Source organism: Cryptomeria japonica, chromosome 7 (assembly GCF_030272615.1).
Source record: "Cryptomeria japonica chromosome 7, Sugi_1.0, whole genome shotgun sequence".
Taxonomy (NCBI): Eukaryota; Viridiplantae; Streptophyta; class Pinopsida; order Cupressales; family Cupressaceae; genus Cryptomeria; species Cryptomeria japonica.
In genome coordinates this window covers 2,137,395-2,209,483 of record NC_081411.1, presented here as the reverse complement: position 1 = coordinate 2,209,483, position 72,089 = coordinate 2,137,395, and the positions used below count along the sequence as shown (strand labels likewise).

General features: G+C 38.1%; 1 protein-coding gene across 1 annotated transcript; it reads right to left on the bottom strand.

Annotated features, from left to right (window-relative positions):
* Nucleotides 1-47,594: 47,594 nt before the first annotated feature.
* LOC131056766 (protein SUPPRESSOR OF npr1-1, CONSTITUTIVE 1) lies at nt 47,595-55,890 on the bottom strand. Its single transcript, XM_057991024.2, has 6 exons — nt 55,718-55,890; nt 50,170-50,374; nt 49,800-50,066; nt 49,557-49,674; nt 48,152-49,344; nt 47,595-47,867 (listed from the first exon to the last, which is right to left on the bottom strand). Exons 1-6 carry the CDS (start codon nt 55,888-55,890, stop codon nt 47,595-47,597), a joined length of 2,229 nt encoding a protein of 742 aa, XP_057847007.2.
* Nucleotides 55,891-72,089: the final 16,199 nt, after the last annotated feature.

The window sequence follows — 72,089 nt, the reverse complement described above, 5'->3', positions numbered from 1 at the left end:
GATAAAATTAAGATAATTTTTATGCCTCTCTTGATTTAAATTAGCCCAATCTCCAACACTCCAAGTACTTGGATCCTCAGAGGTTCATTTAGCTAAAAAATAGTAGCCTTCTTCCATTCTTTGGGATTGTGAACAAAATATATAGAGTTAAAAGTTTGTGGTTATTTGAGGATCTACTTAGCCACAAACAACAATTTATAGGAGGAGTTTTGAAAGTTCTTTTTGGTTAGAAGGGAGAATAAAGTAAGAGTTAGGATGCACTAACAAATTTTCTCCATCCCATAGAATGGGCACAAACCAAAGTCTAAAGTAGTACCCAAGCTTCTATTTGATTATTAAAGTTTATACCCATATTAGTAGAGAACAAGAAGTGGGCCATTCCTCTACTATCCTAATTGACACCACCAATCCCTGTAATACCTAAATTCCCTTAAGAAGAACCATATGTATTAATTTTTAAAAAGCATTTTCTCCCACCATCTAAAATTGTTCATTCTCAAAGAAGTCTAAACTCTATTACCGGGACTAAGTTAAGAGGAAGATGAAATAGATAACTCCAAAAGCTTAACCAAGGGCAAATTAAAATAAACTATACCCTTCATCGATTAAAGACTCGTTTGTAGATTTGCTAAAAACCCCTGATAATTCTCCTACCATATTTCTGGGTGCTACCTAAAAATATATCTCCTACTCCTTCATAGCCCCTATTTTGGTTCTTGGTCAAGAGGTCATTGATAATATCTATTTCTTTGATAGTAAAAGACTATTTTACAGGTTTAGTCGCTTGTGGGTGATTAGAAATGGAGTCCTTGCCCTCTTTCTCTTTGTCCTTGGATGCCCTCCTTTAACTCATTAAAGTAATCTATTGTTGTTTTTGCTATTTGGGTAAGGCTTCCCTATCTTCCCCTATAGTTTTTATGTAAATTTACTAATAAGGCCATTGATAGGGAATTGGATCATTTACTTAAAGTAGACTTGAATATAATAGATTTTTCCCATAATTCCTTTGTTTTTATCCTTGTGGATATTAATCTTTCAAAGGCATTACCGGGTAAGATTATTTTACAAGTGAGTGTGTGCCCTTGGAATCAAATTATCAACTATAAGGAAATTTCTTTTGTTGTGGAAGTTATTTTGCTATAGGACAATTGACCACTACTTATCCTCATGGGTATTTTCTAAGGCCCTCCTTTGTTGGAGTTTTACATTAATGTATGATATTTTTATAGTTTATATTAATAAATAATAATTAGATTAAGGTTAATTTTGGTAGTTGCATTCCTATAGGAATTTTTTCATGAGAAAATAAGACTATATAAATATGTATGGAGTTCAGTATAAAATATCTGAATGAATCAATTATATATCATGTTTATAGAACATTCAATTTTTGTTTTCACATTTAATATCAGAGCTTTATGAGTTCTTGCAATATGGGTGACATTAGATGATTGTGTACTGCATCTAGGAGGTGTCAATATTGTTTTTATTTGTTGTTACAGTCTTTTATGGAGTGTAGTGATGACATTGTGATCTAGGAGAGCAAGCTCAAAAGTAAGTATATTTTGGAGCAAATAGTATGTCCAAGATGTGTAGAAAATATTGTGGCATGCCATGTGAATAGTTGTAAAGACGTAAGCACTCTAACTTCAAAAAAGGAGCATAAACTCTATAACTTCAAACAAATATATAATTTCTTTAATAAATTCATTAGTTCTCTCAAATCATTCTGTACGCTCATAATGCCATTCAAAATAAGTCATAAGATTTGCAAGTTCATAAGTTGAAACTACCAAGTCTATATCAATTAACTAGGTAAATAATAGTAATCTTACAAAGATGAATATCTTTCATGGTATTCTAACATACTACACATTATTCATAGTTACATTATAATACTTAGGCATTCTATTGCCTTAAGTTAACAATATCTAAGATATAAGATAAATATAATAATGAGATAAGATACATCATTTGATCTTCAATCAACATGCCATCTTCAATGTGGTCCTTAGACTGAAGATGGGAACAAGAATCAGGTGCTTTTTCCACTCAACCTTGAAGCATACGCTTCCCCAAAATTCTTAATCAAACAAGAATACCCAACTATGCATGAATTGCTTAGCAAGAAGAGCTCGACATGCAAGATGGAATCTTGGTGTGTGCCTAGAATGATACATGCATTCTCTATTATTCTAACTCATTTAAGAAACATGCAAGATCAATACAAGGATATGGTAGAGAGTCATAAATACATCCATCTATTCTAATGGTCAATAAGTTACTCGATCGAGTATAATGCCATGCATAACAATAAAAATAGTTTGGAAAAGAAAACCATTCTCTCTAAACCCCATATTTGGCACCCATCCCGAAATGTAAATTTTCCCCAAAACATGACTAAAAAAATCATTCATCTAGTATGCTAATGTCCTTTTAATTTTACATCTATGAATATGTTTGACATGCACTTCCATTCACAAGCTTACATAGTTTGAACACAATTAATCGTAAATCCATTTTTGCAAGTAAAACAATCTCTTAATTTTTAGCATAAATTAAACAAGTTTCAATTAAACAAGGTGCAACACATGTATGCACGTATTTGCATATATTTTCCTCATATGGTCTAAGTTTATTTCAACATGCATTATCTCATTTATTCATCATCTATGTTTTCGATTTTCCAATGGATAAAATTATAAAATTCAGGTTTGGATATGCTCGAATAACAGTATGTTGTTTCTATAATTTCAAGTTTATATGCATATACATTTACATGAAATCTAACCTAGTTTACTCTGTTTTGTATATGTATGCTATAGGTTCATATGAATAATATCCTAAGATTGATAAGTTTCAGCAAGTTGTTTCTTCTCATATTTAAATATGAGTATGTTTATAACAACATAAATGAAGAATCTCACTTTTCTCAAAATGAATGTGTGTGTGTGTGTGTGTGTGTGTGTGTATTCATAGGTTGAGGACCTCTAGGCTTGAGCACCACTCAACCCTTGCCATAACACTAGAAACAATGGCTAATAGTGCAAATGAGGTATCTAGGGAGGTTACGAAATGGGGTTCATGGAGGGATAGATGTCAAACATTTTATGCAGATGGGTTGTCATATGATCAAGTGAAGAAAAAGGGCATAGGTAAAGCTGACATATGTGCTCTTTTCACCAATCCTATTACCAGTAACAACCTAGAACTAAATACAACTCAGTTTCCTATACATTGGTATGTTCATGTTAGGTTGAAAGAAGCTTTTTGGGATAGGTGGTATATGGTATTTGACCAACCACCTTGTAATAATTGGAAGGTGCCTTTATATTTTTTGAGAAAGTTGTATTGTGAGTTTATCCTCGGTGAGAAGCCGAATTACTTTGACATCCGACAATTTCAGGGTAAGGGAGAGGCTCTACGCAAGATAGACTTAGGACCCATAGGTGGTAGACCCACAACATAGGAGGCGTACAGCTCCTAAACCCATGGTTCATGTCACTGTCCCTATATCCTTGAAGGAGTCTATGGAATTACAGACTCTTCAGGCAGAGCCTCTGCATCAATGACTGATGTCATTATTCAGCATGGCACACAGTTGGTCAGAGCAAAGGATGTACTAGCACCTGTAGCACCTCCTTCATCAGTGACACCTCCTTCATCAGCAACACCTCCTTCCTCAATGGCACCTCCTTCATCAATAGCACCTCATGCATCATTTGGCACGAGCCATCCCATTCAGCATATGTGCCCCACCTACCAGGGTGTATTTTTTGGTGTAGACACTAACACAGATGAGGATGGTGGAACATCTCATTTGTTTACATGTTGTGGGAGTAGATGGCATGCTTCCATTGTAGAGGATGTGGCCCTCACCGATGAACTGCTCAATATGTTGTACCCTCTCTATCAGACATAGGTGCGTTTAATTTTGTTTATGACATGTTATCAATTAAGTGACTAAATCTTATAAAAAGAAATGAATTTTTATATTTAGAACAATTTAAAGTGACATATAAATAAAATGCATTGCAGGGTGCAACAAGTGGTGGGAGTACACCACATACTGTTCAGTCGACTCCACAGTCATGAGTAGTTTTACCACCAGAGGTGAAGATTTGTAAATTTGTTAAAAATATAATAATATATTGGATTCAAAATATATTTTGTTAATTATATGTATCATTACTTGATATTTTGTAGGGCTTATCAGTGGCTAAGATGTCCCAACTTGATGATATCACACTTTTAGCCATTGACTTTGGCCAAGATAGCTATGCGGTACCATTTAGATTTATATATTTTTGACTTAAGTGATATATTAAATACATGTTCTTTTCCCTTGTGTTATTTTTTTTTCCATTAGTTTACCCCACCTGCCTCGAGGACATCTCGTGTGAGAAAGCCATCCTCTAGCACTCCGAGGCAGAAAAAGATATCCTCTCGGACACCCAAACGACAGAAGGTAATTCGCTACAATTTAAATTCAATTGCTGAAATGTATTATGATTAAACATGTATATGTAGATATTGATAAATGCACTTAATTTATTTTTTTATATACAGAAACATATGGGGTTTAAGGAATTAATGAATGCACCTGATGTCGATGAGGTTTAGCAGAGGGAAGAGGTGATATCTTCATATTCACTTTGGATTGCATTCTTTCTTGTTCAAAATAACTAAATCCTTTTATGTCTATATCATATGTTATCATTTTTCATACAGGAAATGGTAATAGTTGCATCAAATTCGACTAGGCCTCCTAAGGTTATAGGAGAACTATATGAGGCTTTGGTGTGCATTTTTTCTACATATGTTAAAAATATTTGTTTTATCTAGTTTGTCAACAACTTTGGGTTATTACCTTGTATGATTGTCTTTAAACTATTACAGGCCCCTTCCAAACGTCTTACTGTTATTCTACCATTCTATTTCAGTAGAAGTACTACACGTATATTATGGGATCCAACATGACCAAGGCACAAGGTATGTCTATCCTAGATCAACTCCTTTTCACTAAGTGCACAATGGAGTTGAAACCGTCTAGTTAACTCCTTTTGGATCACGTACCATGGATATAGGAAATGGTCGTAACTGATTCATCTGTGACTTTGCCTCCTATGACCACAACACATCCATCTGAGGCTCCGGTATGCTTTAGTTTTTTAGTCTATTCATTTTTAATTATTATGTGTTATTTGACATATATGTCATTAACATGTATTAATGTTGTTTTACCAGTTACAGCCTCGTTCGGGACATCCCACGGATCCTCAGCCTCACCAAATTGTAGAACACAAAGATGAGGTAATCAACATTTCAACTTCAAACAATTTAGAGTTCAGTATTTAGTTATTTTGATGTTATATTGAGAAAATATATCTGATTTGACATTTGAATTGTCCTTGTGCAGACACCTGCAGAGCCACATACTGCTTCGAAGAGGATCGCTTTTGATGATCCGCCACAGTCATATATACCGATAGAGACACATAGTTATAGTTGTGGTCATTAAAGGACCAATTTTTATATATTCGACATTTGTATATGTATATATCGACTTTGACAGACATGGCACATGCCACATTTTTGTAACTATTATTGATTTGGCATCTATGCATTTTTTTATATATGTACACGATTATTGTTCATTTTGATATATATGAAACTTGATATTTGATCCAATTTGTTCATTGATATATATGAAACATGATATTCTTGAAACTTAGTTATTTTCTATTGAAATGTGATCAAATTTGTTCATTGTGTATATGTCTTGAAATGTGATCCAATTTGTTCATTACTTGTAACTCATATGGCATATACTTTTAAACTATCTATTGCTCATATTGTGTATACCCAAGTACTGATACCGGTAATGTTGATATTGTGTATTTTGATTGAGTGAATTTGCTTTGAGTCCTTCGTGCATGAAGAGATTGGAGTGAAGTTATTATTTCATAAACTCATGCTTATGGAGTGAAGTTCATCATTTCAAGAACCATTTAAGACAAGATTTGAGCACACAAAGAAGATTTGAAATTTATCTAAGGATGAGTCAGCTTAGGTAAGGTTTTCATTTAAATTTTATTCCATGACAAGTCGGCCTTAGGGTAAGAGACACACCTATTCATCCAAATAACCTATAAAAGAAGAGTTGAAGCACTTATGGATGATTCGTGTGAAACAATGGGGTCATTTTGTTTCTGCCTAAAAAATCCTATCTCATTTTTGGGCAACTCGATTTCATTTTCTTGTGCTGAGATTTTTTCTGTCGCATCAAAAACCGTAAAAACCTGTAAGTGAGAGGTGGCAAAATAGTGCATCTTTCATTCTTCTTGTCATGGGAACGAACCGTCAGCATGAGCATGCTCAGGTAGCCAGTTTTACACTAGGTGTGCCCTTGTCTCACTCCCCAAGGCATCTGATCGTTATGAGCCACCTTGTAGCGACGTTTTCCCTTGAGTGCTCAAAGTGGAAAAAATGGCCAAACTTTGACGTCCTATAACTCAGAGACCATGGCACTTATGGATGATCCATGTGAACCTATGGGGTCGTGTTGTCGCTACCTAAAAAATCCTCTCTCAGTTTTGGACAACTCGATTATGTTTTCTTGTGGTGTCATTTTTTCTGTCGCATAAAAAACTGTCAAAAACCATTAATGAGAGGTGGCAAAATAGTGCATCTTTCATTATTCTTGTCGTGGGAATGAATCGTTAGTGCGAGTGTGTCTGGTTAGCCAAGTTTACACTAGGTGTGCCCTTGTATCACTCCCCAAGGCATCTAATCGTTACGAGCCACCTCATAGCGACGTTTTCCCTTGAGCGCTCAAAGTGGAAAAAATGGTCAAATTTTGACGTAGCATAACTCGGAGACTGTGGCACTTATGGATGATCTGTTTGAACCTATGGGGTTGTGTTTTTTCTACCTAAAAAATCCTATATCGGTTTTGGGCAACTCGATTCCCTTTTCTTGTGGTGAGATTTTTTCTGTCGCATAAAAAACTGTCAAAAACTGTCAGTGAGAGGTGGAAAAATAGTGCATCTTTCATTCTGCTTGTCATGGGAATGAACCATCAGTGCAAGTGCATCTGGGTGGCCAGGTTTACTCTAGGTGTACACTTGTCTCTCTCCCCAAGACATCTGATTGTTACGAGCCATGTTGTAGTGACATTTTCCCTTGAGCGCTCAAAGTGGAAAAAATGGTCAAACTTTGATGTCTTGTAACTCAGAGACCGTGGCACTTATGGAAGATCTATTTGAACCTATGGGGTCATGTTGTCTCTTCCTAAAAAATCCTATCTCAGTTTCGGACAACTCGATTCCGTTTTCTTGTGGTGAGATTTTTTCTACCGCATCAAAAACCATCAGTGAGAGGTGGCAAAATAGTGCATCTTTTGTTTTGCTTGTCGTGGGAATGAACCGTCAGCATGAGTGCATCCAGGTGGTTGTGTTTATGCTAAGTGTGCCCTTGTCTTGCTTCCCAAGATGTCTGATCGTTATGAGCCACCTCGTAGTGACGTTTTCCCTTGAGCGCTCAAAGTGGAAAAAATGGTCAAACTTTGGCATCTCGTAACTCAGAGACTGTGGCACTTATGGATGATCTATTTAAACCTATGGGTTTGTTTTGTTTCTTCCTAAAAAATCCTCTCTCATTTTTGGGCAACTCGATTCCCTTTTCTTGTGGTAAGATTTTTCCTATCGCATCAAAAACCGTCAAAAACCATCAGTGAGAGGTGGCAAAATAGTGCATCTTTCATTCTTCTTGTCATGGGAACGAACCGTTAGCGTGAGAGCATCTAGGTGGTCAGTTTTACGCTAGGTGTGCCCTTGTCTCACTCCCCAAGACGTCTGATCGTTACGAGCCACCTCGCAGTGATGTTTTCCCTTGAGCGCTCAAAGTGGAAAAAATGGTCAAACTTTGACGTAGCGTAACTCGAAGACCATGGCACTTATGGATGATCCATTTGAACCTATGGGGTCATGTTGTCACTGCCTAAAAAATCTTATCTTGGATTCAGACTATTTTTACTAGCCCTTCAAATTGAGTAATTCAATAATAACTCAAAACTTTCCCAAAACACTTGGAAAAAAATATAACATATTCAGATACCCATTTGCAAGTTATTTAACATATGTCAGAATCAGACTCAATTATTTATAATCAAATGGTACAAATTTTGGCTCTCAAAATTTGCAAATCAGCCCCATGGACACTTTCATATATAAATGTAGCGTCGTAAATTGTACGCACTCGCTAGGGTGGTACAATTTCGCACCTAGTTTAGCACCCGCCTTAGTCCATTTTGCATTCTGCATTGCATTTCTCCTTAAGCACTTAATTAATCAAATTAATTAGGTCTAAGGCCCTATTTCATCATTTTCTACATCATAAAGTTGGGCCCTTTCACTAAAGCGTGCCCTTCGCATTTTATTCTTCCAATACACCACTTAATCAAAAACCCTAATTAAGTCCTATTTCAAACTTGGGGGCTTGGTTTCGGGGTCTAAACATCTCGAAATCACCTGTAACTTCGGGATTCTCTCTAAAATCATCATATCCGACGGCCCTGAAAATTTGGTGAAAAGTTGTCGGGACCATGGTGCCCGTGCAACATGGTCCCGGACATTTTTCCCGAAATTTTGGGAGCACGATCCAATCATAAAATAAAGCTTAACCCCAAGAAATTGGCGGGATATTCAATGTCTAGGTCGGCCAAAATATGAATTTACGACCTAGGGTTTCATACATAAGAGCTCTCTTTTCTCATTTGAAGGGATCGGATTTTTGTTTTCAGGAACTTCATATGCAGCGAAAGAGAAGATCTTTGAGGACTTCAACAACACTCAACATCATTTTATCAAGCATCTATCAAATTCATTCATCCACTTAGGGCTTGGAAGACATTGAAGAACAATAAGAGATTACCGACTGAAGATTGGCTTGTACTCCTCCCTTGAGGGTTGGGTATGATTTCGTATTGTTTTCGTGTCTTTGCATAAGCTTTGATACATCATTTATTCATGCTTTAGATCACATTGCATCTTGATTTAGAGCATTTACATTATCATTTACAAGCAATTAGGGTTTACTTTCTAGGTTGCTCTAGTTTGCTTTCTTGCATTTTGGACCTTGCACACACACTAGGTCTGCACACACAATACATTTTACAAAACAACTTGGCTATTCGTGGAGGTGGAAATCACCAAAGCGGGGGTTTGACTAAGGCAAAACCCTATATAGCCGCCCCTCCCCCTTTTCAGATATTATTGCAGGTTTCGGGATTCGGACGACGCCGCGGGACACAGATCCGGAGAGAGAAGGCTGAGGCAGAACCCTGTGTGAAATTGCAGCTCAGAAGACCAGGACAGGGGCGTTGGATGCTCTGGTCCTGCCAGGACAGGGGCGCTGGGCGCCCTGGTCCCTGGGATAGAGGCGCTGGGCGCCCTGGTCCTCCGGACAGACAGCTTTTCGACGACTTTCCGACAGTGTTTCAGGGTGCAGAACAGTGGTTTCTGGTGCAGTTTTCAGGACAGTGGCGCCCGCGCCGCCGTCCCGAACATTTTCAGTCCGATTTCGACTCCAAGTACATATCTGCATTCTTATTTTATCCTTACACTTACAGTCGTTCATTGTTTAATCTATATTCTGCAATCTTGTTATTAGTTCATACTTGCATTTTGAGATTAGGGTTTGAACTTGCATTACTTGATCTTACAATTTCAACAAGGGAATAGAAATCCTAATAGATATCCTGTGGCTCTCTCTTTCACCAAAAGAAGTAGCCAATTGTGCGATATCTCTAGGCTCTTTCGTATTCCGTAATGTGTGTCAAAAGGTAGGATTAGGGCATGATTAACCTAGTCTCGCTTTTTTTCCCCTACACATTTTGGTGAACCCGACATGAACCTATCATTGCTTCCTCTTGCATTGCATGTGTTAGATCTAGATCTAGATTTAGTGTGTTTTCATTTCATTTCATTAAAAGAAAAAAGAAAAAAAAAAAGAGAGAAAACTTGTGTTTCTTTGCATTGTGTGTTTAAATTTTATGCAATCTTTTCAAAATGTCAGATTTTTATTTGCAAAATGTTCATGCATTTGATGATTATTATGAGTATAGCCAAGATGAATTAGATGAAGCTTTAGATGAGTTTTTAAACCCTAAGGATGCTAAACCTTCATTTTACCAAAAACTCATAAACCTTGTTACTATGCCATTTAGGTGTGATGAGAAAGATAAGTCGAATGATTCCTCTCAAGGATACATTCCTATCCACTCTTCCCCTGAATCTAGTAACATGGTTGTTTTCAATAATCCCTTCTATGAGGAGATGTCTCCTTTTGAATCAAAAGACAAACCTTTTAATCGATATGATCATGCTTTGTTGGATGATGCTCTTGATGACTTTGTGGCTTTGTCGAAACCTTTAAACAAAAACAAGACCTCTAAATTGGTTAACATGATAAATTTGAATGAATATAACAAACCTCTCTTTGAAGTCCAAGGTGCTTATCCTTCTCCCACCTTTCAAATTCCTAAGACTCCTCTCCTTACTGTCCAAGGGAGGTATGATCATGATTCCTTTTGTACTCCGAATAAACCAATCATCACCGTACAAGGAAGAAAACCTATAAGTCCTTACAATTATGCTAAACAAATAACTAGAGAGAGTTATCATGCGGTTGCCCATACCTATCATACCAGAAATAATAGGCAACCTAATCCTCCTCCTGTTATTCCAGTCTCTCTTCCTAATCCTCAACCAATTCTCCCTCAAGCTCCCCGTATTTCGCAAGTTATGGGTAAGGAATATGATCTCATAGAACAACTCAAAGCTACCCCTGCTAAGATATCCCTTTGGGATTTGATTCAAACTTCTTCCGCTTATCATGGAATGTTACAAGATGCCTTGAAAGATTTGAATGTTCCTCCACTGAATACATCTAGTAATATAGCATCTTTTGTTAACTCCGTGATGAATCCTAAACCTCAAATTGTGTTTACGCAAGATGAGTTGCCTACTGGTGAAGTCCAACAACAATATGATCCCTTGATGATTGTGGTTGTCATGAAAGACACTGCTATAAGACGAACACTAGTAGATAATGGCTCTGGCCTTAATGTATGTAGCATCAATCTATTGCATAAGATGAATGTGGATACATCTCTTATGGAGCCTGACTCTCATTCCATTCGTGGCTTTGATAATGTGGCTAAGACTTTATTGGGTATCATTACCTTACCTCTCACAGTGGGACCTGTTACTTTGCCTACTCCTATCCATGTTATGCCGGGAAATTTAACATACAACTTGTTATTAGGGAGGCCTTGGATTCACAGCATGCAAGCTGTCCCCTCTACATTGCATAGACAAGTTAAATTCATTTATAACAATAAGACATATACCTTGATGGGTGATACTAATTTTCAAGGTTGTCTACAAACATCTAATTCCAAAGGAGATTCTTCTAAGCCATCCTCGTCTAGTGATGACTCTTTAAACAAGAAACCTATCGATGAGTCTTCGCTTTCCGATGATCAAAATCCTTTGGATGAATTCGGATCTCCTGAAGAAAATCCTTCTCGACTTGAAACTACACATAAAAAGGATTTTGATCCTGAGAAGGATCTCACAGAAGATGATTGGGGATCTCTTGATTTTAATCCTACCTTTGTAGGTGAATATAAGATTCCTTCTAGAGAACTTAAAGTTGAAAAGAAGGAAGAAACTGAAAATCACAAAGTTGAAAAGAAGGAAGAAGCTGAAAATCACAAAGTTGAAAAGAAAGAAGAAGCTAAAAGTCAATCAACCTTACCTGAATCTATGAGTAATAATTTTGTGTCCGCTTCTCAAACTTCTTCTCCTCACATCTATAATTATGAAGAGTTTGATTCTTTGTCTTATGAAAAACCACCTTCTCTTCCTGAAATGGCTGATCGCTATGGTCGTGGTTTTCGCATTTTTGCTAAGCATGGGTATCATGGAAAAGGTTGTGGTGCTAATGAACAAGGGATTAGAGTTCCCCTAGAAACTAATTTTCAACATTATGCCTTTGGACTTGGTTATAATCCCTGCAGACGTACTAAAGCCTCTAAAAGACCATGCATTAGTGTTAATGCTATCTCTACATCTTTATCAATACAACACCCTGAGTATATTGATGAGGATTCTTCGGGTGATTGTGCTCTAGATATCTTCCCTACCGATGATGCTTTAGCTGAGTTCTTGGGAGCCTATGACACTCTTCCTCATTATCATCACAATAGGGGACTCCCTTATTGTTTGAACACTGAAGCCTATTTTGGAAAGGAGATTGATAACGATAAGATTGTGAAAGAATTCCCTCAGTTAAAGGATACTCCTCAACAAAGTAATATCCTCATAAGTGACACCACTGATATTAAGATGGATCCTTGCAATAAAGAGAAAGTCATTAAAATTGGAAAATGTTTGGATGAAGAGGAACAGAAACAATATGAAGAACTATTGCATGAATTCCCTAAGATCTTTGCTTGGGCATATTCTGACATGCCTGGTATAGATCCTAAGATCGTTACTCATAATATTGTCTTAGTTCCTGATGCTAAGCCCGTGAAACAAAAGATTCGAAAAATGAATCCTAAGATAGCTCTGCTTGTTAAAGCTGAGATTGAAAAATTATTGGAGGCTGGATTTATCTGCCCTATTGACTATTCCCCATGGATTTCAAACATTGTCACTGTGGCTAAACCAGATAACAAAATAAGAATGTGTACCGACTTTCGGGATCTAAATAAGGCTTCTTTAAAAGATGATTTCCCTCTTCCAAACATTGACATGATAGTTGATTCTACGGCAGGACATGCCCTCTTATCTTTCATGGATGGTTTTTCAGGCTACAATCAAATTTTCATTAACCCTCAAGATCAATTCAAAACCGCTTTTACCACTCCTTGGGGTACATTTTGTTGGATAATGATGCCTTTTGGACTTAAAAACGCCGGTGCAACTTATCAGCGAGCGATGACCCTTATCTTTCATGATTATATGCATAAGATTTTAGAGGATTATGTTGATGATATTCTAGCCAAATCTTTTCTTCGCATGGATCATGTTAAAATTCTTCAACAAATTTTTGAAAGAATTCGTAAATATCACATGCGCTTGAATCCCCGAAAATGTGTTTTTGGTGTGGATAGTGGAAAACTATTAGGATTTATAGTTTCACATCGTGGGATTGAGGTGGATACCAAGAAAATAGATGCTATTGTTAACATGCCACCTCCTCGAAATGTATCTCAACTTAAAAGCTTACAAGGAAAGATTCAAGCTATTCGTAGGTTTGTGTCTCAACTTGCGGATCGTACCTTTCCTTTTACTCAACTTCTTAAAAAGGATATCACTTTTCAGTGGAATGAGGATTGTCAGCAAGCATTTGAAGATTTAAAAGTGTATTTGGCTAGTCCTCCTATTCTTCAACCTGCTGAACCTTCTAAACCCTTTATCCTGTATACAGCTGCTTCTTCTCATGCTCTCGCAGCATTGTTAGCACAACATGATAAAGATGGTAAGGAGTGTCCGGTGTATTACATAAGTCGTACTTTACTCGATTATGAGACCCGATACTCTGCGATAGAAAGACAATGCTTGGTCGTGGTGTTTGCGACTCAGAAATTGAGACATTATCTTTTAAATTCAGAAGTCCACGTCATGGTTAAGTTTGATCCGTTGAAGCATCTTTTCTCTAAAACTGATTTATCAGGACGTCTCGCTAAGTGGGTTATGATGTTAACTGAATTTGACCTTAAATTTGTTTCACAAAGAGCAATTAAAGGACAAGCATTGACCGATCACTTAGTTGAGGCCCCTTCACCTTTTTCATTCCCTAACTGTGAATCCTTTCCTGATGACTTCATTCTTTCTATAGAGAAAGATGAAACTTGGGAGTTATACTTTGATGGCTCTAAGTGTCGTACGGGATCGGGGGCAGGTGTTGTTCTGGTTTCTCCTACAAAGAAACCTATTCCCTTGTCATATCATCTAAATTTCCTGTGTACCAATAACATTGCTGAGTATGAGGCTCTTATAGCAGGAATAAAAGCAGCCTTAGCTCTTAATATAAAACACATACATATCTATGGAGATTCGCAATTGATTATAAGACAAGTAACAGGAATATATCAAGCAAAACAGGACAAATTATCACAATATAAAGACCTAGCTATCTCTTTATTACAAAATTTTGATTCTTATACCATGGAACCTGTTCCTCGAAAAGATAATCGACATGCGGATGCGATGGCATGTGTGGCTTCGTTAGTATCTTTAGAGGACCCTATGGTCGATCTTAACTTCGTTATTCACAATCTTATTTCTCTAGCTATTGAAGATGATTCTAGCTTGGTAACATGTTGTGACTTTGTAGACTCAGATGAATCGTTCTCGCATATTGTAAGATATTTGACCGATGGTACCTTCCCTGATTCTGCTAATAGGAACACTAGGGCTAGAATCCGCAAGTTGTTTGCTAGATATATCATCCTTTCTAATGTCCTTTATCGAAGGGGTTATGATGGTCTTCTCCTTCGTTGTCTTAACAAGTCGGAAATCCCTATTGCCCTTGAAGAGGCACATTCGAGTGCCTGTGGGGGGCACTTTGGGGGCAAATCCCTGGTTCATAGGCTGCTTCGTATGGGATACTATTGGCAAACTATGCAGAAGGATTCCTTTTCATTTGTTAAAAAATGTCATCAATGTCAACAACACAATAACCTGATTCATGCTCCTGCCCAAGAACTCCGCTCTCAAGTAGCTTCTTGGCCCTTCTCCGCATGGGGTTTGGATCTTATTGGAAAAATCTCTCCTCCTTCATCTCAAGGACACACCTTCATTATAACTGCAATGGATTACTTTACGAAGTGGGTAGAAGCTATTCCTCTCCGCTCTACTACTGCTGAAGTGATTTGTCAATTTCTTCTAGAAAACATTATTTCTCGATTTGGGATACCTTCCACTATTATCTCAGATAATGGAACTTTGTTTAAGAACAAGGACGTGAAGAAATTCCTCGAGAAGTATCATATCAAACATCGATTTTCTACACCGTATTACCCTCAGTCAAATGGTCAAGCCGAATCATCCAATAAGATAATTGAGCAAATTCTTCGTAAAACCATAAATAAGCATGGTAAGGATTGGAGTAACCAGCTAATCTACGCTCTTTGGGCCTACCGAACGAGTGTACGAATTGCTACAGGAACTACTCCTTATAATCTTGTTTATGGTGCTGATGCTATTATGCCCTTAGAGTTAGAAATTCCATCACTTAGGGTTTCTCTTAAAGGTATAATAGATGATGACTCTTATAGAGAACAACGACTTCAATAGCTTGAGATGCTTGATGAACAGCGTATAAACGCTCTTGAGCATATCCAAGCGTATCACAAAACTCTACAGCGAAGTTATAATGATAAGGTTATTCAACGTTCCTTCTCAGTAGGTGATTTAGTCCTTTATGAGAATCAGCGCAATGTGAATGCCTTGCCAGCCGAAAAGGGAAAATTTAGTCCTAATTGGCTTGGACCATATATCGTCATTGAGGATTATGGATCAGGTGCTTACAAAATAGCGGATGTAGACGGTACGCCTCTTAAAGAACCTATCAATGCTATGCACTTGCGTAGATATTATGCTTAAATTCTTCATTTCTTATCTATCTTCAACATTGGATAATATGTTAGTGTTTCTTAATTAAAGCAAAATAGAATTAAATGTTATATTGTTTAATCTATATTGCTTCGTTCCTGACAAGCGTGCCTTCTTACTTTATAGTTTGTCTTGAATTCATTTATGTAAATTGTGAAAGATTTACATTTCCATTATGCTAGCATATTATACAGTGTCTTTATGTGTGGTAAGTAGAATCGTATCATGTTGTGTTTAAGTTCAAAATTAAATCACATTAGTTATATGATTCTTAGACTTAATGCATATTTCTTCCTTATCATCAATGTTGTACTTGATTAAATATTTTAATTAAGTCACACATGTATCAATTTAATCATGGAGCATTGAGAAATCAATCACATAGAAATTAAATTCTGAACATACATGTACATTTACCAAATGTATTAGATTTAATCAAAACAAAACATACATTGTTTTAAGCATTAGAGATAACACATTTGAGACAAAAAAGAAGCATGTATATATACATATATATATGTGTGAATCGTATACAAACATAGGTCACTGTATATCCAAAATATGACCTCTCCTACATCATACAATCATCTCCTATCTCTAGGGCTTGTGGCTGGAGAGTGTCGACTGGATGCTCCCTCCTGATCTGGCCACGGAGGTGGACCCATGGGTGTGTAGCGCGATACAGATTGTGAGTGACTCCGAGAGGAACTCCTACGATCCCTATCCATAAGGATCGCACGATAGGTGGTAGCCTCGGTCTGGGCCGCTACTAGATCTTGCCACACCTGCTGGAGGTCCTCTGATAGGACTCTCTCTCTCTGCCGCGCCTACTGGAGGTCCTTTGATAGGACTCTCTCTCTCTCCCTCCATATATCTACCTGTACTCGGAATGGGAAAAACAAATTCACATGCCGACCTGCGTTCCCCTGAGGCCTATAGGCAATCTGTGAGGAACTGGGGATCTGTGCTATCATGGAAATGTTTGTCATTGCCTGCTGAATCAAGGAACGCCATTCCTGCACATTAGCTATGGCAGTAGAACAGATCTTTGTTAGTACCATTCTATATCATCAAAGCATTAACTAATCAATATAAACCTACTATACCTGGATCTCCCTCGCGCCAGTAGGGATCATGATATGGTAGTATTTGTGACTGAGAACCGCTAGGCTCCCCTCGCTCATATACTCTATCCACGATGGGTGTAGGCTGGACGGTACTGGTGATAGGTCTCCGTATCGCCTCCTGTTCCCCCTGTTGGGGAATAAGAGGTGGATCCAGAGCTATGGTATCATCTCCTGAATGATGGGGAGCTGCATCCGACTCCTCCTCATCATCTCTATCCTCCTCCTCATCGTCCTCATCATCCTCGTCCTCATCCGCGTCATCACCTGCATCCTCCTCGTCCTCCTCTCTATCTGCATCCTCCTCCTCCTCCTCCTCGTCACTGGGCTGATCACCTGTAGGTGGATCAGGATCTTCCGCCTCCTCATGATCCTCTCCCTCCTCTGACTCCTCTGACCTGGATCCCTCGTCCTCGTCTCGGTCTCCATGTCTCCATGGGCCTGGATAGCCTGTCGGATGATCTGGTGGAAGGATAGGACCTGGATATGATCTCATGAACCATGAAACATATCTGCGCTGTGCTCCAAGCTCTGCAGAATAGTCAGTGACTACATCCTGATCTGATCCCTCTAAGTCTGTCGTCTCGATATCATCTACTGTCGGTCTCGCTACTGCTCCAGGTCTGGGAAGGACCCGTGAGTGTCGAGTATAGATGGGCACATCGGCTAGAACACACTGCTCTAGTCCGAACTGCCTTCGTACTCGATCAAAGTAGAAAGGGACTATGATGTGTGCATATCGTCCTCACAGTAGGCGGTTCCTCTGTAGACATGCTAACTGTCTCTCCATCCCATCCCATCTGTGCATCAGTAGGTAAGGTCTCCACACTATCACCTCGGATGTCAGCCTGTCAATAATCACTCTCCAATATAACAAATCTCCAAATCTCCACTCGCTGGTCAGTGGATAAGCGAACACCCTAGGTCGCTCGCTCGCTATACTCAGTGGAAAGCCGACGGGCCTGGTGCATGTGAAGTGCTCTAAGATCCACACCTGCAGAAGTGTGCATGTCATCAAACTACAACCCTGTCCGAATACATACTCCTCCAGGTCGTGATAGAGATGCGCAAGCATACTCCGACCCCAAGCATACACTCTCCTGTGTCTCTCCATCGCTCTAATACACCATGTGAGGCCCCCGTGCATGTGTGTCCCTCGCCCATTAAGGCAGACAGCCAGTGCTATGATGGCTATCATGAGGCGTCTCAGAAGTGGTATCTCCCCTGTAGGATGTAAGAGCCAGCTGACCATGATACGGCCTCTCGTCTCGCTCGGCATGACTCTCCCTATGCAATACATCTGCTCCCTCTGATGATCCTCCGCTACCCGATCAGTTGTGTATGTGACTGTCGCTCCTCTGATAGGAAGACACAGTATACGGTACACATCCTCGAGTGTGACCGTCAGCTCTCCTACCGGAAGGTGAAAGGTAGAGGTGTCAGGATCCCATCTCTCCATCAGTGCCATCAGCATCGCAGGATGAAATCGAATGGCCGGCATAAGAATCACGTACCACAATCGTACTATCGATAGGGTGTCTCTCTCTGACTAAGTCAGCCGTGGAATCTGATCTCGCAAAGTGCAAAGAATGTGTCCCACTGTATGCTCTCTCATGTACGGGAGACCCTGCAAAATGAAAACATGACCATAATCAGTACTCAATCATCAAAATCGCAAATGCAAACTGTCGTACATTATATGCTCGCCTTGTAACCCCTTGCCAGGCCCTGATTGGGGACCATGGCGCCCTGCAGGGACCATGGCGCCCCTGTCAGGGACCATGGCGCCCTGGGGGGACCAGGGTGCCCCTCAGGGACCATGGCGCCCTAGGTGGGCCCCGGTCGGCATTCAAGGTCCGCATTCGATCACGGAAAAGTCAAACATGCGAAAAATCAAAAGTCAAACATTCAGTCAACTCACCTCGTCCAGTGGCTCGTCGTCGATCACGGCCTGGCGCAGGATCTCGATCCTCGTGGGACGCTCCGGTCATCGTGAAGGCATGGTGATGGCTAGGTGGGCTCCACTGCACCGAATAGTATCCTGAAATCGGCAAAGTGACGAATACAAGTGTCACTTTCGAGGTATATACTCTCATTTGTTTATTCTTACTTCTTGAAACCCTAATTTTTCTTCTATCATTCATTTTATCATAACTTGAGTTTGGGAGATGCGATTTTCGAGCTGTTTGTTGCGTTGGAATCGTACTTTCCTTCTCCTACTCTCGGGATGTTCCAAAAAGTGCTCTGATGAAGCCTATTTAGTGAACACTCCTCATCAACACTCTCTTACACAATTTGTCGCAAGTAAACATGCTACCCTGTTTCACCTCCCTAAATAAGCAAGTCAAAACAGGGGGGGCATATAGCTACTCACAGATTTCATCACTTTCCCTAGTAAGCATTAGGTGATTTTGTGATCTAACGTTTGTTTTGTAGGGTGCGGTTCCTAACTATGTACTGCAGATACCGCTGGGGGCTTCGTCCGACGACTTATGGATATATCCTTTTTCAAATAATGTTTACTTTTCTGTACTTTAGCTTGCATATGCACGTAGTACTCATATGACCGCTAAAGTGGGGGCTAAATGTAGCGTCGTAAATTGTACGCACTCGCTAGGGTGGTACAATTTCGCACCTAGTTTAGCACCCGCCTTAGTGCATTTTGCATTCTGCATTGCATTTCTCCTTAAGCACTTAATTAATCAAATTAATTAGGTCTAAGGCCCTATTTCATCATTTTCTACATCATAAAGTTGGGCCCTTTCACTAAAGCGTGCCCTTCGCATTTTATTCTTCCAATACACCACTTAATCAAAAACCCTAATTAAGTCCTATTTCGAACTTGGGGGCTTGGTTTCAGGGTCTAAACATCTCGAAATCACCTGTAACTTCGGGATTCTCTCTAAAATCATCATATCCGACGGCCCTGAAAATTTGGTGAAAAGTTGTCAGGACCATGGCGCCCGTGCAACATGGTCCCGGACATTTTTCTCGAAATTTTGGGAGCACGATCCAATCATAAAATAAAGCTTAACCCCAAGAAATTGGTGGGATATTCAATCTCTAGGTCGGCCAAAATACGAATTTATGACCTAGGGTTTCATACATAAGAGCTCTCTTTTCTCATTTGAAGGGATCGGATTTTTGTTTTCAGGAACTTCATATGCAGCGAAAGAGCAGATCTTTGAGGACTTCAACAACACTCAACATCATTTTATCAAGCATCTATCAAATTCATTCATCCACTTAGGGCTTGGAAGACATTGAAGAACAATAAGAGATTACCGACTGAAGATTGGCTTGTACTCCTCCCTTGAGGGTTGGGTATGATTTTGTATTGTTTTCGTGTCTTTGCATAAGCTTTGATACATCATTTATTCATGCTTTAGATCACATTGCATCTTGATTTAGAGCATTTACATTATCATTTACAAGCAATTAGGGTTTACTTTCTAGGTTGCTCTAGTTTGCTTTCTTGCATTTTGGACCTTGCACACACACTAGGTCTGCACACACAATACATTTTACAAAACAACTTGGCTATTCGTGGAGGTGGAAATCACCGAAGTGGGGGTTTGACTAAGGCAAAACCCTATATAGCCGCCCCTCCCCCTTTTCAGATATTATTGCAGGTTTCGGGATTCGGACGACGCCGCGGGACACAGATCCGGAGAGAGAAGGCTGAGGCAGAACCCTGTGTGAAATTGCAGCTCAGAAGACCAGGACAGGGGCGCTGGGCGCCCTGGTCCTGCCAGGACAGGGGCGCTGGGCGCCCTGGTCCTGCCAGGACAGGGGCGCTGGGTGCCCTGGTCCCTGGGACAGAGGCGCTGGGCGCCCTGGTCCTCCGGACAGACAGCTTTCCGATGACTTTCCGACAGTGTTTCAGGGTGCAGAACAGTGGCGCCCGCGCCCCCGTCCCGAACATTTTCAGTCCGATTTCGACTCCGGGTACATATCTGCATTCTTATTTTATCCTTACACTTACAGCTGTTCATTGTTTAATCTCAATTCTGCAATCTTGTTATTAGTTCATACTTGCATTTTGAGATTAGGGTTTGAACTTGCATTACTTGATCTTACAATTTCAACAAGGGAATAGAAATCCTAATAGATATCCCGTGGCTCTCTCTTTCACCAAAAGAAGTAGCCAATTGTGCGATATCTCTAGGCTCTTTCGTATTTTGTAATGTGTGTCAAAAGGTAGGATTAGGGCATGATTAACCTAGTCTCGCTTTTTTTCCCCTACACAATAAAATTTGGCATTTTATATAAACGATCAAGCTCATTATTGTTTATATTTACAAAATTTTGCATCTAAATATGCAAATTACAACTCATTTTTTTTTTTAATACAAAACTTAGCATCTAGATATGCACATTACAACTCATTGTTGTTTTTTTATACAAAATTTAGCATCTAGATATGCACATTCCAACTCATTGATGTTTTCATATACAAAATTTGGCATCTACATATGCACATCACAACTCATATGCATATTACAGCTCATATGCATGTAGAGCACATCCAAAAAAGTGAAGTTACAACATTTCGCAAAAGATATATACAAAATTATCAAAATTATTCTACTATATTGTAGAATTATTCTTCTAGATGGCCCAAAATCAATCAAGTGAACCTTCTGGATCAGCTCTAACCCTCAGTGTCTCAAGTATTGCCTCGTGGTTTGATTCACAAACTTTCCACAAATCCTTGTTAAGAGGTCTACCATGATATTTAATCAAATAAATATTTGTTGCAACAAGAAGGTTTGAGTAATGAAGAATATGTCTATGTGTCTCAAAGTCCTCAAACAACCAGGCATTAGAATTTTTGATAGGGTACCTGCATTTTATAGAAGGATAATGCCAAAATCAATACAACGATTGTTAAATAAATGAGTTTAAGAGGTCTCAATACAACCTGTCACAACAACAGTGCCTTCTAAGCCATGTCCCTCTCACAACAACGGATCCTATTGGGTACTCAATACCCTCTCCATCAACCACTGTAGAAGTCAATTTCTTTTTGGCCTCAATACAACAACACAAAAAGTAATATGTTCCTTCTTCGTTGTTCTCATCCGCAATAACTGCATATGCATGACCTGCATTTAATAGAAGGATATAAGTTAATATCAAAATCAGCAGAAGATAATACTAATAAATTTAGCTTAAAATTGTAGCAAATTGCAACCCTTTACCTGGTTCAACTATGTCTGATACATGGTCAAAATCCACTGATGCTTCAATCCAGTTTATTTGTAGTGCTTTAGGAAGTTGATATGTATCTAGGGTTTGCAAAGGTCTACAAGACCATTGGTCAACCCACTCTTTTGATTCACATTCATCCCACAAAAAATACATACACGAAGAGCAAAAGCATGCAATATGTCTAGTATAAATAACTAGTGATGTTGCATTTGAACTTCTAAATGAATGCATGTCACTTGATCCAATAAGTGTACAACAATCTAGATAGTTTTCAATGTTATACACTTATTAATCAAAAATATCTAGAAACCATAGACTAATTACCTGCATTACTTGGTCCCATCGTAGAACTACACCATTGCACAATTGTTTTTGCATCTATTAACATTGCACCACCTTCGTACTTCAATTCCTCTCTGGTAAGAGCTCTTTTCACACATGCTCCCGCACCATCATGCTCTCTCTTTCCATGCCCTGCCTCAATGAAATTCCAAAAATGTTGCACATCACTTGTCACATGCATCCTAGTCAACCAGTAGAACATCCTTGCATTCTTGAATTGTGCGGTACAATTGTTCAACCATATTAAGTGTTGGTTGTATCTTATATCTCTTTCCCTTAAACTATCATAGAAGACTGTAAAGTATCCTTGCACAAACTCTAAGGAATGAGTACGATCATCACTGATATAGAAGTGATATTCTCTTATAACCTTTATGTCCTCCTCAGTGCTATCATGTGCATGCATGAATACTATGTGTACAAAAATTGTAACTTGTGTAGAGTGGTAATACATAGATTGTACTTCATTTTGTAGCTTTAGTGTATAATTCTCAGCAAAATCAACGACAAAGACAATAGTGCCAAAGGGGAAAGTGTCCTTACATAACTTGAATTGCTCATCTAACCACCTAGCTCTATGTGTGTGACCTATGTACTCATATACTAGTTTCTCTTGAAACGTCTTCATAAAATCAGCTACGCATATATCCCCTTTCACTAACTCACACCTCTTTAATTCTTTTCCATCTTTAACACCATATGTGATTGACTTATATTTTCCAATAGAAACTAGTTCCTTACCAATTTCATGTGTGCTATCCAGATGTAGGCATCTATGCAACTATTGCAAACCGCCACATGTAGGACAAAAACCTCTCAAACACATAATCTTATAGTAAATGCACCCGTCATCTTGTCTACATAGTACACTTGAAATAAATTCTCTCAGTGACTTAGGAGGTGCTTGTAGACCACATTCCTGCAAAACATCATTAGTGTGCAAAGTACAATAGATATAGCGATAAATATCATAATGCATGAAAAATTCAACATGGACCCTACAACAACATGTAGTACGTGCATGATTAATCTTAACATAAAATGGTTTTGTCATCTCAAAAAATCTTTGACTAATTTTAATCTATGGAAAGCTTTGAAGAAACCTTTCATAAAATTGTGTTTGAGTTGTATCTAAATAGTGTTTTGGATGTGGCTCATGATTACTAATTCCAATTCGCCTTCTAACAACATCTCTTTGGTTGGGTGAAACCCTTGTGTTGTCATGCCAATATTTCTCAATTAACATTCTTAGTGCATCAACAACAACCTTGTCCTTGCATGGGAGTCTACCCGAGAATGCCCAAAGAGAATTATTGTTAGGATCCTCGATTTTCTCTCACCTCTCTAAGGAATAATGTAATGTGGTTCTACTTATCCTTAATGACTTGCTTGTTTTGCTTATTAAACGAGATTTTTTCATTTCCTTTCCCATTATGGTTGATGTGAGGACACAACAAGTAACATTAGCATCTTTAGTGCGTGATTTCGAACTAATGGATTGGTATGCATCAAAAAGATTTCTCACAATGGTTCTTTCACTATTATTTTCGGATGTTCTTAACCCCAAAATTTCCATTGTCTCTCTAAATTTCAGATTTTTAATCATTTCAACAACTAATTGGCATCTTCCACTTTGATTTAAGTTTTCAAAATCGTTATTCCAAATTCTTCTAACTGTTCTTCTACAAGTTCTTTCAGAAATTTTATCATGCATTGGCTTCACAATATTTTCATCAATATCTATTAGGAACTTTGGTTTTCTATGAATTATTCTAAGAGGTGTTAAGATTTGTGCATGCTCTTCATTTCCATTAGGTGCATTATGTGCATTGATCACATCAAATTCAAATGGTATGTCTTCTTCAATTTCATTAACATGTGCATTCACCGAATCATTTTCAAATGGTGTATGTTCATTGCATTCATTAGGTGCATTCATCATATGTATTTGAATTGGTGTATGTTGATCATTTTGATTTGGTGCATTAATCATATCAATTTCAATTGTTGAATGTTCGTCACTTTCATTAGGTGCATTAGATGATGTACCTTCACGTAATCTCTTCATACGCTCCCTTTGTCTTTCCTTTGCTGCCTCTCTTTGTTCATTTGTTCCTCTCTTATTCTTTCCCATTGTCCTACACATAACATCATGATGACAATCCACAATCAAATAGCAAAAAAACAACAAATGAACATCATTTTGTTATAATCTAAAGTAACAATAATAAAATAACTTCAAAAAAACCAAAATACAAGACAAATAAATCATGATCAAAACCAAAAAACAACAAATGGTCATGATTTTGTTATTATCTAAAGTAACAATTATAAAATAACTTCAAAATCAATTATTCCAAAGAAAAAGTGACAAAAGAATATGAAAACCTGACTGTTACTATCCCAGAAAATCATGTGCAAAAGCAGTGGGGCCTTCAAACAACTTGCAATGTTGTTTTTAGGCCATTCGGACTAAAATATATAAAGATTTTCCCATAACCCGTACGGGTTATGGAAACCTTATATGTCAATGTTCAAAATTTCTCATAACCCATACGGGTTATGTAGAACTAGAAGTTCTAGCCTTAGTTCTACATAACCCGTACGAGCTATGTAGAACTAGGAAAAGGGGAGGGGGAGAGAGGGAGATTAGGAAAAGGAGAGGGGGAGAGGGAGAGAGGAAGGGAGAGGGAGAGGGGGAGAGAGAGAGAGAGAGAGAGAGAGAGAGAGAGAGAGAGAGAGAGAGAGAGAGAGAGAGAGGGGGGGGGAGTGAGAGAGGGAGATTGGGGAAAGGAGAGGGGGGGGAGGGAGAGAGGGAGATTGGGGAAAGGAGAGGGGGAGAGGGAGAGAGAGGGAGATTGGGAAAAGGAGAGGGGGAGAGAGAGAGAGAGAGAGAGAGGGAGAGAGAGGGAGATTGGAAAAAAGAGAGGGAGATTGGGGAAAGGAGAGGGGGAGGGGGAGAGAGAGGGAGATTGGGAAAAGGAGAGAGAGAGAGAGAGAGAGAGAGAGAGAGAGAGAGAGAGAGAGAGAGAATAGGGGATATGAAGAGAGGGAGATTGGGAAAAGGAGAGAGAGAGAGAGATAAAGAAAGAATAGGAGATGGGAAGAGGGAGAGACTAGGATAAGGAGAGGGGGAGAGATAGAGGAGAAATCGGGAGGGCAGAGGGCGGAGAGGGGGAGAATAGGATAAAGAGGGGGAGAATAGGATAAAGAGAGGGAGATTGGGGAAAGGAGAGAGAGAGAGAGAGAGAGAGAGAGAGAGAGAGAGAGAGAGAGAGAGAGAGAGGGTGGAGATGGGGGGAATAGGATAAAGAGAGGGAGATTGGGGAAAGGAAAGGGGGAGAGGGAGAGAGAGGGAGATTGGGAAAAGGAGAGGGGGAGAGGGAGAGAGGGAGGGAGAGAGAGGGAGATTAGGAAAAGGAGAGGGGGAGAGGGAGAAGGAGAGAGGGGGGATGGAGAGAGAGAGATAGGAAGAGGGAGAGAATATGATAAGGAGAGGGGAAGGGAGAGAGAGGGGGAGAGATAGAGGAGAAACTGGGAGAGAGGGAGAGGGAGAGGGAGGGCAAAGATGAGGAGAATAGGATAAAGAGAGGGAGATTGGGGAAGGAGAGGGGGAGAGGGAGAGAGAGGGAGATTGGGAAAAGGAGAGGGGGAGAGGGAGAGAGGGAGGGAGACAGAGGGAGATTAGGTAAAGGAGGGAGAGAGAGAGAGAGAGAGAGAGAGAGAGAGAGAGAGAGAGAGAGAGAGAGAGAGAGAGAGAGAGAGAGATTGATTGGGAAAAGGAGTGGGAGAGAGGGAGATTGGGAAAAGGAGAGGGGGAGGGAGAGAGAGGGAGATTGGGAAAAATGAGAGGGAGAGAGGGGGAGAGAGGGAGATTGGGAAAAAGAGAGGGAGAGAGAGAGAGAGAGAGAGAGAGTAGGAGATAGGAAGAGGGAGAGAATAGGATAAGGAAAGGGGGAAGGAGATGTTTGCCCTCTCGAGTGAATAACTTAAAGCACATAGATAAAACACGTAATGCAGAATAATAATGCCATAGATATCAAATATAATATATCAGATGTTATTCTATTCATAATCATTGTTGTCCACAAGTTACATTCAGAAATATATAAAGATGTCGAGGGGGTGCGAGCACCAACCGTCGCACCGCAACTGCCACCCCTCGGTTGCCAACTAACCAACACAATTACAATTTAATTAACTAGTTTTATTTCTATGTACAATATTGCCGCCAACATCATCCCCCCCCAAAAGAAAAGAAGTCATCTCCGAATGACTTAATACAAAATAGAGATGACATTAAACAGAACTGCTGATGCCAGTTGAGCCCAGAACTTATACACTTGCGTCCTCGCCTGAAAACCCTTTTCTGCTACCATCCGATGCTCAAGTGCGGATTTCACTATTATTGCTTCTTTTGACATCAAAGTCCTCTTGTGCCTAAACCCAACTTGTCTGCAAAACATGTGTTTCAGTCTCAGCCTCCACCAATTGCTACTCAAATGATACTGTCTCCCTAGCCAATTTGTCCTCGATAGCCACCCGCACTGCCCTCCCAACATCCAACTACTAGGTACATTGAGCTACATCTCATGCTAGTACTACCTCCAACCTAGTGGTCAGCTCCTCCCGAGCCCTCTCTGCATCCACCAAGGCAACCTCACGTCCAGCTGAGACATACTCCAAGTTCCTCAAAGCGTACCATTCCTGCCTGGAGGTGGCCACAACCCACTGGCACAAAGGCTAGGAGACACCTCAAATCCTCCATCACACTCCATAAAGGCTAAAAACTGAACTGAATAACTCCCTGGTGTCATACAACTGCACGAACCTACAATGCCTTCCCTCAACAATGCTTAGCTTCAGGCTTCCTTCTCACAGTACGGATAACCACAACACTTACTATGACATCTCTAATGCCCTTTGCCCAACTCCAACAAGTGTACTGTAGCTCAAAAATAGATTGGGGGTCTGGGGGCAACACCCGAAGCAGGGTCGAGGGGCAGCACCCTCGCGTGGTCTGGGGCAGCGCCCCAATGAGGTCGAGGGGCAGCGCCCCAGTGGGGTCGAGGGGCAGCCATACGAAAGTCCATGGCACACATCATTTCTGTGATATTTTAAGGTGTCAAAACCCTTCTTCTCCACTCTAATATTTTCAGCGTCCTAGCTCCATATGTCATCGAATGATTTTTCAATCTGGTCGTCGTTGTTTTTTTTGTTTTTTTGTTTTTTTCACTGTAAAGTCCTTGATGGAACCCCAGCCATACAACCTCCCCATACGGTCAACAACAGCACTGACACCTCCAATCGTGCGGCCAGCTTCCCATGCAGTCGACACCCTCCTTAAAATACAGACACACCTCCAGCATACGAACAACATGCTCAACTGTGCACACCGTACGATCCTCCTCCACACACCCAATGCAGTTCAACCATACAGTGACCACTGATGACGAAGCGGTTGCATTTGTGTTTGTGCGGCTGCGTCTTTTTTTTTTTTGCTCCCTTTGCGTGGGCTGCGTGGTGTGCTTGCAGGGGTTATTTTTTTTCATTAGCCTCTTTTTCTTCCTTTGTGTGGGCTGCGTGGTGCGGGACTGTTCTGGGTTGTGCAACGTTGTTGCGGTGCTATGTGGGCTTTGTAGTTGTAGGTGCCACCGCACGATGGTGGTTACCACCACCGGTGTCCACCATACGGTGGTCCCACCATCGATGTTACCATCTTCAGTGGTCCACCGCATGGTGGTCACCATCGGTGTTACCACTGCATGGTGGTTGCCATTGGTGTTACCACCGCCGGTGGCCCACCGCACGGTGGTCACCGTCAGTGTTACCACCGCCGGTGATCCCGCCGTATGGTGGTTCCATTTTTATTTTATTTTTGACAGTACGGTTGCCTGTCATATGATCGTATGGATTTTTTATTTTTTTTTGATCTCCTAATTTAGTTGTCTAGAAATTGTCGGCTCGAGTCCCCTGTCTCTGGGATCGCCCTTCATCCTTCTCAGTTTTCCTTGCCCGAGAGTCTCCTGTTGTGGTCCTGTGCCTCTTGAGTCGCCTGCCCGGCCTCTCGAGTCCCCCTCCATCCTCTCGGGTCCCCCTTCAAGCTCTCGGGTGTCCGTCCGGCCTCTCAGGTCCCCTACGTGCTTTGCGTGGTAGGGTTTCAATTTGGACCCGTTGGTGGCCAATCTATTTTCAATGGCCATCCGAAGACCTGGAACCACAAATTCTACAGGGACCACGATCTCCTTCCCGTACATAATAAGAAGAAGAATAATAAAGATTTTGAAAGCTGCGGCCTTCCACACAAGGTTCCAATCATTGCCGACACAATTGATCTTTGGATTATCTACGTCACCGAGGTTTGGGGCGTCTCCCTTCCAATATTCTATGTATTCTGGTAGGTACACCTCCTTTTTTACTTGCTCTGGTTCCTCTACTTTGAGCCTGTAGCTTTGGAACATTTCATAATCCTCCATCTGCCAATGGAAGAGCCCGTTCAATGACCCTATCTCATCCTCGGAGCATTCTCCTAGTTTGAGAATCCCTTCATCATTGGGCTCCCTGTAGCCATGTCCTTCATCCCTCGAGTATCCTTTTCCTTCACCCTCTAATTCCAAAGATGATGTTAGTTCCTCGTCAACAACCTGGGTCATTAGATCAATGGTGTACTTCTGCCCCCCTTTCTCCATAGAAAGGGTGTTCTTTTTCCAGTCATGGTTCACCTTTGCCGTAACCAGCCACCCTCTACCTAAGATGGCATCGTACCCCTTCTTCTTGAGTGGGATTACCACAAAATCTAGTATGAAAGGTTGTGTGCTGATGGTGACTGGCTAGGCCATCAGGGTACTGAGTGGCTTGATGTCGTGCTGGTCTGTACCTACCAAGTTGAACATGGGTGGCCATAGTGTTGGCTTCCCTAGCTTCTTCCACGTATCCTCTGGCAATACATTCACCCCCGAACCTCCGTCCATGATGGTGTCTTTGAGGATAACCCCGAGAATTCCCATCTCTACTATAGCAGGATGTTGACCACTATTTAAGGCCAACAACATTGGGTCAGCCGAGGGGCTGATCGGAACTTCCGCTCATGTGGCATGCAAAGGTGCCTACGCAGTGGTTTGTATGGAACTAAAAATGGCGGTTCTTAACTGTGGCATTGTTTCTAGAAGGTCCTTTACCCTTATAGCTACTTCCATCTGCAGTACTTGCCCAATTATGTTATTTTTCGCTTCCGTACGGGATGATGTACTCGCCACCTCGTTGTCTCATCATTCAGCTGTCATCTCATGTTCAATATTGGCCTTTGCCTCCTGTAATCTCTCCTTCTCCGTACGGGGGTCGGGATAAGTGGCTTTTTTCGTCTGGGCGTGGGTGATCGCCAGTACTTCTTTCTCACCGGTCTTCTCAACCTTCTCAATGTTGAGAAGATTAACCCCTGCCTGTGGGCAATTTGCATCCTCATAGTTGCTTGGCCCACACCATCGGCAGAGGTGCTGAGGGGTGGCTTCCTTCGTGCAATCACAGGCAAAGTACCCCCACTAATTACAGGCCCTACATTAGATAATTGGCCGGCCCTTGGCGTCATACTGGATACGGCTTTCGTTATTTTTTATTATTGCTATTCCTTCCATCGCCGCGTCTGTTGTCCCGGTAACCTCCAGATGATGTCGTTGTGTTGGTTTGCTGGGTCGTACCCGCTGGGGCGGATGTTGTGGCCTACTCCGTGAACAGCACTTGGTTCATTTGTGTATTCCGGGTTTTCATGTTGTATGGGCACTCCTTGGTGGAGTGTCCCATCACTTGGAAAATCTCGCAGAATGCCTTCTTCTAGTAAGTACCCATTGTGTGCCCCTCCTCTTTGCACTCAGTGCACCATATGTCCCCTTCGGTCCGACCGGTGCTTCTCATTGTTTTGAATTCGCTCCATGTCTTTCTCGAGTGCTTGCACCCATTTGTCAGCATTGTTGTCGTTGTTGCTTTCCTATGATGAGTCATCCTCCTTGGACGAGCTATCCTTCTTCTTTTTCTTTGATGTCTTGGTCTCGCTTTTGAGATCCATCGCTCTATTGTATGCATCTTCGTATAATGTAGGTGGAACAATTTTCATCTTCTTTCGGAGGGAATGCTTTAGTCCCTCCACAAACCATCACTTTTTCAACCCATCTGCTGGTTGACTTTCCATTTTACCCAGCAATTCCTTCAGCCTTCTGCTGTATGCTTGTACTGTCTCCTTGGTACCTTATTTGGTACTGTATATCTCCGTTACAATTTCATTGTCATCACGGAGCAACCAAAAGTCCTCCGTGAATTCCTTCTGTAGATTGGCCCATGTGGCCACTTTTTGCTTGTCCACATCAGAGTACCAATCTATGGCAACTCCACGTAACGTGGTTGGGAACTGTTGTACCCAGTCATCTTGGTTTGTCACTCCGTTGGCGGACCAAATGGTTTCACATGTACGGCAGTGTCGTAGGGGGTCTTCCTTGCTGTCCCCTGTGAACTTTGGCAATTTTTGTTTACTCGCCATCCCGGGTCATCTTCCTAGGGGTGGTTGTGCCTGTGGTTGTGGCCCTACGTTTCTTCCTCCGGTGGCATCGGTGGTGTGTCCTGCGTGGGTGACTGGAGGTACAATGTTTTGCCTGTCGTGTGTGGCACCTACACCCGTACGGTTGCCTCCCCCTTCGCTCTCACCCACGCCCACTCCTGGTTCCCATTGGTGATCTTCACTCCGTGGTGTAAGGGATAAGTTTCTAAATTGATCCCGAGTCTCCTTGACTAGATTTCGCCGTAACCTTGTTTCTTCTAGAAAATCTTCATGGCTCTGTGTCCTACGATGCTCTGGTGATGCGTAGAAATTTTCACTAGCTTCTGCACCCTCTGTGACACCTCGTTGGTTCCCCTCGGGCCACCCTTCGGCAGGTCGTCCTTCGGCAAGTTGCCTTAGCCTCCGTCTATGTTCTACTTGCTGCTCCAAAATTAAGGCCCTCTACGCGGCCTCCCACTCGTCCGTTTCTGCTTTTTTTTTTTCTATATTTATTTAATACATTGGGCATAAATCACTTCCGTACATAGCAAGCACATGCCATGTACACAAAAAAAACTTTTTATTATTTTTCCTTTCGGCCACAATTTATCTCAACATTGTGTCGGGATTATTACAGGGTTCAATTTCCCCTTCACCGATTGTTTCGTGTGAGCATCGTCGCCCTCTAGGTTCATCTCACTGACGGGTAGGCCCATCACATCCATGTGCCATTCGTGTCTTCCGTTCCCAAGTACGTCTAGGCAACAGCGCCAAATGTTTGTCCTCTCGGGTGAATAACTTAAAGCACATAGATAAAACACGTAATGCAGAATAATAATGCCATAGATATCAGATGCAATATATAAGATGTTATTCCATTCATAGTCGTTGTTGTCCACAAGTTACATTCGGAAGTATATAAAGATGTCGAGGGGGTGCGAGCGCCAACCGTCGCACCGCAACTGCCACCCCTCGGTTGCCAACTAACCAACACAATTACAACTTAATTAACTAGTTTTATTTCCATGTACAATATTGCCACCAACAGGAGAGAGAGAGGGGGGAGAGAGGAGAAATTGGGAGAGAGGGAGAGGAAGAGGGAGGGCGAATATGGGGAGAATAGCATAAAGAGAGCGAAAGGGAGAGAGAGAGAGAGAGAGAGTATAGGAAAGAGAGAGAGAAAGAGAGATTTAAGATAACGAAATGGGGAGGGAGAGGGGGGAGAGGGTGAGAATAGGATACGATAATGTGTGTGTGTGTGTGTGTGTGTGTGTGTGTGTGAGAGAGAGAGAGAGAGAGAGAGGAGGAGGAGGAGAAGGAGAGGGTGAGAGACATGAGGTAGAGAGAGAACAAGAAGGAGAAAAGGGTGACAGAATTGAAAAAGAGAGAAGTGTGAGGGGGAGAGAGATGAGATAGAACTCAAGGAAGATAACTAGGGCTCAGAACAGACAAAGACGATGATGGGGGAAGTAAGATGAGAGAGAGAGAGAGAGAGGAAAAGAAGAGATACATGCATGTATACAAACATATATACATATATCTATATAAATATATGTATATATAACTATAGATATGCATATATACATATATAAACACATATTATCTAGGTATGTCTAAAACATGTGTAGTAAATGCTAAGTTTACAAGCATACATTATTATGTCTTCATAACCTGTGCGGGTTTTGTGAAAAAAAAAATGTTTTTAGTTCTTCATAACTCGTACGGGTTTTGTGAAACAAAAAAAAAATATTTCTAGTTTTACATAACCCGTACGGGTTATTTAGAACTGCGAATAGTACTTTTGGTTTTTCAAAACCCATGTGGGTTTTGGCTTGGTAAGAGGGTTGGAAAATGACCCTAAGGCTTTCAAGCCCATTTTCCCCCCTTTTTTGTTCCTTTACACGCTTTTTCATCCTCCACCATGATTTCTTGACTTCATCATCATCAGGTTTACAAATGATCAAGTGGGTATCTCTAAAATTACCACCATAATCTCACACATCTTCTTAGTTTTCTGACCATATAATTTTTTCTAGTTTCGGACAACATTAGCATAGTAAACTTTAATTTTCTTTATTAGTGCCTTGACAGTCCTCACAGACATATGTCTACCATTTTTTTAATAACTTTTGATATACTTGACCAAATTCAAAATAAATTATATATTATTGTTCTACACTAGATTCTATACACTTTAAAAAAAAAAAATTGCATTTTTTATTATTTTGATGCAAGTTATGCCCAGCGCATGAACAGGTGCCAAATTTTCAGGATGCAGTCACTTCCAAAAATCATAAAAACTAAAATACTCAATGGAAAATTATAAAAAAATACACAACTTCTAGATATTACTCTTACCTATTAACCTACCAAAGTGTTTTGCAAAATACTAAATCTAACTATATATTTTATGCAGCGCATGAAAATAGCTATGTTATATTTTTCTGAAAATATCAGGAACAGTTTTTCGTGCATGAAAGGTTTGACCCTCTTAATCTTATCCAATTTTTAAAAATATTAGTAGTTTAGAAACTAGATTCAGAGTATTACAATCCTTATTCTTTTCTCAACTCCTAGTTTTGAGTGCATGACCTTCAAATAGCTCTTTGAAGTTCTGGTTTACCTGTTTTCAGAAAGAAAGAAAAAGTGGTCACTTATACCCCCCTTTTTGTTCACCATATTAGTGCACTTACCCATATGCTTATCATATTTTGTTGGTTCATGTTTTAGTGCTCTAGTAACTATCTTGTATGTTCCTGGTTGGTATTTCCCGGTACCGGTTAGCTTTACCGATAAGTGATATTTGATGTTTTGATCAAATGATTTTGGTCTGGATTATGAAATCGGTTTCTATCATGTTGAAGGTGCTTCTCAATCGTATTTTGAGTATTTGGTGACTTTGCATTGGTTGGCGTTCTGTTATGGTTGTCCTATTTGGATCCAGTTAGACTTTCTATGTTACTTCACTGAGGGTTTCTACCAGTTGGTGAAACGTGCTGGATTTTGGTCTTAACGGAATTTCTGGTGGATATAATTGTTTGGATATTTAAACTAGGTCCATGCTATGTAATGTAAATCATAATATTGGTCTGGTGATCTACCATGTAATGTAATTTTTGTTATTATGAGTTTTTGGGTTTAGGGTTTAGCCGACCTTATAATAAGGTTGATGATCTGTATGTATAGGTGACTTATTCATATAATTTTGATATCCATAAGAGGTGTGAGATCAATGGTTATGTCTTCATTATCAGAGGAAGGTTTATTTGAGAACAAGTGATATATCATTCGGCTGAAGGTTTTCGGTATTGCAGGGCGGACATATGTTCTTAACCGGAACTGTATCAAGCATTAGGAGATGGTACTTTCACAGTTCATTCTTTCCGGATTGTAGTCCGATTTTTTGTAAGTCACTGAGACTTCTCTTTTGTGATGAGCATTGAGATATATGCAATTGGCCTAATTGCAAGTGAAATCCCCATTGTAATTATTTCACATACTACTACAGAAGTATTATCTGACTGTAGGTAGGTTTCCCCACCGTGGTTTTTACCTTTACCGGGTTTTCCATGTCAAAAATATTGGTGTTGTGTGTATTGTGCTTTCATGTTTTATCTTTCATTGTGTTGGTTTCTTTTTGCTACGGTTTAAAGGTTTTTGATATGCAATAGTTTTGATTTTTGAGAGTAAACTGGTTCACCCCCCCCCCCCCCCCCCCCTCTCAGTTTACTCCCGGTATCAGATCTGTCTAACATGATGAACTCTAGGTGATCAACAATAGGACGATCCAGAAGAATATCAAGCTCTTGAAATATCTCAGTTAGTTGTTTTTTGGCTTGTGTTTTTTGCTCGCGTTGTATTTTTTGTTGTTAGTCTCTTTGGGGTGCTTCCCCTGTTTCTATTGTTGTTTAGTGGCTACTTAGACTCTGGTTTAACTCTATTTATTTTTTTATGGATTTGGGTTTCAGGTCCCTGTAAAGCTCATTTATCTTAATAAAAAATAAAAGGATTTCCTCAACTATGGCATCAAATTTTTTTACCAAAATAGGGCAATTTTTTATATTCTCTAAGAATTATTTGGGTCGTGGATGAGATCCTAAAGGTAGAGAATTTTTAGAATCCTTTGTTGCAAATAAGATATTAAACATGTTCAAGTCTAATATAAGAAGAATCACCTCTATTCAAAGCATCTTTAAATGATAAATTTAGTGGATCCTTTGGGTCTTGAAAGGCCACCATGCAAGCAGCACGACCACCAAAAATCTATATAGATAGCATCAAGGATTTAAAATAACATGGGGACAACACCCCACACAACACTAGAAAAAATTAAATCCCCCAATATCATAGCTCTAACATACCATAGATAAAAATAATGCCAAAAACATAGGGATACACTCAAAAATTTAGAACTTGCCATTAAGGAAAAAACAAAAAACACCAACAAAGCTAACCAACACAAAAGGAATTTAAGTAACTTTAAATATATATGTAATAAATAATTTTTAAGCTAAAGTAAAATAACTATTAAATAAACATAATAATTCATATATAGTTATATTTATGATATATGTAAGAAATATTAATATTGATTATATATCTTTTCTAAGCAAGTAATACACAATGTTGACATCTTAATACATTTACTTGTTTAACAATACTTTTTGGTGTTTGATGTTTTTAAGAGTGCTTAAGTTTACAAAAGTAAAATTATTTTAGTTTTATATAATGTGATGATATAAATTGTATACCTTATAATTTCAAATCATATTTTTTACTTAATTTTGGTGTCTATATCTATTAGTTTTTTTTGGTCCATTCTAAAGGAGCTAAATATTAGCTCACACTAGGATCACCTACAAAATAAAAAGATAACCTTCCACAAGATAGTATGGCTACAAAAAAGCTTTCTATAATAAAGGATGCAATAAAACCCCCATTGCTTATTGTTTCCCCTTTTAAAAATCATGTCCAAAACAAAAATATAGCCCAATTAGAGCTTTAGGGGCCAAAATTAAATCCCTTAAGGATTACCAATTGGGCATCCATATGACTAGGCATTGGCATAGAGGGTTTGAGTGCTAGTGATGATTATTTTGCCATCATATTTAACAAAGTGCTTGTTAATGATCATTTGACCATCAAATTTAATTTTGTTGTATAAAAAAAATTTGTGAAAAGAGAAGTTTGTTCAAAGGTCTCTCTTTTTTCTATTATGAAAATGATCTTTTTTTAAGATATTTTTATCTTTTTAACCTTTGAACAATTGTTCCTTCTCTTTCAAAGTTTTCTTTTTACTCACCTTTGAACAAATGTTTTCCTAATTTTTCCCCTATTTAAATTATTCTATGTTATCTTTTTACTCACCTTTGAACAAATGTTTTCCTAATTTTTCCCCTATTTAAATTATTCTATGTTACAACTTTGGAATTCAGTAGTGTGATTTTACCCCATAAGACTTTCAATTATATGATTGAATAAATTTTTAAAAGAACTTTAAGTAACTACCAAAAGAAAAATAAGGAGTTGTGGCAGGAAATTGTTGATGGCGGGATGGTTACCTTCTTGGAAAGACTCCATGTCCCTTCTCCTCTACTCACGGAAATGTTTGTCAATGGGTGGAAGAAAGGGGTTTTGAGGGCTTATGGTGCTGAATTTCAGGTCGATGAAACCCTGGTGGCTACAGTTATGGGTTTGGCTATGAATGGCAGAAGGTTTTACAAAGACAGAAAAACAAGGGAGGAAGACATGGCAATTTTTTTTGATAAAGATAAGGAGCGTTTAAGAGTTAATAAAATGGCGGATGGTGGCTACAACATAAAGGATCTTATGGCTCCTTGGGTAGATATGGCCGAATTCATTATGAGGTACATTACGCTTGATGGCAGATATGCCAGTATCTTTTCTTATCTTTTTACCATCTTGAATCACTTAATCATTTCGATTCCATTCTATCTGGTTTCTTCTTTGGAGAATAGTATTGAAAAAAATGTTGAGAATACGAATAATCCAGTCCTCCATGAAGGACTTATTGTTTTCATTATGGAGTACGCCGAAGCCTATGAAGTTGTGCCCTCTCTCTCTGAGAAAGGCCAAATTCCTAATATTGATGTTCAAGATGTCTCTGATATGGATATGGAGATGGAGGGTAGTGGCAGCATCAAACCTCTTGTTGACCTTGATTATAAGCCGATTGAAGAGGGTGAGATGTTGGTCACTCTTGGAACCCATAGCAGCAAGAACCCTCCCAGATGGGCTGCAAGTAAACATAAGTCAACCAACAAGATGGTTTCTAAGACTGAGCCTTATTCCAAAAAGAAGAAGTTGGTTTCTAAAGACTATGGTCCCAAAACCTTGGACCAGGAAATCAATTTGGACATTGCTCTTCATGTCTTGAAGGAGAAGCAGGGGACTCTGCCTAAAGATGTGGATAGTGGATTCCAGAAGGAAAGTACTTTGATGAACCTAGTGATGGAAGCAACTAGAAGCCAGGAGAACTATTGGAAGTGGGTGGGGAAGGATATTGATACCCTCAAAGAGGGGATTAAGGAGATAATTGATATCTTCACTGATTCACCTGAGCCTAACAAAACGGAGAAGCTCATGATCATCACCTAGAAGCTTTCCCATGATGTGGAGGTTATGAAATGTAATCATGACCAAAGAATTGAGAAGGTTGAGCAGTCTATGGAGGAGATCAAGAATAACCTTAAGAATATGGTTGACATAAGCAAGGAGTCCATGAGAAGTAGTATGGAGGGGTTGGAAAAGATTAATGCCATGGTGGCGGAGTACAGATCCAATCCCATTGACAGTGATTTTCCTAATGACAGTAACAGAAAGAAAGATCTGAGCAGTGAAGACTTTGTCATGGGTAGCAATAAAACTACGGGCCCTAGTTCCAGGACCAGAAGCAAGAGCAGCAATAAGGGTACCTCCAGGTTCATTATGGAGGAATTGGAGGAGATCAACAAGGTTACCATCTAGAAGAACAAGGAGCTGGTGCACTCGCTTAATTGAGTGTTTGTCTGTGCTTTGTTTTGTTGCATGTTCTTTTCTTTTTGCTTTTGTGCTCAGTCTGGGGTGTTCCCCTGTTTTGCTGTTGGTTTCTATTTGGTTGGTTGATGGCTAGTTTCTATAAAACTCTTGGTTTCGGGTCCATGTAAAACCCGTTTATCTTTATCAAAAACTACCAAAAGATAATTATAATGAATATGGTTATATTTTCAATTAAGCTTACATTACATAAGGTTGTGGAATATTCATGTATATCTATATGATAATCTATTTTCTCTATAATAGATCATAAGAAGGATGGTCCTAATCCTATTGTTGAGTCATAATAAGATTGTAAGTTTGAGCTTTAACTTTAAAGATGGTTCTTCCTCTAATTCAAAATAATCAAATATAAATGCATATTAAAAAAATCCAAATAATTCAAATTAGATTATTATATCAAATTTTATATCTTAATTAAAATTCTCTGTTCTTTCACTTGAATATCCATAATAAGAACAAGTAAAAAAATCTCAAATAAATAGCACTTAAACATCCTACACCATATTCCTTCCATAAATAGCTTCAAGTTTCAAACATGTGACATCCAACACAAAATAGTGTTGAAAAATGGCAACATTAAGTTTAGATGTGTTAAACGTTTGCGATAATATTGAAGCTCGATCACAATAAGATGTTAAACTACAAACTGCAGCTTAGTAAGCACACGCTTTTTCTAACTATGAGCAACTAGTGAAAGCTTTTGAAATGTAATGTTCATTTTCAGTCAAAAAAAATAACCTCCAAGGGAAGAGAACTGAAAAAGAAGCCCCCACGACACAAAAGAAGTCCAAACTTCCTATGCACAAGATAAGAAACACCAAGATGAAGAATGCACGCCCATTAATATCAAAGGAAATTCCAAAACTAATTTTTCTGTGAAGAATTCATTTGCCGTGGATATAAATGTCCTCGCCATGAAATCCACATTGGGTAGTTGATAAAGTAATTTATCCTTTTCATATTCATTGAGATAAGGCAGCCATATCTCTTTCGCTTTCTAAATTTTCCATGAAAAGACGTGTTCTACATTTTCTTGGTAACGCATTCGAAATAGCCATCTGCAATTGTTTTCATTACACAATATTTAATCTACATTGGAACTTCTTGAAGAAGGCACGCATAGGGATAAGATAGAATAACTGCAGAATGTTATTTTATTGAAAAATTCTTCCTCGCGAATCTAATGGCGGCAACAAGAAATTGGACTAAGTAGTCTTTCTAATTGCGCGAAACGATAGCCGGCATGGTGACAGCAACTTGCAAAAGGAATACATCAAACAAATTTTGCCCCTTATTTTTTTCATCCATTACCGGACTGAACATTAATATATAATTTACATAATTGACGTTTCGCATTATGTTTGGTTGTATGCTTATTTTCTACATCGAATAGAGCTCTACAGGCGGTAGAGTCCAGGAGGAATGAGCTGGCAATGTTGAAGAAGGCAGAACAAAATCCCATTACCAGCAAAGTATGTGAAGAAAACAAGACTATAGGCATAAAACAATGAGCAGATAAAAAGTTAATATTTACTGCACAGAAGAACAACAGATAAATTATGCCATTTATCTCTGTATGCATATATTAAGATATTTTTCTAAAATAAATAAGAATCAAAATAAAATATCAATTGGAGGTCTGTCGTTTGCAGGCATTTGCTGGCCTTGGTTCCTCTCCCCGCTCTATAAATTACCCACCAAATGTTTGGAGCTGTTGTATCGTTTCATCAAATCCTGGGCGTTCTTCTTTAGGAATTTGCATACATTTCATCATTCTAAGCTTCCATGGCTTCCTCCTCATCTCCCCAAGAAGTTTTAGGATATCAGGACCAAAGGGAAAGATCGACTGTATCTCTAAAAGAATACGATGTATTCATCAGCCAGCGAGGCCCTGACGTCGAAAATACTTTTGCTAAACAGCTGTATAATATTCTTCAGGAAAGAGGGTGCCACGCATTTCTCAACTGTGAAGAGATAAAAGAGGGGGATTCTCTAGTTCCTTCTGCCGTTCGTAACGGCATCTGCTCATCTTTTGTTCAAATAGCCATTTTTTGCCAAGGATATTCTGAGTCCTCCTCGTTCTTAGACGAGCTTGTTCTCATGTTAGAACAACCTGACGCCCTCTTTATTCCCGTCTTCTTTGATGTTCAGCCGTTGGAGCTTCGCAACATTGCTAATAAAAGGTCGTCCTTTTATTTTTCTCTAAGAACAGGCAGGAACTTTCATAAGTTGAACGAACGGGAAAGAGCTCTCATAGCTGCTTCATACTTCTCTGGCTATGAACTTGGCCAGCATAATGAGTAAGATTACTGTCATGTGCTTTGTTTTTTCGTTTTCTCCTATCCGTGACATTCATTTTACCTTAGAATAATTGACTTTTTGAAGAGATTCTTGGTTTTGGCTTTCAGCAATTTGTGTGAAATGATCGTTTCTCGAGTGCTGCAAGTACTGCGAGAAAAGGAAAAGTGGACACCGTTGCATGTTGCGGAATATCCAGTTGGACTTGCCGAGCTCGTCCAAGATTTTGAAAGTTGTTGCTCAGAGACGGAGAAGGAGGACAAGGTGAGGATGGTAGGGATATTTGGACATGGAGGGTCTGGCAAGACCACTCTGGCAAAAGAATTGTTTAATATGAAGCGTTTAGGCTACAATGCGTCATGTTTTCTCTCTGATGTGAGGGAATCACATGCCAAAGGTGAATTGCACTGCTTGCAAAGTCAGCTCTTCAAAGATCTTTTCGATGAAGATCGAAAGTTTATGAATATCGATGAAGGACTGGGAAAGCTGAAGGATCGTCTGGAAAGGGCAAGGCATTTGGATTTCCTTATAGTCCTAGATGATATCGATCATCGGGACCAGTTAGGTGCCCTGTTATTAGAAGGCATGCTTAGACCAGGTAGCCTGGTAATTGTGACAACACGTATCCGAAGTCTGTTGACGGGTGCTGATATCTGTTACAAGATGAAGGGAATGGATAAGTATCATGCTAAGGATCTCTTCTGCAGCCATGCTTTCCGCGGACGTGATCTACCCATTGCATATGAGAAATTGGTTGAAAGCTTCGTGGAATTCTGTGGAGGTTTACCCCTCTCACTAAAAATTTTGGGTGCACATGTTTATGGGCGAGATGAGCATTATTGGGAGTTAGAACTGGAAAAGGTTAGGAAATCTCTGCCAAAGGATATAATGGAAAGGCTTATAATCAGCTTTAATGGTCTGAACAGTCAGGAGACACAGATATTTATAGATATTGCTTGTTTTCTTGATATGAAGTTAACATGGTATATGAAAAATAGAGCTTCGTTAATCTGGAACGCATCCGGTTGGAATGCTGAAGATGCAGTTCAAAAGCTGCAAGATAAATGCCTGATTGAAGTGGGCAGTGGTGATTTCCAGAGCTTTGAAATGCAAAATCATTTCCGCGACCTGGGAAGGCAAATGGCAGATGAGTTGGGCCCTCCTCGCCTGTGGCAACCGGAACTTCTTAAATCCATGGTGTGCTTCTTCTTTAAATATTTGAAATTAAAACAATAAGGGTTTTCTAATAACATTTTAAATTTTTTTTTTTTTTCCATCCGCAAATTTAACTCTGATCCTTATCATATGTAGGAAGCCAAAGGATTTAAGCAAATCCTAGCAGAAACAAAGAGCAGGTGTTTCCATTCGTTCAAGGATTCGTCCCTCAAAACCAACATTACTTATTTTATAGGCACTTTAAATGAATCTGCTGAGGCTGATCTCCTGTTGCTTGATATTGATAATTATCGTGGCAACTTCAAAAGCATTCCTTCGTGGATTCCTCTACGAAAATTGCGCTGTTTGATCATTAGGAACATGGAAGAAATCTGGAACACTTTGGAGCAACAGTTGCAGATTAATACCCAGGTATTTCACTATTCTTTCCTACAACGGCAGAGCATTCATTTCAGAATACTTGGTTAGTACTGACAACTAATTCAATTTTTGAGATAAATTGTGAATGCCAGGCCAGTCTCGAGCTGAGAGTGCTGAAGATTTTTGAGTCTCCGTCGTTGCAAAATCTTCCAGATTTGATAGGAATGTGCAGTCATTTAGAAGTATTATATATAAGTAGTTCCTTGGAGAATACAGATGTAACATCCTTCGTGCAATCACTTAAAAAAATGACTAATCTTAGATCATTGGAATTGTGGTTTGGGGGCACACTCTTCTTCAGTGGAAATTTGGATCTGAGCAAAGGTGGAGATTCAACTAATTTTGAAGCTGCTTCTACAAGCAGCTGCATGAATAGCCTTGAGACAGCAGTATTTCGCAGATTAGATAATATATCAAAGTTGGTAATTAGTGGAGAGATTTGTCCCAGACTTCGATCATTGGAAGTTATGCATATGTTTAATCTGAATGAAATTGACTTAAAGCAGCTAGAAAGTCTGAATAATCTTCAAGTGTTGGGATGTGACAAACTAGAAACCCTATCAGGATTAAAGGAGCTAGAGAAACTGAATACCCTTACAGTCCAGCGATGTCTGAGATTGGAAATCATATCAGGGTTATCTTCTGTAATAGGGCTTCGCGAGTTACACACAGAGTCATGTAATGGATTGAAATCGTTGCCGAACCTTTCAGATCTGCGTAATCTGGAGCGAATCACGATTGCTGAATGTCAACAGCTGCAGAGTGTAGAAGGTGTTGAAAAGCTGCAAGAATTGAAAAGTCTGGTAATTGGAGGACCTGACAGTGGAGATGCAAATGTATTCAATTGCATTCATGGACTGCGGGTACTACTTACTTTCTCTAAATGGAAACAGTACTTAATTTCGAATATAAAGTAATTTTCTTAACTCGTTTTGAAAAGAGATATTTAGTGTTCTGTTGGAGAAAATGAGAGAATTCTTACTAATTTGTTAAGTTGTGTTTTAAAAAATATGGTCTTTTGCGTTTCCAATATTTAGATCAATTTTTTAAAGTTTAAACCATTTTACATTGATATTTTAAATGTTTCAGAGGTTGCCGTCAGAGTTTGCCATTTTAACAAGGAAACCAGTGGACAGAGCTTCGTCAAGGATGGATGTCAATTTGTTTTCTGAGGTGATCGGGGCTGAAGCAGTGGCTGAGATTGAGAAAGAGAAAGATGGAAAAGGGCTGACTATGATTAAGTCATCGAGTGCAATTACTGTATACGCTCTGCTTGTAACCTCAAAGATAGGTTTTCAAGTGTCTGCATATCAAACTTCACTCGTCTCTTTTCGACAGCTTCAAGGTGGAATATTTATGGTTACAGTTTTACTCACCTCGGTTAAGACTAAAGTTACCATCACTAACAGTGCCACAATACTTGGGGGATTTAAGGCCACGGTGAATGAAGGGGAAGAAGGGAAAGCTTTGACTGTATTGCAAAGAATTGTTGACCGATTGTATCAACAAAATATGGAACCGATGTTGGCGGTATGTGACGTGGCAAGCGGGAGTGGAAGTATTATGGAGTGTGATTAATTTGGTTTCCTTTGGCTATTGAAAAGCATTTGTCACCTTTGTTTTATTTTATGAGAAGTCTTTGATGACTAGTCTTTAATGTATGGAGTTATGTTCTAAGTTGCTTTTTATTCAATAAATTAATAGAGTACCATCTTAATGTTTTCTTATCCACTCTTGTATGGATTTTTAGTTTTTGAATCACTTCAATTTTAATGGATAGTAAATAGTAGTTGTTTGCTTCTATTATTTATTTTAGATATTTAAATTAAATTTTAGATAGTTTAATGTATGTATATTTTTTAAAAAAAAAAATTATTGAAGTTGTGATTGATTAAAAAATTGCACCCTTCAATGTTGGTGTTATGTGAATCCATGATTGAGAGTTTATAGTAATATGTGATGTCTTTTATTTTCATCCAAAATCATTGGATTTAATATCATTGTGACATATTCTTGTTTAGTGCTAGTGCATTTCATATTTCTAGCTGGTGTTTTATCTTGTTTTCCAGAGGATTACTTCACTGTTGTGTTCTAGTTACGTGCTTTGAAGTTGATGTTGTTGATGCTTCTGTATAGCTCATGGGCACAATGGAGTGGTGGCAATATCCTATAGTCTTTGATATCACTGGGATCTTATGCTTGTGTTCTTTGGACTGGTGCATTTTCACCTTGGCTTATTCCTTTTCTCCCATAGGTAGCATGTTGAAGGATGGTAGGGATTGTTTCCTGAGATGGTGGACATCTTGGATGTTGTTGCATATGTCTTGATGGAGCATGAGAGCATGTTTTGGACCTATGTGGTTTCCTGGATGGCAGTGATGATGTGATTTCATCAGGTGGCTCTTAGCAATGTAAATCTTGTGATGAGATGAGTCGTGTAAGGTCTTAATCAAGTGGGAGATTGTTGGGATTAAGGTGTGTCAACCTTAGGAGTCCCAAGAAAATTATTTTAATTAATTATATTGTCCTATGTGCTGCTTTTATTTATTTAATGGAATTTATTAAGTTTCCAAAGTGTAAAGCTTAATTGTGAGGCCTAATGACAAGTTGGGTACCACAAGCTTTGAGAAGAAAGTGAAATTGTGACACTTGTCACAAGGAGGGAACTTCAAAGAAGTAAAATTCTTAGGAGCTTCTCAAAACCCCCTCCAAGCAACATGTGGCAATTGCTTCCTATATTTTAGCATGGATTTGGAAAGATTCCTAGCGGGACCAAATCTTCCACTCGAATAGGCTTGGAGTAAAATATAAAGTTTCGAATTAGCAAAAGGCTATTTTATTTCATCATGGATGATTTTTATTTATGGAATAAATAATATTTGTATTAAATATTATTTATGCGAGAGTTATGCAAAAGGAAGTTTCTATTTACATTCACAAATACAATGAATGCGGATGCATTTGGGAAGTTGTTTGTTTTTGCATTTTAAGCTCTATAAATATAATTTCTAGGGGAGTTGTAAGAGAGAAATTCATTATTACAGGGGTTATGCTACCATATTTTCTCCAGGATGGAGTAGGATGTAAATCTCCATGTAAAGGTTTAGAGCCTAAAGACTGTATTGTAACTGTATTTTGACACTTGGCTTCTCCTTCCACCTTTTCCTCTATCCTGTAGGTGTAGGAGGAACATCTTCCACCTTTATCTCTCACACCTCAACCTCTTATTTCATAGCCATCCAAATTGCAAGATTTAATCAGGACCATTGATCTCCACCACCTAAGCTTATTCTCTCAGAAATTTAGAAATAGAGGTATCCTAATCCATTTTCAAGTTAATATCTAATCTCATAGTGATCTAGGAGTCTTCATTTTGCATTCGTGAGTATTTGAGTTTGAAGCAATTTAGCATTTTAAAAGTTTTATCGTAGCATATCATTATCTATGCATATTAGCTTAATATCATTTAGCGTATCATTTAGCAATCATCAATCAACAACTAGTTATCTGTCCATTCTTCATGTGTCATCTTGGAAGCTAAACAGCGCTTGTATGAGAGCAACATCAATATGCAACCAAGAACTATGGGGATAGGACACAATGAGACATAAAGGTAAAATCTTTGATATTTTATTATTTTACTTTGTTTCATTGGTTGAAGGTTGAGTTCCTATAGCTTTTTGTATTTTATGATGAGCTGACAAGTTCCAGGTTTATTTTGAGGAGTTCAACTTAAGTCGACACAACAACCATATCTCATTCACTTTCTAAATTTTTCATGAAAAATATGTGTTCTACATTTTCTTGGTAATGCATTCGAAATGACCATCTGTAATTATTTTCATTACACAATATTTAATCTACATTGGAACTTCTTGAAGAAGGCACAAATAGGGATAAGATAGAATAACTGCAGAAAGTTATTTTATTGAAAAAATCTTTCTCGCAAATCTAATGGCATCAACAAGAAATTGGACTTAGTCCCACTTAGTCCAATTTCTTTTTTGGTAATTTTGGTCTAGAAAGTGGTTCGTAATATTTTCTCTTTTAATAAAAAGAGGTTTGATTTGCAATTTTTAAATTTTTGGTTAACACTTCTTGGCTTGAATCAGTGGATCTTGGCTTACTGGACCATAGTGGTGGAGTGTAAGAAAGAGACTTACCCTTGTGATCATGGGTTAGTTATTTTTTTCTTTGAATCTTCTAAGGATTGTGAAGTTGTTATACCCATAAGTGATTGGAAGTGGGATTTGCATCTTCTCTTGCAACAAATTTTACTCCTTAATCCAAATCACATATTCAACAATGCTCTATCGAATGTCACTTTCAATCAAATAAAAAAGTGCATTTGATCGAAATTCTTTTAAACAAAACTTCCAATCGAACATTTGAAAGTGATTTTTGCTTTTATTTTATTATTATTTAATGGTGTTCGATCATACCTCTTTTTTAGGGTTTTTTAAAATAAAGTTTCAACTGTGGAAAATGACAATTATTGTTATTTTCCACAATGCTTGGGCCCCAGTGAATGAAGCAACACTAGGGATCATCTGAACTAGCGAAGTAAGAATGCAAATTTTGAGCATCACTACCTGCAAGTTGGTTCTTATGATATTTTATTGTGTGTGTGTGAGAGAGAGAGAGAGAGGAAGTGAGTGACTGATAAAGGAAGAAAAACTAATATCACTCATAAGCATGAAAATGTTGACCATAAAATCAAATTTGGAGTAGATTGTATTGAAGCAAAGTGAAAACTATGATTAGATATTGGTCTTATCCTTGACATTGCATATTATAGTTAAAAGAATTCAAAGGTATTTATTTCAAAATATGTCAAAATTTATATAGTTTAATTTTTTCATGGAAATAGTTTCACAAATTTTAAAATTGTTGTTCATTTTTCATTTGTTCTTTTAGTTTACTATGTCTAATAATAGGCTCACAAAATTACATATATTGTGGAATCTATTGAAAAATTAAAGGGTCTAGATATTGAAACAATTGAATTGGGAGACAATGTGTCAGTCAATACATTGGAGTGTTTCTTTTTAATATAGAATAAAAATGGAGTACACAAGAATTTTACTTGAAATTATATATACAACCATAACACATGCAACAACACAAGAATTATATTTCTGTTTTTTGAATCTTATAGCAAACTAAATATTTTTTAGATTGAATCAATTGATTGTCTCTAAATTCTAGAACAATACATGTGTTCCTTTGAGACTTACCAATACTCAATGTATAGACAATATTTCTTTAAAAATCATACAAACCCTTTCACTATGAAATTTCTCTCAAAAATATTTTCAACATCTAAGAAATTAGATCTTTTTCTTTAGGATCAAAATATTTACATTTTAAAAAACTATAATAATAAATAATTAATAATTATTCTCTTAAACAAAGAAAACAATTGATGCAGATTTATTCAAAGACGATTGGAGAACATTCAAGATAACTTGGAGCATACCAAGACACCCTAACAAAATAACAAAATAATTGACAAACTTTAAGCAATTTTCCTTCAAAATGAAGATTGCAATAATTTCGAGGGAGACTCCCTTCATGAATGATGCAACCTATCAACAATTCTATGTAATAAATGCACAATTTTCCATTCTTCACCTTCCTTCAATTCTACCCTGTACCCCTTCTTCATTATTCCATAGCTCCTATAAACATCTTCCATTTTCATATAATAACAGTAACTCCAATAATCACACGCTACCATTGTAATTACCCATTCTCCCTCACGCAATTCAACTGCGCTGCCATAATCAAGGGGGCAATGTGAAGTGATTTATTTATATCCTCTACCAAAGTGCAGCTATCAACAATAATCACAGTGCATCCAATGGCTGACATTTCCTTGAGAGCAGTTTTGTGAGTACCAATTTCAGTGACTGCTTGGATGCCAAGATCAGCATCAGAAAATAGATATTCGTTTAACGTTGACTCCGCTCCATCCACTGCTTTTCCAATCACAAGGATATAATCTGATGGCACAAACTGAAAAAAATACGAATGAAAAATCTATCAGTTCAAATTCTTTTTGTTTACAAATCACTTAAAAGAATACTATATTGTAGAACAAATGACATGAAAAAGCTGAGGGTCAATAATGAAATATTAAAACACTCCCTTTAAAATGAGATTTATGATTGGCTATGAGAAGAAGTCATGAACTCGATACCTTCAACTTGGGAATACAATTCCGAATCATTGTGTTGCAATAAAAGAGTTTCATACTTTTCAGTGCATTCAACTCTTCAATACCTGTTAATAGTCTCCACCTTCTCACAGCTCTTAATTACAACCCACTTCAAGCAGCTCACACTGGCAAGACTTCGCAACTCCTCAAGCTTAGGGCAGTCATTAATGTACAACTTTGTAAGCTTTGTAAGATCAGCGGTTCCTGCTACTCTTTGCAAATCTCTGCAACTTCGTACAGATAGACTGATGATAGTCGTTGGCAGCATAATGTTATCTATCTTCTCACAATGATTAATCTCAAATTTCTTCAAACAGCTCAGTGTGGCAAGATTTGGCAACTCCCGAAGCTTAGGACACTCACTAATAATCAGCTCTCTAAGCTTTGTGAGATCACCAATTGCTATTACTTCGAGAGCTGTTGGCAATGTAATGTTCTGTAGTTTCTCACAGGAATCAATCTCAATATCCTCCAAGTAGCTTAGTCGGGAAAGACTTGGCAACTCCTCAAGCTCGGCACATTGTCTAATAATCAGCCGTGTAAGCTTTGTAAGGTCATCGATTCCAGCCATTCCTTGTAATTCTTTGCAACATATCAGGGTGAGACTGATGAGTGTTGTTGGCAGGGTAATGTTCTGTAGCTTCTCACAAGAGTCAATCTCAATTTTCTCCAAGCAGCTCAGTCTGGAAAGACTTGAAAACTCCTCAAGCTCAAGACACTCACTAATAGTCAGCTCTGTAAGCTTCATATGATCACCGATTCCTGGGACCCTTTTCAATTCTCTGCAACGTAGCAGGGACAGTCTGATGAGTGTTCTTGGTAGAATAATATTCTGTAGCTTTTCACAAGAATAAATCTCAATTTGCTCCACTCTAGCAAAACATGGCAACTCCTCAAGCTTAGGATAGTCATTAATGAATAACTCTATAAGCTCAAAGTTACCTGACACGCTTTTCAAATTTTGACAACCAACCAATCGAAGACAATGGAGCTTCCTAGACCCATCAATTATAATCCTCTCCAAGCAACTTGAACCTCTAAAATCTGACAATTTCTCAAGCTCTGGACAGTCACGGATGCTTAATTTTATGAGTTTTTCATAACCAAAACATACCTTTTTCAAATTTGGACAACCAACCAACACAAAATATTTCACTTTCACATTTCTGTGAAATGTTATCCTCTGTAGACACTTCATACCCCAGAGACAAAACTTCACAAACTCTGGGCAATCAGTAATATTTAACAGCACAAGATTTGTAAGATCAGATGTCCCTGTCAATCTTTTGAGTTTTTCACAATTTGTAATGTCAAGACAATTTAATGTCTTTACCCTTGTTAAATTCAATTCCATAAGGTTTTTCATTCTATGAAGTTTGATTGATTCAAGGCTGGGATAGTGGATTCCACTAATGAAGATATTGGAAAAAAAATTTCACTGCTAATCTCTAGCTTTTCGAGAGCACTCATTGGGGCCCAAACACTACCGGACTTTCCCTTATTTTCTAAGAACACATTTTCTAAACTATCTGATATTTCTGAAAAATTTGGGAACTCCTTCAAAGAGGTTTGAGAAATCAGCAGCTCTTTCAAGTGGGAGGGTGCCTGAAAATAAAAGAAAAATTTGTAATAAGCGCTCAATGATTGAAAAATACTCAGACACACATATAACCTAATGAGTTCCAAATACCGTTGACGGAGATCTAGTGTTTCCCTGAAAGATCAAATACCTGTCTACTATTCTCCCACAACGTTTTGAATTGTCCAAAGTGGATTTTCAAATAACGCAAATTTTGAAGAGGAATCCATGAAGGAATGCTTGGCAGTTCTTTTGAACTCCCATCAAGCTGCAGCCACAGTAAGGAAGGCAACGTATCAAAACAAATGTCTGACTGGCCTAGGAAGAATGTAATGTGAGAATCCATGGACTTGTCGAAAATGGAATGGAAACACCGGACATCGGTTTTGGCAAGAATTTTTTTGAAACCCCCTAATTCCTGCAAGCGCAGTAGCAATTCAGTTTAATATTAATATAGTAGACAACTAGGATTTGTAATATTATAATACTAGGAAGAAAATCTGAATGTATAATAGGCATACCAAATATTTCAGATCTGCAGGACGCCACAGACGATGAGGAGGACCGAATTCAGGTGCCATTTCTCTTCCCAAGTCCCTAAGGTGGTCATGCATTCTCAATTCATCATTTTTTATTCCTTCTAGTTCTACAAGACATTTGTCTTTGAGTGTTTCCAGGGCATGTTGACCGTTCCATCCTGATCCCTCCCATACTCTTTCGGCTATACTTTTCCGTTTGCCCACAAAAAAGCAAACAATATCCATGAAAACCTACTTTTCTTCACCATCCAATGCATCAAAACTTATTCTCAATCTTTGCTTTACATCTCGAGGCAGCGTTTTTCCAAACATCCAATAATCCTCACTTCTGTTGATAACTGATGTTGCTTTAGCATGCAGTTAGATAAATTTAGTTAATAGTTTTTTGTTTATTCATGCAAATAAAGCATGTACTCCAGCATGCATTAATCCTTAAGACTATTTTTAGTTTTGTTTTTTGCATGAGTTTGTTTTTTAGTAAATAAAGCATGCTCTGCATGTACTTATTGTATTCTTAATTTACGGAGTAGTTTGTTTTTTTTAGTTTGAGAGTCTTAGTAGCTTTCCATGCAATGCTAGGAATTTATTTAGAATTGTAGTTATTATTAATTCTTTAAGGCTGCAAATTCTTTCTATATACAGCCTCTATGTGATTTTTTAATTAAGCTTCAATAAAGAAATTGGTGTGTGCAATTCCAAAATATAGGGCACTTTGTTTTTTATTCTGAATTGTGATTTGTTTTTGCAATTTATTCTTTTTGTTGTTATTGTTTGCTAATCAGTTGGTTTAGAGAGGATAGGTCAGGTTTAAAATTCTACAAGTGGTGTCAGAGCAGGTAAAATTATTTTGGGTTAAAGTTTTATTGTTGGAATTTCGCCAAAGTTAATCATGTCGAATTCTAACCATATGCCCATTCCAGAATTTGATGGGAATAATTATGATTATTGGTGCATTAAGATGCTGACCTTTTTTATTGGAAAAAATTTGTGGGAGATTATTGAATCAAGTTATGAGGAGCCAGCTGATTGGAATGCCCTTACAGCCAATGAAAGAATGGCAAGAAAGGAAGCAAGGAAAAAGAATGCTCAAGCTTTGTTTCACATTCAGATAGCTCTTGATAAGATCTTATTCCCAAGAATATCAGGAGCAACAACTACCAAAGATGCCTGGAAGACTCTACAAGAAGCTTACCAGGGTAGTGATCAAGTTAAAGTGGTCAAGCTTCAAACATTGAAGCGTGAGTTCAAAAATTTGAAGATGCAAGAAGCTGAAAGTATAAGTGATTATTGTGTCAAAGTCAAAGATGTGGTCAATAAAATGGCTACACTTGGGGAAATTGTAAGCAATGAAGTTTTGATAAAAAAAGGTGTTGAGATCTTTGACACCCAGATGGAATCATGTAGCAATAATCATAGAAGAAAGCAAGGATTTGACAAAACTACAGTTTGATCAACTGGTTGGATCCCCGATGTCTCATGAAGAAAGATTGAAAGATTCTTTTGAAGGTGTAGAGAAAGCATTTTCCTCTAAATTGTTAATCACAAAAAATGAAGATGCAAGCAGTAGTAGTGCCAAAATCAATCAAGGCCAAGGTAAAGGGTGAAGCCAAAATTCTTCAAGAGGTAGAGGAGGAGGTGGCTCAAGAGGAAGTGGTGGTTTCAAAGGAAGAGGAAGAGGTAGATTTGATAAGAGAAATGTTCAAAGTTGCCATTGTAATAGGTATGGCCACTTTGAAAGAGAATGCAGATTGAAAGAAGGTAAAAGTGCTAACTATGCTCAAGAAAGTAGTGAGAATCCTTCTAATCACTTATTTTTATCTTATGCCAAGGGTGAAAATACTAGTAAAGATGTTTGGTACCTAGATTCTGGATGCTCTAACTATATGACAAGGAATGAGAAGTTGTTCTCAACAAAGGATGGAAGTTTCAAATCCAAGATCCAGCTTGGTGATGATAAATCATTGGAGGTTGTTGCCAAAAGAGCTATGGAGGTCCAAACAAAAGAAGGTATAAAGAGTATTCATTATATTTATTATACTCCACAATTGAAGCACTATTTGTTAAGTGTTGGGCAGCTATGTGAGAAAAATTATAAAGTAGTCTTTGAGAATAAAACGCGTACTATCTATGATAAGAATAAGGGTAATAGGGTGATCACTATTGTTCCTATGACAAGAAATAGGATGTTCCCCTTGAGGTTTGCTGAACATAACAGTAGTTTGGCAAATATGGCTTATGAGGATTCAAGTTGGTTATGGCATCTCAGGTATGGACATTTAAATTTTCATAGTTTGAAATTTCTAACCTCACATGCATTAGTTTCTAGTTTGCCCAAGGTTGAGGAACACAAGGAGGTTTGTGAAGGTTGTGCTAAATGAAAGCATGCAAGAGAAAAGTTTCCAAAGGGCAATGCATGGAGGGCTCATCACCCACTTTAGCTTGTTCATTCAGATATATGTGGTCCTATGCAGACTAAGAGTTTGGGTAAGTCATCATATTTCATCACTTTTATTGATGATTACTCACGAAATTGTTGGGTATATTTTTTGAAGGCCAAAGATGAAGCCTTGGATATATTCAAGAAGTTTAAAACCCTTGTGGAAAATGAGAAAGGGTGCAAGATCAAATGTTTAAGGATTGATCATGGAGGAGAGTTTTGCTCAAAGACTTTCCAAAGTTATTGTGATTTTAATGGCATCAAGAGGCAACTTACTACTGCATACACACCTCAACAAAATGGGGTAGCTAAAAGAAAGAATCGTATTGTGGTTAAAATGGCAAGGTGCATGTTACAAACGAAGGGATTGAGCAATTCTTATTGGGGAGATGAAGTTGCTACAACGGTGTACATCCTCAACCATAGCCCCACTAGTGCACTAGAAAAGATGACTCCTTATGAAGCTTGGTATGGTAAAAGGCCTAATGTTAATCATTTCAAAGTTTTTGGTTGTTTGGCTTATGTGCATGTACCTAATCAGAATAGACAGACGTTAGATGCAAAGAGTGAGTCATGTATTTTTATTGGGTATAGTGAGAAAAGCAAGGCTTATAGATTATATAATCCCCTCACTAAAAAATTTATTGTCTCAAGAGATGTGATTTTTGATGAAGGGGGAGTTTATGGTCATCAAAAAGGTCATGTTGAGAAGCCAAAATCTGTTTTGAATGATGATATAATTGTTGATATTGATCATGAGCAGCCAACTAATGTTTCTGTATCTAGTGGTTTAACTCCACCAAGTAGCCCTTCATCAAGTTCTTTAGTACCAAGTTCAAGTCCAGCTTCTTCTCCAAGTTCTACAAGGAAGGTAAGGAAATTGAGTGATATCTACCAGAGGAGTGGAAATCAAGTACATGAAGAAAACCCAATAGGTGAGACAATGAATTTTGCTTTATTAGCCAAGGCTGATTTTGAACCATCATGTTTTGAAGATGCATGTACTAACAAGGTTTGGGTGAAAGCCATGGAAGAAGAGATGGATTCCATTCATAGGAATGACACTTGGGAGTTAACAAAACTTCCACATGACAAAAAAAGGATTGGCACCAAATGGGTCTACAAGACCAAGTTTAACAGTGATGGGAGTGTTGAAAGACACAAAGCGAGATTAGTTGCTAAAGACTTCAAATAAAAGTATGGAATTGATTATGAGGAGACATTTGCACCAGTAGCAAGACAAGAGACCATAAGAATGCTGATTTCATTAGCAGCTCAGAAGAAGTGGAGCATACATCATATGGACGTGAAAAGTGTCTTCTTGAATGGGTACTTAGAAGAGAAAGTATATGTGGAGCAGCCACAAGGTTTTGAAGTGGAAGGAAAAGATAATTATGTCTACAAGTTGAAGAAGGCTTTGTATGGCCTCAAGCAAGCACCAAGAGCGTGGTATGCCAGGATTGATGGATACTTTCAGGAGAATAGCTTCCAGAGAAGTAAGAGTGATCCTACCCTTTACTACAAACAAGAAGGTACTGATATTCTCATCATAAGTTTGTATGTTGATGATCTTTTGTATATGGGTAGTAGTTCTAAGATGAAAGATGAATTCAAAGCTGCTATGATGAAAGAATTTGAGATAAAAGATCTTGGTCTGATAAAATATTTTTTAGGAATGGAAGTTTATCAAAGTAAGGATGAGATTTTCATTTGTCAAACAAAGTATGCACAAGATATGTTGAAGAAATTTAATATGACTGATTGTAACCCTGCCTCCACTCCAAGTGCTCATGGAGTTTTGTTATGTAGAGATGATGGTGTTGATTTAGTTGATGAGACAACTTATAGAAGTATTGTGGGGAGCTTGATGTTTCTAATTCACACAAGGCCTGATATTGCCTATTCAGTTTCACTTGTTTCAAGGTATATGACAAATCCATCTGAAATACATATTAAGGAAGCCAAGAGGATTTTGAGGTATGTGAAAGGAATTTAAGTTTTGATATTCATTACTACTCTTCTGAAAAGTTCAATCTTGTAGGCTTTAGTGATTCAGATTGGGGAGGTCGTATGGATGACCGTAAATCTACATCTAGAAATTGTTTTTCTTTTGGTTCTGGTTTGATTACCTGGAGCTCAAAAAAGCAAAGTATTGTTGCCCTCTCATCTACAGAAGCAGAGTATGTTGCAATTACCTCAATAGGTACACAAGCTCTTTGGCTCAGAAAATTTTTGGAAGAAATTGGAGAAAAACAAATTCAACTTACAGTAATTTATTGTGACAATGTGAGTGCCATTAAGTTAGCTAAGAATCTAGTTCATCACAACAGAACAAAGCATTTTGATTTGAAATATCACTTCATACGAGATTTGGTGTAGAAGAAGGATGTCGAATTAAGCACATCAACACCCAGGATCAGCTAGCAGATATATTCACCAAACCGATTGTGAAAACTTAGTTTATAGCACTACGAGATAAAATTGTGAGGCCTCTCAGCATCAAGGGGGAGTATGTTGATAACTGATGCTGCCCTAGCATGCAGCTAGATTAATTTAGTTAATAGTTTTTTATTTATTCATGCAAATAAAGCATGTACTCCAGCATGCATTAATCCTTAGGACTATTTTTAGTTTTGTTTTTTGCATGAGTTTGTTTTTTAGTAAATAAAGCATGTTGTGCATGCACTTATTGTATTCTTAATTTAGGGAGTAGTTTTCTTTTTTTAGTTTGAGAGTCTTAATAGCTTTCCATGCAATGCTAGGAATATATTTAGAACTGTAGTTATTATTAATTATTTTAGGCTGCAAATTCTTTATATATACAGCCTCTATGTAATTTTTTAATTGATCTTCAATAAAGAAATTGGTGTGTGCAATTCCATAAAATAGGGCACTTTGTTTTTTATTCTGAATTGTGATTTCTTTTTGCAATTTATTCTTTTTGTTGTTATTGTTTTCTAATCAGTTGGTTCAAGAGGATAGGTCAGGTTTTAAATTCTACAACTTCTACCATGAACATGCCTGCCCAAAACTTGAAGAGACAGAGGTAACCCTCCACACACATCTACAAAGGAGTTAACCAAATCTTCATACCTGCTAGAGTGATTGGGTTGGTCGAAAGCATGCCAGCAGAAAAGTTCTCTGCCATTATGTCTATCCATTCCTTTTAAATTATAACCAGCAGCAATCCCTGCTGTTATAAGAACCCCAGCATCACGGGTTGTCACGATGATCGGACTATTATTAGATTTATTTAAGATATCCATGATAAGTAGGGCATTTAACTGCTCCACATGATCGATGTCATCCACAACAATTAGAAAGCTTTTAAGGAGATCCATTTGTTGGTATCTAGTCGATCTTTGATATAGCTTTTAAGGAGATCCATTTGTTGGTGATCTAGTCGATCTTTGATATAGCTTGTTCCATCCTCTATACTTGTAAAATTGAGATCTTTTTCTTCGAAGAGATCTTTGAGAAGCTTAAATTGCAAAGAAGATAATTCACTTTTCAAAGACGCTTCACGCACATCAAATAAAAAGCTTTCTTTAGAGTAATTTGATTTCTTTCGGTTAAACAACTCTTTTGCAAGTGTTGTCTTCCCCACTCCACCCATGCCGAAAATGCCAACTATCTTACCCTTATCCTTCCCTTTCTTCAGCCCGCACTGGTTTTCAAAATCTTCTACAAGTTCATCAAGACAACGCCTTTCAAAATCTTCGACAAGATTGTTAAGCCCCACTGGGTATCTAGCAACATGTAAACATCTTTTCCTTTGCACTTCGTTTTGCACAGCTGCTACTATTATTTGGCAGTGCCTGTCACTGAAACTATATAGAATAAATGGAGGATTCCATGAGAATATATGTTAAACCAGATTTGAAGCAAGGAAAGAAGTTATAAAGATACAAATATCAAAAATATGGAAATATTACCTATTAAATTCTTGGTCGGATATGAATGAAATAGATTGAAGGGCTTCCTTCCACTGTTTAAGATTTTCCAAGTACCTGCCCTTCTCTTCATATTTAATAAATGCATCAGCGTACACGCCCTTTTCTATGTGGCGGAGTTCCCATGGCTCTACTTGATAAAACACGGGGACAATTTTGGCCTCACTTTCTAACATAAGAACCAGCTCGGCTAGGCACCAAGGGGACTCTGCATATCCTCTGGAAAAGATGGCTATGTGTAAATATGCAGAGCAGATGGCAGTCTCAATAATAGAAGGAAATGAATTTCCAAGTTCCTTCTCTTCGGAATGAAGAAACGCCCGTATTCCCGATTGCTCAAGAGAATTGTAAAGCTGAGTAGCCAGAGTGAGTTTGACATCGGGGCCTCTGTGGTTGATGAACACATCAAACATTCTGGAAGATTCAAAAACCTTCCTTCTCATGCCCGCAGGTTCGATTCCATCGAAAGCCTTCAATTCCCAACTCTGCTGGTGAGATGATGAAGAAGACACCATTGATTCCAGTTCAAACAGTAATGGTCGGTGTTAAAAAATGGAAACAAAAAGAGCAGTGCGAACAGGGTTTGACTGCAGTTTCCTCATATTATATATGAGGTTACGTGGAAGAATGATAGAGCTAATTAACTAGGTCACACACTCGAAACAACCGGCATGCCTAAACAATCAGCACATAGTATTCAAGCAGTTTACATAAGGCGATATCCAAAATAAACAGTTAACATGTTGGCAACGAGTAAAAGAAGAGAAGGAAAAGTTCTTAAACTAGACGAGCACCGAAACGTACTGAGGGGGTTCGGTTCTTTCAAACAACCGAAGGCAAATTTTGAAGGGTCAATATTTTGTATGGGTATATAGCCCTTTTTTGGTTGTATTTCTTTTACTATGTATTTCTTTAATGTATTTCATGTTGGTTCGTTTGATTTCTTTTCATAATATATTAAAATTATATTTTAAGTGTTTTAGTCATTGGTAGATATTAAGTGTTTTAGTCATTGGTAGATATTGAAAGCACTTCTTTGTTTGTAAATATATTGAAATAAAATTTTACATATTGTTTTTTTAGTTTGGACATATTGTACTATTGTTATAGTCATATTATTTTATAAGTTTTAATGAAGGGTTTGTTGTATGTATCTTATATTTGTAATGACAACCTTGTCTACCTTCATGTGTGTTATATAGGAGATTCACATTGTTCTTTTTGATTTAATTTCTTGGGATGAATACTTCACAAAAAATTGCAAGTTTGTTTGTAGAATCCTATATTTTAGATTTGGGAGACACTATTCAAGAAATTTATCTTCTCTTTGTTTAAGATAATTCTTCTTTAGTTGTGAAAAGGGAACCTCAAAACTCTTGCTCAGTTTTTATATGAGCAAATGTCATAGTTTGATAATAACTTGAACATTCTTAAGTGGTATTTGAAGGAGTTATCTTTGTCTTGGGATGAGATACTTGAGTTTAGAGACTCCATCCAATTTGAGCTTTCTTCTTTTATATTTCTTTCAAGAATGGGAAGACATTCTTCATAAAAAAATTGTTTTATTTCTTCCTAAAGGGAGGAACATTGAAACATCTCCTACATCTAGTTTATAGCATCAAACACCGACTACTTCGAGTGAGGCTACATAGTCTTTCTTATCCTCTTTATTTTGGATGGAATTTCTTCCTTGTATGGGGTGATTTTGTATGTGGAAAAAAAAATTCTATCTCTTTTGGGTCCAATAGTTTTGTCCCACTCAATTTTCTCCTTTCTTTGTTTGTGAGAAAATTTTGTATATGGATACCTAACATGGCCTTGTGTTAGGACCTATTTCCATATTTGTGTCTTTTCGCCCACCTAAGCTATTATTAATGGCGGTGTTGGTCATGTAAGGGAACATTCAATTTTCCTATGTACATACTTCTTAGCTTTCTTAGGTTATATCAGAATTATTAATATGAGGACATGTGGCATAATCCACTAGTTACATGTTTAACTCTCACCCACCTTTGGATAGTTGAGTGTCATACTGTCTTTTGGATTTATTTAACACCTTTCATAACCATTTGTTTGACTTTATTTTAGTAAGTGCAACCTTGCAATTTGACATTTACTAGGTAGGTAAAAATCCCAACAACTTTAGGTAATTGGGAGTTATTACTCATCTTGGAATTATTTTCCCTTATTTTTCTATATATCTCACCACTCCCCTTGGTTAGTTCACAAGTTCATGTGTCCTAGCTAAGTGCCAAGGGAGTGTTGATTCTATTCATCTCTAAATTTTGTCTTTCTTTTCTTTATCCATTTGTATCATGGGTGATTTCATAGCCAAATCTAACACCATATCCATACCTAACTAATCTATGTTAATGTGAGGTTGGTTCATTAGTTTTTCTTGTATTTAGTTTTTATTTTCTTGTATATTATGCACCTAGAATATGCCTACTTAGATAGGTTTCATTTTATTAGTTGATTAATAATGAAATGTGTATAGCTTGACTTGAGATTATGAAGTGTTAAAACTAACCTCATAAATCATTGATTGATGGTAATTAATTGCTACCTCTATCTCATTAAGAATACCTCCATCTTAGTTGACCTAATGAACACATTTTTTATTGTCATTTTATGGTCTTTTTGACATATTCCATTCCAACTTATTCATCGATGAGGCCTTTTAATTTGTAATTCATCCCCACATTTGATGGTTGAATTAATTATTGTGATACTCTATACTGAAATATCATTTCATATTGCGTGTTGCAAGGGAAGCAGACTAGTAGTGATAATAGCTAACTTCGCGTACCCACAGATCCTAAATGGTACATTGGATTTTGACTTTTTTTTTGTTATCTCTATATGCGACTTAACTATTTATAGCTATTGTTCTAGCTTCTAGTTAGTAATGTCACACACCGAGGAATCAATTTTTCCCACAAGGGTCAAAAAGTACGCATTTCAAAGTATCACTCAATACCTACTTAAATATGTTCCAATAACTTTTCACTCAATATTGCTATTCCTTGTCGACAAATGTCCTAGTAGTTGTGCACAAATTTCTTAGTAATGGTGCACAATGGGCTAATTATGGATCAAAAAAGTAAAAATATGATCGGCTATTGGTACATGTGAAACTTATTAATGAGCTTTTCATTATCATTTTTCAAGGTCCTTTAAAATTATTAATTGGGGGGTTGGGTGTACAAGGAGTAACCGGATATTGGAAAGCAATCCACTACTAGTTCTCTTCCCTATTATCTTGTTTTTTCCTATCATACTTCAGTCTCGAGATCGTGTGCTCATTGATTTGTATTCTTGTCAAAACTTACAATTCATATTATATGATCAAACAAGTTAAACAACACTTCAATTAAAGTGCCTAAAAGGATCAAAATATACACAATCAAACTAGGGAGTTTTTGTATTTGAATATTGCTACCCTCAATCACTTCTATGACCATAAAGATTGTCTTATCAAAGGGGTTGACATAGTAGAACATAATTGTTTTGATCTAATTATCTTGCCTTAGAGTTTAGAAAAACCATGAATCCTCAACATTTAGAAAATCAAGGTGGAAAAAAAATTGTACTACATCAATTTTATGCATTGCATTATCTTAAAGCTAAATACCCCTTCGCATTTAATTTATTCTTAACAAAAAAAGTTACTCCAATAACTTTAAACCATTTAATTTATTGAATTAATATTTTAATAATTACATTTATTTTATTAAGCTGAAAAAAGAATTTTTGATTAACAAATTGAAAATAATTTTAAATGATCAATGGTCAAAGGGTTGTAATTCAATTGATTTAGCATAATTGAAAAGGGTGATGGTATGTGATATAAAAAATATTCTTAAATGTATAATTACTCATCATGTTATAAACTGTTATATAAAATAAACTAGCAATCGCACGTTGGTGTGCAATGGGTGCGCCTAAAAGGTGTGGAGGGTCAATTAGGAAAAATTTTGGTGTATTTTGCATACATTTTCTCAGTGCCTAAGTTCAATTGGTAGGCCATTTAAAAATTGATTTTGTTTGTGCAACCAAGGTCCCAATGAAGAAGTGATAGCTTAATATAAACTATGCATTTAGTTATAGGGATCCAAACATGAGTTAAAAAAGAAAGATAGATATATAGATATATAGATAGAGAGGGGGGGAAGAGATGGGAAGACGGAGCTAGAGGGAGCAAGAGAGAGATAAAGGAGGCAATAGAGAGAAGAAGAGAGAGGGGGGAGAGTTAGAGATAGAGAGGGAGAGGGAGAGGGAGAAATAAGGAGTGTATTTGAAAGTGTGAGAGATATTGAGATAGAGATGGGGAGGAGTAACGAGGAGGATGCAAACAATATTTAGAGAGATAGATAGATAGAGGATAAAGAAATAAAGAGATACAAAAAGAGGGAGTAGCACAAAGAGGAGAGAGAGGGAGAGGTATAGATAGGGAGAGATAAGGATAGTAAGAGGGAGTGACAGATATAGGTAGAGAGACAGAGAGAGAGATATACACGAAGAGTAAGGAGATAGAGGTAGGGGAGAGAGATAGAGAGACATAGAAAGAAAAATACGGAGATGGAGAGAGAGACAGAGAGAAAGAAGGAGAGGGCAAATACAAAGATAGAGAGTGATGGAGAGATAAATTAAATGTATTATATAAATTCAAAATATAATTGTTCTACAATAAATTAATATTTTAATAAGATAGATAATTATAAATTAAATTTACTCTAAAATAACTTTTAATTATTATTTGTAAATTTGTAAAAGGACATAAATACTTAAAAATAAATTTCAAATTTAAATGTAAAATTAAAATTAAAATAGAATAAACTAAATGCAAAGTTCAAATATACGAAAATATAATAATTAATAAAAATAATAATTTATTTTTTTCATAATAAATATTGTATGCGGGAAAAGTGGGCGAATAAAACTTAATATGCGAAAATTTAGTTAAATACTAGTCCACACACACACACAGGACTTCTTGGTGCAAGCTATGGAGTAACGTAATATTACTCGGCTTCCCAAGGAGGGTCCCATGGTTCTCTATCTCACAATGTCCCTCAAACCAACGTTTTTGCTCTCAGATCACTGAGCAAAATGGTTTAGGGATGGCAAATATGAGAACGAGAGATGCTTTTGATTGATTTTAGTATGAGATGTGTTGTAAGCTAGGTATGATTCTAAAATGCAATAAACTAAATGATAAGATGACAAGATTAGTATGAATACTATCCTAGCATACTATATTTAGTCTATAATTGAGCTAAAATGATAAATAAATTATTCTAACATGCATATTCATGATTAATTCCTGATCTAAAAGAGGCTAAATGATGAGCATAAAATGATATGAAAGCTTGAAAGAATTTGAGCATAAGTGTGATGCTTCAAATTTGAAAGATCATTGTTTTGAATGGAGGAGTGAGAGCTCTATTTATAGCATAAACAGGGCAATGGATGGTCAAGATTGAAAGGTTTAATCAAGGGCCAAGTTTGAAAGTTGGGGATCCATGTGCACAATTTGCACCAATGAAATGGTGACAAGTGTCAACATAGGATTGGGTTGAGAGAAGAGGTTGGAGGCATTAAAGGCCTGAGAAGACCTCATGGTTATCTAAAGGCTAAGGGTCAAGTCTAAATTAGGTTTACCCACTGGATTAAGAGTTAATCCAAGGATAAACCTTTGTGCAAATGATTAAGAGATAATCATGGTCAAAGCATTAAAGGCCTGATGAGACCTTTGGGTTGGGTAGAGGTTGAGTCAAAACAAATGTTTTAACCATGTGGGAGAGTTTGAATTAACCATTAATGGTTATTGGAGACTTTTGGGATTAAGTGGTTAAGGTTGGAAGCCTTCAATGGTTTTCAAAGACTTTAAGGGTTTTGGTGGTTGAAGGTTGAAAACCTTTAATGGTTATCAAAGACTTTAAGGTTTTTGAGAAGTGACTTCCCTTTGCTCAGGGATGTGACAAAGTTTAGAGGAGGGTTAGATTAATTAGAAGTGATTAGAAGATTCTAGAAGGGATTAGGAAGGGGTTTGGGATTTTGCAAGTGGATGGGGGGGATAATAGGATTTAATTGAATTAAATGATTTAATTCAATTTGGTTACAATTTGGAGGAATTAAATAAATTAGATTTATTCAATTTAGGATAACTATTTAATTAAATTTGAATTTAATTAAAAGTGGATAGGGGGAATTTAATTGAATAACATGATTTATTCATTAAATGGTATAGTGAATTTTATTTAAATAAATTGAGTAATTTACTTAATAAAATAGAAGAATGTGGATAATTTAATTAAATTAGATTTAATTAAATAGAGAAATGAACATAAAATATTCATTTAGAAATATGGTCATTTTTATACATCTACATTTTGCCCCTCTTTGAAGTGACGTGTTTGCACATGTTATTTCAAAGAAAATGATGTCCTATCATGATTTATGATTAAATGCAATTTTTGTGTCGCTCTTTTGATTTGTTAGTCGTGCCCCAGATTTGATGTGATGCCCCAGATTCAAGATTTGATGGTGATGCCCCCTCAAGAGATGAATCAATATTTTTTTTGGAAAATTTTTGATTTAATTTGATGAAGTTTGTATGATGTGTAGGATTCCGTGCTTGTAAAAAGTGTGTAGATTGATTCATCTCCCGATAAGTTACAATTGTTTTGGTATAGGGGAGACCGCGACCATATTTCAGGTCCAGTTGGCTAACCCTAATTTCATTTGCCTCCTATAAAAGGGGAAAAGGGGTCAAATTAGGTTCATTTGTGCTTTGTTGACTTTGAAGAAGGAGAATTTGCTCTGGAGAGAAAATGCCTATTCCTTATCACAAACACCGTTTCGAGTGCGTCCGGAGATATCGGAGACCTGCAGTGCGTGGACTACCAGTAAGTCAACGTTTTGACCCCTTTTGGATTTTTCATTTTGTCGTTTTTAGGTGTTTTTTGAATTTTAAAGTTCGGATATGTCATTTTAGCGCGTCTAGGGTCAACAGTAGCGCATACGAAGTATAGAGTAGTGCATCGAAGTCAATTTTTAGGGGTGCGTCTGAAAATGTTTTGCTAGCGCATAGGTCATTTAGGTTAGCGTGTGCACGTAGAACAGCGCATGTATTGCGTCTAGTAGCGCGTCGCGGCAACAGGTTAGCGCGTAGGTATAACCTAGCGCATAGGAGCCGTAGCAGTTCGCATAAAGCAAGAGGTTTAGCGCGTAGGTCTAACCTAGCGCACAGGGCTGAAAGGGTAGCGCTTAGGAAGGGTAGATTAGCGCGTAGGGATAACCTAGCGCATTAGGTTAAAAGGGTGGCGCTTAGATAGGGTAGATTAGCGCATAGACAGAGTCTAGCGCATAGGATATATTGGGTAGCGCAATGGAGGAAAAGAGTAGCGCGTAAACAAAGTCTAGCGCATAGGACAGATAGATTAGCACGTAGGACAAGCAGCCTAGCGCGTGGGTTTGTTTTAGCGCATTGAAGGTATGTGTTAGCGCATCCGTAAAATTTTGTAGTTTTGGCCGAGTTGAAAATTTGTGTTTGTCTGCCTGTCGTGTTTGATGCATTTATCCAAGATGAGTATTTGTATAACTTGTTTTGATGTGCAATTTTCCAAGTTATGTATAGATATCAAGTTGTTGTATTGATCAGAATATGATGTATTTGCGTGGTCTGTTTCAAGTTCAATGTGTGTGAAAGCCTGAGTTGTTTTACAAGCCAATATGGGTTGGAAACTTGAGTTGTTTTTCAAGCTGATATGGATGGGAAACTTGAGTTGTTTTACAAGTTTATGTGATTTTGGTACTTGAGTTGTTTTACAAGTTTTGATATGGTTTTTGAGAACTTGAGTTGTTTTACAAGTTGATATGAAATGATAGGATTTGGAACTTTGATTGTAGATGAGCAAATTGTTTCATTTTGTTGATGTAAGTTTGATTTTGATATCTTTGTTTTGATGTGGAAATTGATATTGGATATGTTTGGTTTTGTTGACAGGAGCGATTGGGTATTGTACAGTCGAGGGAGAGATTCCCGAGACCATGGACGTTGATACCACGTCTGTCACAGGCAGATTTGGACATCGTAGAGAGATGTGGATTGACCTCGCTTCTGGATATGCCTCGGTTCACTGTGAACCGGGGACTTTTGACAGCATTGGCAGAGAGGTGGCATAGCGACACGAACACCTTTCATTTTGCCACTGGAGAGATGACCGTGACACCGGAGGACTGCTACCAAATTTTGTGCATTCCTGTGGTAGGGGCACTGCTACCCTATGAGCAGTCAGAGGAGGGCGGCACAGAGGCACTGCGCCGCATATTTCATGATGAGACTGTCTGTGGATATGAGATCCCCTGGCAGGAGTTTTTGGATTTGGATTATGCACCGTTGCCATCTGTATTGGCAGGATTCATTGGGGGATTCCTTTGTCCTGATCGCAGGTCAAAGGGATTTTCAGTGGGATGGGGGCTGGTTCTGGAGCAGATGGTCACACAAGGCCGAAGATTCTCATGGGGGTCAGCGATGCTGGCTCATCTTTACAGGAGCCTTCATGAGGTAGTATACCTTGGTTAGCGCAGTTTGTCAGCTGGCGTGACTTTATTACAGGTGTGGTGCTGGGAGCACATTCCAGCAGCTAGGCCACTGGCAGATAGAGACAGGCCCGTAGGTGCTGCATATGCCTACGGATACAGAGGCCTAGTTGTCCAGCATAAGTTGGGCAAACTAGAGCATTGGAGGAGAGTTTTTGATGATATAGATACGGTCACCTGGAGACCGTATACAGGCTGCGAGGTATGGGCCGAGGATGGGATAGAGATGCCGTTCATTTTCATGACTAGGCATATGATTGGGAGGACCCCGTTCGTCATTGAGCGGTTTGTGGTGACCCGAGTTTTGCGACAGTTCGGGAGGCAGCAGGGGATTCCACAGGGAGCGTGCTTGTATGCACGGCAGCAGCAGGATGTGGCTGATTGGGGGCCGACTATTGATAGTGTCGTGGCCATAGAGGAGTTTACAGGGCTGGCAGGGCAGATCTGGGACTATGCCCCAGAGATACAGGATGCAGGTATGACAGACGAGTTCGCTCGTTTGTTTGGTGCTCGGGTCGTGGCGAGGATCTCAAATCCAGAGGAGATGAGGCCAACTTTTGACTCGGATGGAGAGGAGGGAGACGGGGGAGATGATGGGGATGATGGAGGAGGTAGAGGAGGTAGAGGGAGGAGGGGAGGTAGAGGTGTGGATAGAGTTCTACGGCAGGGGAGGATTGAGAGGGGGAGAGGAGGATTGGCCATTGGGGCTAGGAGAGAGGGGAGAGTGACGAAGGTATTAGCTGCAGTGGGGGGGGAGGAGGTGGTGAGACCAGTACAGAGGAGGAGGGTAGATATACTCCCACCTCCAGTACCTAGGACAGGCCGAGTGGGAGGGGTGGCACCAGCACAGGTACCACTACGGGTTTGAGTGCCGGGTCATGTAGAGGATGCACAGATCCGGACCCTACAGATTACTGTGCAGCAGCTGCAGGCACAGATTTTGACGTATCAGCGACAGATCTCGTAGTTGACCACTAAGAGAGATACTGAGATAGAGCGGAGGAGGCGTTGGTGGTTCTGGGCGAGATGTGTTATATGTGATGCACTCGTCGGGCAGGAATGCTGGATTGATCTTTCCTCCGCGGTTTATCTTTTGATTAAAAGCAGACTTTTGACAGTATGCTCTTGTTTTCAGGGGTTCTTTGTCAAATTCACTAGATTTGTTTTGGATATATCGTTTGACGTGATGAAGAAATACCCGATGAGATTTGAAGAGTTGACGATTGATGTATAAAAACTTATTTCTCTTGATGAATTTGGAAAAGCTAGGTTGTTGTTTCTTCAACGTGATGTTACGATAGAGGTTCTTTCTTCTCAGAATAAGGGGATTAGTCATGCATGAGTGATCAATGATTTCCTTTGATTTGTTTGGATTCAGTTGATTCTTGTTTTGGAAATTTCAAATCTTACTTTATCAAAGTGAAGGTTTAGATGCCCCTTCACGACAAAGTGTGTCAAATGATATGGATAAAAGCCTCCCGATCTGGAAACTTGATTTGACAATTTGAAAAAATTTTAGACAAGTGTTTTTGGAGATAAAATTCGTAAGATGTTAAAGGATTTGATTGATACTGATGATGAGAATTTTCTGGATTATGATAGGAGAGACGTCCTCTATTGCTCGATTCGTTTTCAGATTCTGACAACTTTGTTTGACACAAATTTAGCTTGAGAAAAGTTTTTAACGGTTTGTTTTTGCCACTCTGGTTTGATAAAAGATGATTTTTGATGAAAAGGTCCTCTAAAATGTTTTTGAAATTTTCAAAATTTTTCAGTTTTTTACTCTGTTTTTTGGTTTTGGATCACGCGCTAGAACAGAGGGTGAATGCGCTAGAACAGAGGGTGAATGCGCTACTGAATTTCCCTGATGCGCTAAACTAATAGGCACACGCGCTAATCTGCCCCTCAATACGTGCTAAAATTTTGATTCTGGAAAAATTTTGCTCTAACAGGTGAAAAATCCACGCGCTAGACTGGGATTGACACGCGCTAACTGTTTCAGTTAATGCGCTAAAATACGGTTTCTACGCACTAAGCTGTTTGTCTCATGCGCTAAAACTCAGGCTGTTGAAATTTGTTGTTGAGTTTGTTTGGAAAAGCTACGCGCTATACTGAGCTTTAGATGCGCTAACTGTTTTGACGAATGCGCTAATATATATATTCCACACGCTAAGATGTAGCCGCCACGCGCTAAACCAGGACTGTGGAAAATGTTGTGGAATTTGTTTCGAAAAATCTACGTGCTACACTGGGCCGGATACGCGCTAACTGTTTTGTTTTATGCGCTAACTTTGGGCACTGACGCGCTAACTGTTTTGTTTTATGCGCTAACTTTGGGCACTGACGCGCTAATATGTTCCTAAGATGAGCGAGAATGTGTTTTGGATGCGCTAAAGGATTGTTCACTGTTTTGCCTTAGGATTGAAATGCTACTGTTTTAGTTGTATGCGCTAATTTGATGTTTGGATGCGCTAATAGAACTGTTCCACGTGCTAAGATGTTGCTCTTATGCACTAGACTGCCCTGATTTTTCCTTTTTGGTGATTTTTGTGAGAATTTTGAATTTTGTTGAGAAAATTTTCAAGTGTGATGGATGATTTTCTGAAATAAAAAATGCAAGCATGGCACACAAAGTACAATCATCTTGCCTAATCTAACAGAAAGTGTATGTTCTTGCGAGGATGTGTTCAAATCCCCAATGTTTTAACAGGTTTGGATACAAGTAAGACACTTCAGAAAGACTCTTTATTCAAGGGTCATAAGTAAGATCATAGCCCACTAGTCTCGATACTCCGTCAGCTCAAATAGCCATGTCACCCCCAAGAGGGCACCCGTTTTTTTGCCTTTTACCAGAAGTTAACCCAAAGTGAATTGCTTCACATGTGAGTAGTTATCTTGGGAGATATATGGTGAGTAATCTTGGGGGCGGATTCTTCCCCACCCTTGCACTATGATGTTACAAATGTTTGGTTACTGACTCGGCTCAAAGTTTCTAATTCTATGGTTCGTAATCAGGCTTCCTGTTCAGCCGTCAGTGATAAACTCCCTCAGGAGGCTTCCCAACCTTTAGAACAAAGGCTTTGCGTATCTCGTGGATACTGGGGGAAGGCTAATCACTGCGTGCAACCGTTGAAAAGGACTTTCATCACTTTCCACATTTGATTATAGTGGGTTGGAATTCTTGGCGTCAAAGTCGTTCCCCACTTAGGTCGTTCCCTTCACACCGGCCATAAATGGCTTTAAGAGTTGATTGCAACTCCTCGGGAAGGCAAGCCTGCTAAAGGATTTAAATGCGTGAAGTACTGAAAGCGTAAGAGTGGTTTGGCTTTTTGGTCACCCAGCTAAGGGGAGAGCATATACCTTCCACTTTCGAGACAAAGCAAACAAAATTCATTTTAAATCTCCAATTCAGTGATTTGCTAAAATATGTAGAGATGTTGCTCCACAAAAACATGATGTTCTTTTTAATTTTAAACGAAAGATTTTCTGATCTACCAAAATGGAAATGGTCAACAAAGCAAATTTTTCATTTTTGGAGGTCAACAAAAGAAATCGTTTTTGTTTTAAAAATAAATTTCCTCGCTTTACCTGCAACAAACCGTTACAATCCTGCAAAGAAAGATAAAATGTCAATTGATTCGGGGGACTTCTACAAGTCTAAATTTTCAATTCGGTTACAATAAAAAAAAAAAAATTGGTTTTTGTTTTTCTCTGTCTGTGATGCGCTACAGAACAAACTGTACGCGCTACAATATTCGTTATATGCGCTAAACTTTCTGATAGACGCGCTACTTTGTTCCGTGGATGCGCTACTCTGGGTGTTGGAAGCGCTACTCTGTGTTTTTCTTTTTCCCGCGGTCAATTTTAACAGGAAATTTTAAATCTGATGCGCTACTGTTTTGGTTTTAAGCGCTGGAAGATGTGGTGGAGGCGCTAAAATGAGGGCCTGATGCGCTAATATGTTAAGTTGATGCGCTACTCTGTGTTTTGCCCGCGTCGATACTTACAGAAAAATTTGTTAAACATAATCATGCGCTAAGGAACAGTCTTCACGCGCTAAGACAGAGAGCCCATGCGCTAAACAGTAGGCTAGAAGCACTAAACTGTTAGGCGGATGCGCTAATATATCTTTTCGACGCGCTAATTTATGTGTCCCGCGTACCTGCAAAAATAATCAATTTCAAAAACCGATGTGTTATTGGGGTTCGGGCCCCACGGTGGGCGCCAGAAATGTATGCGGGAAAAGTGGGCGAATAAAACTTAATATGCGAAAATTTAGTTAAATACTAGTCCACACACACACACAGGACTTCTTGGTGCAAGCTATGGAGTAACGTAATATTACTCAGCTTCCCAAGGAGGGTCCCATGGTTCTCTATCTCACAATGTCCCTCAAACCAACGTTTTTGCTCTCAGATCACTGAGCAAAATGGTTTAGGGATGGCAAATATGAGAACGAGAGATGCTTTTGATTGATTTTAGTATGAGATATTTTGTAAGCTAGGTATGATTCTAAAATGCAATAAACTAAATGATAAGATGACAAGATTAGTATGAATACTATCCTAGCATACTATATTTAGTCTATAATTGAGCTAAAATGATAAATAAATTATTCTAACATGCATATTCATGATTAATTCCTGATCTAAAAGAGGCTAAATGATGAACATAAAATGATATGAAAGCTTGAAAGAATTTGAGCATAAGTGTGATGCTTCAAATTTGAAAGATCATTGTTTTGAATGGAGGAGTGAGAGCTCTATTTATAGCATAAACAGGGCAATGGATGGTCAAGATTGAAAGGTTTAATCAAGGGCCAAGTTTGAAAGTTGGGGATCCATGTGCACAATTTGCACCAATGAAATGGTGACAAGTGTCAACATAGGATTGGGTTGAGAGAAGAAGTTGGAGGCATTAAAGGCCTGAGAAGACCTCATGGTTATCTAAAGGCTAAGGGTCAAGTCTAAATTAGGTTTACCCACTGGATTAAGAGTTAATCCAAGGATAAACCTTTGTGCAAATGATTAAGAGATAATCATGGTCAAAGCATTAAAGGCCTGATGAGACCTTTGGGTTGGGTAGAGGTTGAGTCAAAACAAATGTTTTAACCATGTGGGAGAGTTTGAATTAACCATTAATGGTTATTGGAGACTTTTGGGATTAAGTGGTTGAAGGTTGGAAGCCTTCAATGGTTTTCAAAGACTTTAAGGGTTTTGGTGGTTGAAGGTTGAAAACCTTTAATGGTTATCAAAGACTTTAAGGTTTTTGAGAAGTGACTTCCCTTTGCTCAGGGATGTGACAAAGTTTAGAGGAGGGTTAGATTAATTAGAAGTGATTAGAAGATTCTAGAAGGGATTAAGAAGGGGTTTGGGATTTTGCAAGTGGATGGGGGGGATAATAGGATTTAATTGAATTAAATGATTTAATTCAATTTGGTTACAATTTGGAGGAATTAAATAAATTAGATTTATTCAATTTAGGATAACTATTTAATTAAATTTGAATTTAATTAAAAGTGGATAGGGGGAATTTTATTGAATAACATGATTTATTCATTAAATGGTATAGTGAATTTTATTTAAATAATTGAGTAATTTACTTAATAAAATAGAAGAATGTGGATAATTTAATTAAATTAGATTTAATTAAATAGAGAAATGAACATAAAATATTCATTTAGGAATATGGTCATTTTTTATATGTCTACAAATATTTTAAATTAAATAATAATAAAACTATATATTTTTTAATTTACTAGATCTAAAATATTAATAAAACATGTACCTAAAAAATATGAGTCTCTACCGAAACGCCCGCAGAAAAATGCGTGCATTCAACGCTGGAGTCGCAATCATGTTTATCTAATAAAAACAATACGTCTATTGATGTAACTAAAAAATATGAAAGATCATTGAGCCTTCATTTGCTTCCCACTGGCTTCAAGTCATGCCGACTATTGTATTCAATTGAAAAAGAACCGGTCTTCATTTTATGAGTAGACATTCTTTAACTATTTAGTAAGGGATTATTAAACCATACGAAAACCTATGAAAATTTATCTGATACGACAGCATAAATAAAGTAAAAGGAGATGGTTATCAGAAACAGCATGGAAGGCTTATCGGCATAACGCACCCAGTAAAACGAGTTCAGCACTGGAATCAGTCATAATCATTAAAAAGAAATGGTAGTACCATTTATCTATTGATTTGAGTTGATGGTGACGGATACCTAACCTTAAAACTTCAATTGCACGTTAATGTGCACCGCCCATAGGTTTATTAATGGTATTTGTTTGTTGGAAGCGAATATTATATATTCAATTTTTTTATTATTATATAAATAATTAAAAATATGAAAGTTTTAGAGTCTACAAGAGAATTTTGAAATATTTTTGTCATCCAAGAACACACTGTATCCACATCCCTTTTGATGTGTAAGCCTTGCACTCAGCCAGACTTGATCCCGAGTGGGCTCATTTGGAGTTATTCAACTTCACCCATAGACCAAGGGCCCATTGACAAATTTTGAAATATTTTTAGATCAGATTATGTGAGTAATCTTTAATTGATGTTTTGGATAATATTATATAATCCATCTCTTTTCTTGCTTGGCCATCATGATGATGGATCATAGATATATCATTAAGCGTGATCATTAACATTCATGAAAAAAAGTATTCACATAGTCTCTCAAGAAACATTCAAAGCTATGCATACATGATTTAATTTAACAATAATACAATTTTTTAATATAAAAAATTATTAAATTATAGAATTTGTAAATATGTTTAAGGTACATTAGAATTAGATATTTATAATAATGAATGCTCTTCCATACCTAAACCGTTGAATTTATAAGATAAATTAGCAAATTTAAAAAACAATTATATTTTTCATGGA

Coding starts and splice junctions, on each gene's coding strand:
- LOC131056766 (XM_057991024.2), bottom strand. CDS start 55,890: ATGGATATCTTAAATAAATCTAATAATAGTCCGATCATCGTGACAACC. Junction 50,067..50,169: donor CTGCAGATCTGAAATATTTG/GTATGCCTATTA, acceptor CTGCGCTTGCAG/GAATTAGGGGGTTTCAAAAA. Junction 47,868..48,151: donor TAATTAAGAGCTGTGAGAAG/GTGGAGACTATT, acceptor TATTTTTTTCAG/TTTGTGCCATCAGATTATAT.